Below are 69885 nucleotides of genomic sequence, written 5' to 3' on the forward strand. Positions count from 1 at the left end.
CGAACTGGCATCCATCACCGAGTCGGGAAATGTTGCTGGGCTTGGGCCGATCTGCCGAGAGTGAATTGGGCCCATAATTGATTTCGTAGGCTGGTCTTCAAACTGATTATGGGCTTCAATCGGGCCTAAGCCCATATTGAAATGATATTTCAATATTTGAGTTTTTATACCCCCACAACAACCACCAATGCCGGAAGGAGACGGTTGGATTTGGAAGGTGGGCCAGTCGGATTTTGATGGAGAAGGTCAGATTTTTCTTGTCTCAGTCGGATTTTGGTTTGTTCGGTCAGATTTTGGGGAGAAAAAGAGAGAGAAAGTGAGAGTGAAAGAGATGAAGTGTGAGAGAGAGGATATATTTGAACTGATGGTATTTTTGTCCGAAATCGATACAAAAATTCAATTTTGGATATTTCTTAACTAGTGGGTGTAATTGAGATATTTTCGTTACTTTAGGATCTAGAAAATGAAATTTCTCATATAAAACATAGATAAACTAAAGGGAAAATATCAAAACTATCCCTCGTATTCAATCGAAATGCGAGATTTATCCTCTCTATTTCTAGAAATATCAGACATATCCCTTCAGTTTAATATAAATGACATATATCTCCCCTAAAAAAATGTTATATTACAAATATCACCATATTCGTTTACTTTTTACAAAAAAATAATTTGAACTCCCTAAAAGACCTTTAATATAATAAATATTTATTTACTATTTAATTAAAAAAAAAATCTCTCTTTATAAAAAAAAATCATTAACTTTTTATAAAGAAATTTTTTAATTTAATTTTTTTGTATATAGAATAGAAAATAAAAAATTATGTCATTAAGGGTATTTTGGAGAGTTCAAATTATTTTTTTGTAAAAAATAAACGAAAAAGAGTGATATTTGTAATATAACATTTTTTTAGGAGATATATATGTCATTTATATTAAACTGAAGATATATTTGATATTTTTCGAAATAAAAGGGATAAATGTCGTATTTCCATTAAACTTGATATTTTCCCCTAAACTTGAATCACAAAAACATAAGCAGTTAATACTTAATATACACACGAGTCCGCGAAATTTGTAGGCACTTGTGTTACACACGCGTCTCTCTGCCCCCATTAAATTTTCCGATCAAGCCTTCCACGATTTCTGGTAATTTTCTTTCCTTCCATATATCTCTCTCTGTATCGGTGAATCGAACAGTTTTTTTTTTTATACTTTGTTAGTGTTTCTGGTTTGAAGTTTCAAATGTTGTTTTGAACAATCGCGGCGATATTCGCATTGAACCTCAATCGCTTAATATTCGAGTCTCAAACGCATTCATAGTTTACGCTACAGATTATCGCGAAATTTTCTCCCTGAATCGCGGTTCGGAGAGTTCTTTATGTATTTATTTTTTTCTAGGTTTGAAAGTTGCAAGCATTTATGGCTTCTGTTGACAGCTGAGCTATAAAGTTTATCTGTTTAAACTGATTTTTTAATCACTATATTTTTATTTCGATTTATTATGTTGTTGTACTTTTCGTTTTAAGTATTTTAAGAACAATTTTTATAGTTTGCTTGATTGAGTTGATTAGAGCATCTCATTTCCAGACCTCATGTGCATTCTTTTCTGGCTCATCTCAATGAATTTGGCCACTTTTATTTACAATTTCGACATTGAACACATCTAACGTAATATAAAATGTAAGTTTAGAATATCAAATAATTCCGTGATTTTATACGGTATAACCTACATTTAATGAGATGCAATATGTACACGAATTCGCGGTCATGTTCTTCTGGTACTGTTCTCCTGATTTTCAGAGCTTCTTCGTGGTCTCTAATGGCGGGTGGGAGCAAAGCTCCTTCGTTTCCCTCCAACTACGTTACCGCCGCTCATCTTCAAGAGCGTTTGCTTAAGGAGGGAGACCAGAAGAAGAACAAGGAACTAGAAGATCTAGGAGGAGAGATACCTGTAGTAGGAGAATCTGGGGGATCTAGGGCAAGAGTGGAAAGTGCGAACAAGGTTCCTTCATTCCCCTCCAACTATGTCACGATTACTCATCTTCAGGAGCTTTGGCTCAAGGAGAGAGACCAGAAGAAGAAGAAGAAGGAACAAGAGGAACTAGGGCGAGAAAGTAAGCGTCTTGATGATCAGGCCGCGGTGGAGACTCAGAGGAAGAAGGAAGCGGAGAAACTAGAGCGAGAACGGAAGCGAGCCGAAGATCAGGCTGCGGTGGAGACTCAGAGAAAAAAGGAAGCGGAGAAACTAGAGCGAGAACGGAAGCGAGCCGAAGATCAGGCCGCGGTGGAGATTCTGAGGAAGAAGGAAGCGGAGAAACTAGAGCGAGAACGGAAGCGAGCCGAAGATCAGGCCACGGTGGAGATTCTGAGGAAGAAGGAAGCGGAGAAACTAGAGCGAGAACGGAAGCGAGCCGAAGATCAGGCCGCGGTGAAGATTCTGAGGAAGAAGGAAGCGGAGAAACTAGAGCGAGAACGGAAGCGAGCCGAAGATCAGGCCGCCGCGGAGAAACTAGAGCGAGAACGGAAGCGAGCCGAAGATCAGGCCGCCGCGGAGATTCAGAGGAAGAAGGAAGCGGAGAAACTAGAGCGAGAACGGAAGCGAGCCGAAGATCAGGCCGCCACGGAGATTCTGAGGAAGAAGGAAGAGGATGAGCTGGAACGGAACCGAGCCAATGATTGGACCGTCGCAGATGTTCAGAGGCGAAGCGATTGCGTTTTCAAGGCGCCCGATGTCGGGGCGGTGGCCGGAGAAGAAGAGAGGAAGAAGAATAACAAGAACAATAAGAAGAAGGGTAAGAAGAAACAGAAAGGAACATATGAATATGTTGAAGGGGATATTAGGGCAGAGAAAAATGGTTTGACACCGATCGACGAGGTTGAACCGGAGTTTTGCTCTTTTCCTGTTATTGGCTGGAATGAAGCTGGGCCGTCTAGAGTGAACAGAGAAGCAGGGTCGGAGGTCAATGATTTAAATCATAAGGTTGGTGTTGAACCCAAAGTTGGTGTCTCATCTGCCAATCGCTGGGTGAGAAAAGGGGGCGATGGCAAAGCAGAAGAAAGACTCGGGTTTCCAGTTGAAGCTGGGGCTGGTATGGATCCTGAGCTGCGAGCTTTGCCTGTGAGTGGAGGACCAAGGAAGAATGGGAAGATGGGCGATAGGCAGGGGAAAGGGAAGCAAGAAATGAGACAATTTTTCCATGAAAGTAAGCCAGAAGATGAGTTGGATCCGACGGTGGTTAGCGAACCAAACTGTGGAGTTTTGCCAAGAAATGGAGGACCAAGGAAGAATGGGAAGATGCTCGATTGGAGGGCGAAAGGGAAACAAGAAACGGGACAGTTTGGTCATGAAAGTAAGCCAGAAGATGAGTTGGATCCAATGGTTATTAGCGGACCAAACTGCGGAGTTTTGCCTGCGAGTGGAGGACCAAGGAAGAATGGGAAGATGGGGGATAGGTGGGCGAAAGGAAAGCAAGAAAGGAGACAGTTTGGCCATGAAAGTAGACCAGAAGATGAGTTGGATTCGACGGTGGTTAGCGAACCAAACTGTGGAGTTTTGCCAACAAATGGAGGACCAAGGAAGAATGGGAAGATGGTCGATCGGCGGGCGAAAGGGAAACAGGAAACGGGACAGTTTGGTCATGAAAGTAAGCCAGAAGATGAGTTGGATCCGAAGGTGGTTAACGAACCAAACTGTGGAGTTTTGCCAACAAATGGAAGACCAAGGAAGAATGCGAAAATGGTTGATAGGCGGGAAAAAGGGAAGCAAGAAACGAGACAATATGGCCATGAATGTAAACCAGAGGATGAGTTGGATCTGACGGTGGTTAGCGAACCAAACTGCGGAGTTTTGCCTGCGAATGGAGGACCAAGTAAGAATGGGAAAATGGGCGATAGGCGAGCGAAAGGGAAGCAAGAAACGAGACAGTTTGGCCATGAAAGTAAGCCAGAAGATGAGTTGAATCCGACAGTGGTTAGCGAACCAAAATTGGAAGTTTTGACAGTGAATGGTGGACTGAGGAGGAGCGGTGGCAAGAACAAAGCTCGCCAGGGAGCTGGAGCTGAAAAGAAGGTAGAGAGAAACGGCTCAAATCGGAAGTCTGATATTAGACTTGAGTTGGGGAATCTGTCTTTGGATGAAGGACAACAAGTCAGCCGTGAGAGTAAGCCAGAGAGCAACAGCACGGGTAAAAGTGAAAGAGCTGAACTCTTATCCGGCCGCCGCGGGGGTAGAATTGATAATAGGGGATCACAGAGGAATGGTGAAAAAGAAGCAATTCGAGAAGCTATAGTTGAAACGAGGGTAGAGAGTTATAGGGAGGAGAATCAGGAGGCTGATATCGAGCCAGAGTTGAAAGCTTTGTCTCTGAATGGAGAGCAGAAGAAAGGCAAGAAGAGTTCCAGGAAAATGAAAAAGCGGACTGAATGGAAGCCCGAGTGTCACGAGTTGGATCAGATAGCTGAATCCAAACATGAAGTTGGAGATATTTCTGTTCATGGTGGATCTAGCCAAGGAAATAGAGCTGAAATGATGGTGATAAAGAACCCAGAAAGAGAACAAACTAAAGACGAAGCTTGGCCAAAAAGCAACGAGTTGCGACAATCTGATGGTGCGCAGAAAGTTGAAACTCTTTCTTTCGATGCGGGAGTTAGAAGGAATGGCAAGAGGGAAGCTAGGCGAGGAACTAAAGATGAGACGATTGCAGAGATCATCAATAAGGAGGAGCAGAGGGATGATTTCGGACCCGAGTTGAGAACATTGTCTGTGAATGGTGGATTGGTGAAGAATGGAGAGGGGATATACAAGTGGGCAGGAAAAAACCCAGAAGCGGGACAAACCAGCGGGGAAGCAGAAGCTGGAGTTTCATCCATAAATGGTGGATTTCGGAGGAACGGGAAGAAGAGAGAATTTTGGGGTGGGTTTGGGAGAACAAGTACTAGAGACACTCCTACTTACAGAGAATCTCAGAACAATCGTTCCAGAGGATGCGGTGGAAAAGATGTCGGAATGACGTGGGTGAAGAAAGAAGAGTTGTGTGGTGGAAAGTGTAAATGGGAAATTGAAATTGAGTGAGCAATGCTGATTTGATCTTAGACCGACTAGAATAGAATGCTCTCTTCTTTTAGGCACTATAAATGTCTATATTTTTTTTTTCTCTTTCCTGTCTATGAAGAATGTCCAGCGTCTAGACTATTAATGCTGTGGATTTGATCAGTGCTATCAGTATTTGTAAATGAAACTCTTGTAATTCGAATTATGTAATTTATGTTATCAATCCGAACGGAGCAAGATCTCTATATCTTTTAAAAAAAAATTATCCAGTGTTTTCTTTTCAATTATCTTCAACTGTGTTTCTCTTTTTTCTCTGTGCGCAAGTTTCCTTGAGAGTACGGAACGATGGACTTCTTGAAAGGAATGAAAAACGGCGCTTTTGAATGCACTTCTTCTGAGGAGTTTCAGAGATGTCCATTTTTGAAGAACATCAATGAACCCACGTGCTTTTCCTTTTCTTCAGCTCAGATTCCATTGGCTACTATATCTGTAAGTTGTGTTCTTCTGTACTGTAAATTGAATACTATAACCTAATAATTCAATTCAGTAAAGTTTTCCTCCTGATTTGAAATAAAAGGGGGTCAAGGGTCCGATATTCGAGGACGATTTCAGTTTTGATTTGGCATTCAAAGTCTTTCACGGAAAAGACGGGATTGTCCCTCTCTCCGAGAGGTCTACCATTTGCAACGACGTCCCTTCGCCACATTTCAACCCTTTGGCTGGAAAAGTGGCGAGCATAAGTCTATCTTCATTCGGATTCGGAGGGCCTTTCGGTTTTGGTCCATTCTCTGACAAGGGCAACAAACAGAGGAAACAGTCCAAATCATCCAACAACAAACCATCTTCACAGGTACAAAAAAAAAAATAAACATCATCTAATAGCTGGCATCTGATTTTTTTTTTCTTTTCCTCTTTTTATTTTCTCGGTGGTTAGACAAGATTGCAAGTTGTTTAGTAATGGATCCTAGCAAGTGCTAATGGTAAGTATAATAAACGAAAAATTGTACAAAATACCCATTTGAAACTGATTGATTAGCAAAATAACCAAAGTTTCAACTTTTTCTCAAATAAGCGAAATTTACGTTTTCAAAATTTTTTTGACAGTCAAGATCAATTTTTTTGACGATTATTATAAGCAATTTATCACTTTCAAATAATTAATCTTGGGGTTAAAATTTTTTTTGAAACCGGATTACTGCACATTTTGACTATTTCACTGAATTAAGACAAACTTTGACTATTTTGCAAATTCATAACTTTAAATTGGTTATTTAGCTATATCATCCTATAATAAATGCTCTTTGGATACAATTCCTTTCATCACTTGCACTATTTCCATGTCCTTCCATCCACATTAATCCTCTCTATATATAGAGTAACACTAGTAGTATTATTCATAAGCTCATCCCTTGACTTACTAATATTCATTACAATCACCCTTCCCCTTCGAGATCCTAGTACTTAGGTAACGTGAAATTTCTCTCTTACAAGATGTGGTTTTCGAAGATAGCTGTTTTCTTTCCAAGGGCCTTCGGTAGAACGAGCAATCATTCTACTGCCCTTGAGTTGTATCTTTCTCTGATGATAAATAGTTTGTATAATCGTTACCAATAATAAAAAATAAAAAAATAAAAATAACGTCGACAGGAAGGAGGAAACCCATCGAAGCACAAGGCGGTCGGGGACGAGTGGTTGAAATCGGGGAACTGCCCGGTCGCGAGATCGTACCGGGCGGCGAGCAAAGCTTTGCCTCTCGCGGCGGAGGCGCTCCGGCCGTGGCCCGGCATGAAGTTCAAGTGCCTGGCGGCGGTGGTGGCGGCGAGGGCGGCCCTCGCCCGCACCGCCCTCGTGAAGACCCTCCGCCCTCAGCCGCTGCCGACGAAGATGCTGGCGATCGCGGCTCTGGGCATGGCCGCCAACGTGCCTCTCGGGGCGTGGCGAGAGCACGTCGACAAGTTCTCGCTCTCGTGGTTCGTGGCCGTCTACGCCGCCGTGCCCTTCATCGCCATGCTCAGGAAGTCGGTCCTCATGCCCAAGACCGCCATGGCGTTGACCATCGCAGCTTCGATTGTGGGTCAGGTCATTGGGTCGAGGGCCGAGCGGGCCCCGGTGGGGGTTTCCGGTGATCTGAGCCGAATTGGCAGTCATTGCGGGTCTGTGGCGGCCGGTGGGACGGTGATCGATCCGCTTCCTATGGATGGCGGGCCCGGAGCTAGGCCCGGGAATGTGTGCTTCTGAACCTCAAAATGAGGTTTGAATAAATGGTTCTGAAATATTGGAAAGTGTAGATCTCAACGTTATAAAAGATTTTTAATTGCCTCTTGGGTTGTGATGATATGTGTATTGCTTACTAAACAATGGTCAGCCCTATAAAATAATATGTTGAAATAAATCTGCATTTTCCGTTATGATGGGAGTTCAAGAGTTGGGGACTATTTCAAATTTATGACTAATGGGCAGTGACTTGAGGAATTCAATTACGTTTCTCAATAACATGGTTGAGAAATTTGTTTTCCATTCAGAATCAACATTGGGTTTAGCTTTGAGTAGGCCGTGCTTTCGGAAATGTGTTTCTCAATTCTCATGACACCAATACGTTCGGCAAAATTCTGACAGCAATGTGTAGACCCAATTATAAATCAAAATAAAACTGAGCAAAGCAAAGATTTTTTGAAGGGAAAATAACATATTTATACCCTGTGTTTTAGTGAAATGTCGAGTTTAACCCTCAGTTTTCAAAAATGTCGAGTTCATACCTTCTGTTTAACTAAAATGACGAAATTATACCCTGAAATGAATAACAGCGTCACAAATCTCTCTTTCATTGATATTAACTCTTATATAAGAAAAATCGAATCAAATCTAAATCAGTACCCTAATTTCCAAATTCTCAATTTTGAAATAAAAATAGCCTTAAATTGAAATTAAATAATAAAACTCATACCGCCTAAGAAATGACTTCATTCCGTGTTCGAATTGTAACTCTAAATCTTGGATTCTCTGTTCGAATATGCGATTTTGATGACTATCAACTATCGATGTTTACCCCTTTGCCTCTTTCTGTGTTCTTCACGATTAAGAAACTGTTGTTTATTTTTTAGTTTTTAAATAAATTACATATATAGCGCGAATGAATAAAGATAATTAGTGTTTATATTATAAATATTATAGTCAACGTGAATGAAAAGTCAATAAAAAAATATTTGTGACACTGTTGTCTATTTCATGGTATAATTTCATCATTTTAGTTAAACAGAGGGTATGAACTCGACATTTTTGAAAACCGAGGGTTAAACTCGACATTTCACTAAAACACAGGGTATAAATGTGTTATTTTCCCTTTTTTGAAAGTTCTAGTTAGACTTAGAACTAAACATTATGTAACACTGCATTAACAAACAAAAAAAAAGAAGCAAATTTAACTGTACTGTACCATTGCATATAAGTTAAAAAAAAACATAGGCACGATCATAATCTATATATTACAGTATCAAAAGTAAAAGATAAGAGTGCTTTCCAAAAAAAAACAAAAAACATGACCCCGGATCCAGAACCAAACTGATTCCAGACCAAGTCGCAAACCATACGAAACCCGTCGATCCTGCTCCTCCGTCTAACATTGCCAGGAAAGCAGTAAAAAACTTGCAACACAAAAATATCATTACACCGATATTGCCAAAGCAGTTTATTAATTTACACAAAACTCCATTTCGACCAACCTCAAAACCCCCCGACATGTTGACCGCCGTATCTCCCGGCCACGCCGCCGCCGCCGCCATAAGACGCAGCGGCGTTGCTCGATCCCGGGCAATCTCTTGCCCAATGTCCAGTCTGGTGGCACTTGAAGCATTCTCCGGCGACATTACCAATCCCCGAAGATGCTCTGTTGCCATAACTCCCTCCCATCGGCTGTGCCGGGCTGTTTGCGATGCTCGGGCAGTTCACGGAGCTATGCCCTGTGGCCCCGCAGCTGTTACAACTCAAGTACATACCGGCCGAGGCTGTCGGGGTAGACCGAGAGCCGCTGTATTGATTGCCATACTGACCCGCTTGATTCGCCGGAATTCCAAACCCTCTGCCTGAGCCGGCAGCGCTTTGTCTGTAAGCCGCCGTGTTTGTGGGAAGAGAGGGTTCCTCGTCTTCTCTTTTCAGCTTCTCCATCTGATCCAGAAGGTATTTGGACTCGGACACGTGGTTCGTCCTCTCCGCTTTCACCACGGTCGATTTCACGCGCTGCTCGTCGTTGTATATCTCCTCCTTCACTTTCAGCTTGAACGTGAATTTGGTGAAAAGAACCTTCCGGACTATCTCAGCGAACTTCACGTCGTCTTGCTCTTCGTATTTCAAGTCGTACAGGACTTTGGCTGGGACGCCCATCACTTCCTCGCCTCCTTCCTGGAATGCGGTGACCCAAGTCAGACCAGTGTGGTCCTGTATTTGCAGCTGGAGGATGTACCGGTAGTCACATTCATCCACAGATTGGTCACATTTATCGCACCTCCATTTTCCGTCTCCATTGTTCGCGACCTTTTTGTTGCATTGACGATCACCATTCATTTGAGGGCACGCTGTGTAGCAGAAATTATCGACTTTGATGAATGAAACCGTTGCACTGACGGTTATCCAATCTGGCTTCTCAGAGGTCCCTAAATTCTCGTCTTTGATTTGGGATATGGTCTTTCGAATATCCACTCTTCCCGAAATTCCAGATTCCCGGGAGATGGAGACAGCTGGGATATTCCTTCCTTCCCTTTCAAACCATTCTCTCAGCCTGGAAGCCTCTGGAGAGTCCGGTTCTATAAGCAACTGACTCGAAGATATCGTACCCACTGATTTGCCGTTGAAATCAGTTACTCTGCCAGCTTTCAAAGCCAGGACGGGGAAATTTCCGGTATCACATATATTTTGCAGTCTTTGCCCTTCTGTGCTGCAAAAATTTCCCCAAAGGGTCAATTCCACACTTCGGCCGGAGACATCTTTCAACTGGAGCGACCGCTTCTGGGTCTCTGTACCGTTTTTCCTCAGTATAGACCCTGCAGGGCTAATAGAGGTGACAACCCCAATGATGTCAACTATCGCGTTGTTATCCATCGCCTCGATATCCCTAATGGAACAGAAGTGAAATTGCACACGTGGAATCAAGCTATCCTCCTCAAAACATGGCTGTATTACTGATGTGCTCTCTAGAAAGATTTCGTGATCATTGCGGAGATGATTGAAGTTCTTCTGAGCTGGTTTCAAACTACCTCTAGATATCGTATATACATTACCAGCTTCTATTTCGCTGTAAAACTGATCAGCCACAGCATTAAAGCAGGTTACCCGTATTTCTCCACCTTCGGCATCAAGCAGATCAAAACTGAATACTTTTCCTTCACCGCGTGCATTGGTGTAGTGCTTAAGCTCTTGCTTTGCCGTCACTCTAGCTTTGATGGTCCACCGGCTCTGGTAAGGATTCAGTGCAGATATCGGTATTATCCTCGAAGGGGCTTCGTTTTTGGCCACCGGTCCTCTATTGTTATACATGGGCGGTGGCTGCTGATACGTTGACTGAGGTGCGCTCCCATAAGAATTCGGAGGTACCCGCGAAACCTCAGGTCTAGTGCTGTGAAAACCTGGGTTCCGATTTCCATATGGACCGCTAAATGAAGATGGGTCGTCCCTGGTTCCCATATCGTGATTTCCATAAGTGGGTGGTGGATCCGCCATTCCGTATGACCTATAGCCAGGCTCTTGCCTGTTGTTCATAGGCGTCATATTTGTTGTTCCATATCTTGTGTTGTTAGAATAAGGACCGGAATTTAATCTATTCGCTCCCGGCGTTTCAAAAGAAGACATCCCAGGCACACTTTCATTAGCTAAACCTGGTGAAGGTCTAGCACCGGCCGGGGATAAAGGGTTTCCAGTTACAGACCCTGGTGACGGTGAGAGGATTGATTTTGATATTGCTTCAGGATTGCCAATTATGTCGCATGTTTCACTCACCACCTCCAGGCCAACGATAAGAATGATCCTGTTAGCAGTAAATGGAATTAGCATTTATCCAAGAAAAGATAGTTTCACTATGCAATAGTTGGTAATAAACATTAACACTGTAACTAAGCAGAACCATACAACCCTCTTTCACCACTTGATCATAGTATATTAACTGGAAAGAGATAAAACTAAAAAAGAAATCGGAAGTAGACACAGCTAAATACCATTCATGTTTGGCACACTTCAAGAAACAAATCACTTTTATCCCTCATATTCGAAGCATTAGCACAAAATAAGACTTACAAAACTATGAAAACACAAAATTGAACGTTCTAGAAGACCAACATGGCCAAGTAATGCTCATGTTAAACAAAAACCAGACACAAATTTCCTGAGAGCAACCCAATACTAATAAACAACTGTGTCGGATTACATTATTAGGGCTAAGGCTAACTAGCAATCCTAAATAATAAGAGAACTCGTAAAAATCCCAAACTTAGCCATCAAGCCAAAATTATCAAATTACAATGCATCCCAATCAAACATGGATTCTTAATCCCTAAATTTCAATTGAAACTACCCTTGCCACTAACGCTGACCAATAATCCAGGTCAAGAAAACTAACTCCTAGTGCTTAGTCATATATATATAATCATAACGATATTAAAATCCCATCTTTTGTCATAGTTCTTACTAAAAACTAGTCAATTGCAACGGGAAACAATCATAAAACTAAACACAGTACACACAAGCTCATACAAAGAGCGTTAAAGAGTATGTTACTAAAAGTCGGCCCTAAATGAGAAGAGAACCCAAATCCTCAAATCAGCCATCAAACCAATCAAAAAACAGTGCATCCCTATCAAACAAATATTATAAATTCCTAAATTGATATAGTAACAATAATAAATCCCCATCTTTTGCATCAATCAAATTTTCCTGCTGAAATTCAATCAATTACCACAAACAAACAACAATCAACACACACACACACACACACACACAAACAAACACATGCAAATACAAAATGAACACAGAGAGACGAAGAGTCTACTTTACTCACAATCGTAAAGATATACACACAAGCTCATACATACACAGAGCGGTAAAGAGTCTTTTTACTAACAGTCGGCCCTGAACCGGCTAAAAAGCAATCCTAAATGAGAAGATAAACCCAAATCCCCAAATCAGCAATCAAACCAAATTTTTCAATAACAGTGCATCCCAATCAAACATAGATTCTAAAACCCCATCTTTTTGCATCAATAAAATTTCCTGCCGAAATTCAATCAACTACAACGAACGAACAACAATCAAAACACACACGCACACACACAAAAAAACACATACAGATATAAAATGAACACAGAGAGATGGAGAGACTACGTTACTCACAATCGTCCCTGAACGGTCACAGAGCGTTAAAGAGTCTATGTTACTAAAAGTCGGCCCTAAATGAGAAGAGAACTCCAAATCCCCAAATCAGCCATCAAACCAATCAAATAACAGTGCATCCCTATCAAACAAAGATTCTAAACTCTGAAATTGAAATCGTAACAATAATAAATCCCCATCTTTTGCATCAATTAATTTTCCTACCGAAATTCAATCAAACACATACAGATACAAAATGAAAATACAGAGAGACGAAGATTCTACGTTACTCACAATCGTCCCTGAACGGGTGTGGTGACGATCTCAAGGAGGCGAACGAGAGAGCCTCGCTGGAGCTTTCCGTCGTGGACTTGCTGGTTGATCTGCGAGGCGAGCATTCCCTGCTGCCAGTAACGGCCGTCTGAGATTCGAACACGGAACCGCTCGGAGGTCCCCGGCGCCGGCGGAGCTCCGGTGGAGTTAACCATGCGGATGTCGATGACCTGAACCACCGGATTCCAGTCGTTTTCCTTTCGCCCTTCCAGGCTGCACATCCTCGTTATCGCCCCTGCCGTCAGCGAAGTCGCCATTGAAGGACACGGAGAATCGGAGAGTGAAATTGAGCGCGATAATCGACGAAACCCTAGAGAGAGAAGGAGAGAACGAGAGAGAAATGGAGGGGGAGAGAGAGTGGAACTGAATTTGAGAGGGAAACTGGAAATGTGGTTTTGGCCTTTTGAGTTTGGGGAGGGAAGAGTGGGAAATTACGGATGAGTCCCCAGTATAATTGGTTTCCACGTGGCGTTCGGGGTCTTTACAGCTTCTTTTAAGTTAACCGTGTGCTGTTCTCTACACACGTCAGCTAAGCGGTAGATTTTTGTTTTTATTGTTGATTAGTTTTCTTTTCACTTTTCATGAAAAATATGATTAGTTTTACTTACCGCCGGAAAATTATTGGAAAATTATGAAAATAGCGTTTTTAAAGTGCGATATTTATAAAATAACGACTAACTTTAAAAAAAAAATAACGGTAAATATATATTTCTCTAACAAATAAATAAAATTATAAACAATAAATAAACAAAGCTCAAAACTATAAATAAATTAAAAACATAAAAAACAATTATAACTTAAAAAACGTTATTTTCATTACAAAAAATTTAAACACGGTACTCTTATAAAAAGGGCAATAATCTTGGTAGGCTATATATTTAATAAAATGAAACTTGAATTAATTACTAAACTATGATATGCTCATTATTTTTGGACCAAAATTCAATATGTCAAAATTAGTCCAAAATATGAATTTCTTACATTTGTTGGTATAAAAATACTCTTAATCTTAATAAAATATCTTTTTATTTTTCATATGTATTTACTTTTGTGTTATTTACTTAATATATTTGCTTAGTTGTAACGACTCGAAATTTTAAGATTAATGATGCACATTAAGTTTAAAGGACGAGAATAAACCGAGAATGGAAATTAAAGATATTTAAGGTCGACAAGGTTCTGTAATTTTTTCAAGAATTTGTGAAGGACCACAAATGTGAAAATAAATTCCAAACGATCTTAAATAGATCTCACGCGAGGGAGATTTAAGGAGAAAATTATCTAATTAATTTTCTAGTCATATTTTCCCAATGCTTTTGGAAAAGAACTATTTTGTTTCATAAGAAAATGAGTGTTTTGCAATATTTAAAATATTGTTGGGGTGGAAATTAAAGATACAAAGATTTGAGAGATTTAGCAACAAAAAAAAAAAAAAAAAAAAAATCATTTGCTTGGCCTTGACTCCGGAGACAAGTCACAAAGATAGTAAAATAAGGAAAATATAAAAAGAAAATAAATTCTTTTCTTTGTATGGAAGGATTTTGTTACAGATCCTACACGTGTACCACATATCCAAAGGGAAAGAAGTTCAATACATTATATCACATGGTAAAGAATAAAGAAGTATAAACAAAAGAAAAGTAAAAAGAGTAAAGGAAAAAAAAATTTCCCCTTATCTGGAAGGTGCCAATAGCAAGGATAAAATGGGAAATTCTCTATGTTATCATCTTCATTACCTTATCAAACGCAATACAAACCAGAATTTAAGTTTAATTTTCAGGTTTGATACTTTGATTTGCTGAATTGATTTTTTTTTTATCTGCGTGTGAGTTGTATTTATCGAGGGTCTAGGCTCGGTTTAGATGGGCTGCGCAGAGCCCATGGCAGCGGGTTCGGGACGACGAAGATGCTGTCCGAGGAATGGCGGAGCTGCCGCACGAGCGTCGAAGAGGCTAGGCCGGACAAGACCGAGAATAGGCGGGTGGATAACGGCGTTTCGGTTTTGGCTCAGAGACTCGCGAAGCGTCCGTCTAAAATTTAACGAAATTATTTTGTCATTATTCTGTTGTTACGAAGTTCAAGTTATTTTTCTACGAGTAGTTCCGAGTTAGTACGATATGTTTTATTTTAAGTCGGTTTTGATGTAAGTCATAAAAAGGAAAAAAAAAATCAACTTATTATTTTTTTACGAAGGTCGTTTATGGTTTTTGAAGATTAAAACTCGACTTCGACTTGACATTTGATTTCTCGGTTGCTCGAGCTTAGTGATAAGAAATTTGGATATTTTCCTATGGAATTCAGAAAAGAAAATGACAATACTTGCTTATTAGAGTTACTTCTCGGATTTTTTTAGTTTGATCGTGGATTTTCCGTTCGAGTTTACATGTTCTTCTGTCGTTTGGACTTTTATTCCGAGGACTTGGATCTCTATAGTTAGATATGTCTTTGGATACTATGATTTTTAAATCGTACGCTTAGAGTATGAGTATTGTGAATTACTCGTAGAATTCTGATTCAGAATCGGTTTGATTTATTGTGATAGGACTCGAGACTGAAAGTCGTTTAAAGGGTCCACGGTGTAAGTGAACGTCTGGATTCTCGGTGTTAGTGAACGTTTGGATTCACGGAGCGAGTGAACATCTCGTGAACGAGCGATACAAACGCTTAATCTCGAGGTAGGTTATTATAACCCTTCTCTCCTGATTTTATGGTTTGGCCTCGAGTACATATTATTTTCGAAATGAAAATGGTTGCGAACGTGCCACGAAACCTAAACCGTTTTTAGAAAATATGGCGGAACTTCAACTTGGGATACTGATCATGAAGTTAAGAATATTTTCGATATTATACATATATCCCGTATTTGCGAAATAAATTTTTTTGTATATCACTACTACAAATATTATATTTTAAGACATTGAAAATATGACTTAAAAAACATTCAAAGTCGTACCAGAAAACGACTTCTATGTGAGTGACTTAAAAAGTCTTGTGTTTTTAAGACATTTAAAAAACGTCTCAAAATAAATAAGAAAAATAACTTCAAATCTCTAAAAAAACGACTTCAAAAAATGTTACACGTAAGCATAAAAGTGCTGATGTGGACGCATTTTTAAGACATTATTTTGATGACTTATTTGAATATTTTTTAAGACGTTTTTTAATAATATAAAAATGTTGACATGGATGTTTATTTATGAAGTCATTTTTCTTGTGAATAGTAATCGTTGCATTATTTATTTTTTCGTATTTTATTTATTTTTCTTCATATTTTAGTTTTGTGGGGCCTCATCAATAGTTAAAAAAAATAAATAAATTACAAATAATAAACAAAAAGCTCATATTCTCAAATATTTGTAATGTACATCAATATTTAAGCCAAGTATGACACGAATATAACCAGCCACAAATAAAAAATAGGAGCACATACAATACAAGCACATACAACACAAAGATACTTAATCATTATCGTAGAAACACATATGTTGATTTTTCTCTCTAGGAAACCTCGAAGCCTGGATGCTTGTGTTGGATCTCTAAGTGTGGACATCTTTGGTGTCGAAGAAGCGAGTCGCAACTTGGGCCTCCTCCATGTCAATGTTCATCCCCTAGGAATGCCTTACTCACCAAGCGAGACACTGTAACATTTTCAATGGGAGGTTCTTCCACGCTATTAGCACTGTAGTAGTCTCAGATCTGGTTCATACATAGATTTAGCGTCGTAAATTGACAGATAATAAATTAGATACAATGAAAACAAAAATAAAAGTAAGTTGTAGAAAACCTTGAGCACTATCTTAACCCACGATTGTTCACACATTGAAAATCTCGTAACGATAAACAATAATCATGTCATGAATAAACCAAAAATAGTTACATAGTTTAAATGACGATCGAAACCTGTGATTTGTTTTAACATGGATCTCTTATCTACACAATCAAACTCAACAACCGTCAAATGCAGATCTAGAATAAAATAAAGAAAAAAACTACATTAACCTCATAAACAGAGATGAGATAGAACAATAAAACGAATTCAATTGGAGGGAGACCTGAGAGCGGCATAGGAGATTTTATCACCGCTGTTTAGTGAGCGAGCAACACACGACGCGCGTAGAGACGATTTGGGGAGACGGTCAAGAAAAAGCAACGAAATCAAAGACCGGAGCGAGACAGACCTAAGAACTCCCATGGCTAGTCTCGAAGAGCGAGATAGGAAAGAAGATTGCAGATTGGTGTAACGGAATTGCCGTCGAGCGGCCGTCCTGTTTGTAAAAAATATTGGAGGCTACCGACGGCCGTTGAAATATGAGAGAGAGATGAGAGTCTGGCCAAATAAACGTCTTTAAGTCTTTAGGGTTTCTCTCCAATTTAAGCTTTTTTTTCGAAGTTTGAATTTCAAATTTAAATTTTAACGCTAAATAATACATTCCAAAAATTCAAACTCTAATTTCATGCGTGTAATAATAACAAGTTGAACTATTTAAAATTTCAAAGATATAATGTTCTTATTTAATACGTGGAATTTTATATTTCTTTTTACACAATATATATGTGGAAATTATTTGGACAAGTGGATTATATACATTTGATTTTAAGTCATTCTAAAAATAAATCTGAAGACATTTGTTAAATAACTTTGACTGATTATTTAAAGACATTTGATAAATGACTTAAATTCAAAAAATTCACTTACAAAGTCATTTATAAAAATGACTTCAAAATATCGTTAAAATCATTATTCAAACGTCTTACAAATGTATGGCAGTTTGAAGTCAATTTTGAAGTGACTAAAAAATGTTTAGGTGAATGTTTTTAAGCCAATAAATTAATGTCTTTAAAAATTATATGAAGTCATTTTCCAGATGACTTGCAAAATTAATAATGAGTTAAGACATTTAAAGTCGTGCGATTTGCTAAACGTCTTAAAATTCATGTCTTCAAATCTCATATATGTAGTAGTGTATCCTGATAGAGCCCGAAACGTACATATATGAAGCGGAGATTGCAATTGTGTATATATATATATATATATATATATATATATATATATATATATATATATATATAAGGGTGTGGAGAATGCACCATTTTGATCAGAGGAATGCCACGGGTTATGTTGGCAGGGGCTCAGGAAATAGTACACGTTTAAATGGGCTTAGAGGCACATTTAAATTCGTTTGCATTTCTTGCATTTACATTTCTAGCATCATCATTCCGTCATTTACATTTCTGCAAGATATACTTGTACGTGTATGGTGATTTACACGTGACAAGAATATTATTATTATAAAGTAAGTATCATTTTCGAAAATCTTTGTACTCAAACGATTACTATAGCACGTACTGAGCCTCAGGCTCACCCCTATTTCCCTCTAATTTTTCTTATAATCAGGATGTGTGAAGGAGAATGGTTAGGAAGACCTCGGGGTTAAGTGTGGTCGAGAGTTTGAAAGTTTTCGCTGGATAGACTATCAAGTGTTGAAGGTTTGTTTTATTTTCGTTTTCTTTCCTTTATCTATGGACTTGTAAAGTAAATAACTGAGTATGCACCGTGTGTTAGTTATGTAAAGTTTATTACTGTTTGATTATATTATAATCTCACCCCATCTTTCCCGTGGCATGACATTAGTACAAGATCGTACATGTATGGTTGAGAAGAAGAAAAAGCTCTTTCTCTTCTATCTATCTCTCTCATTGTTGAGTACTATTTATGTTTTTAAGCTACCGAATGCTTAAAAAATAAGGTTTGTTCTCATTTTCGTTCATTTTCTTTCGTTTTTGTTTACTTTAAAGTTTAGAATTAAAAAAAAAAAATTAGGAGAATGACTATTTACAAGTTGCAACAATAAACGAACATGTGATTTAAAATGTAAAATGGAGCTTGTAACGAAATTTAAATTCATTAAACGAACATGTGATTTAAAATGTAAAATGCGGCTTGTAACATTTTTCAGTATAGAAAAAAGCTTATAAATCGTGATTAATTAGCAAGCCAACAAAAAAAAAAAAAAAACTGGCTCTGTTTGTTTCTTCATTTTAAAACTTTTTTTTTACTTTTCTAACTTGAACAATTTTTTGAAAAAACTGAATTGACTGTTTGTTTGATGATTCTCAGAATACAACTCAAAAAGTTTTCAAACTGTTTTCTGTTTTAATGAAGAAAATCATAAAACTGTTTTTAGGTGTTTTCTAATTTTTTCACTCAACTTTTTTAACCTTTTTTTTTTAATATATCATCTTGACATTTCCTTCACTCCTATCAACATCATTTCATTTTCCTCCTTTTTGATTATCGAATTTGTTTTCGTTCCCCGAAAAACTTAAGTTTTACAATTATGGCAAACTTTAAACAATCGGAACTCTATTTTACAAACTATTAATTGGTCGTGATCCTCTCGTCGAACACATGAGTTTTCACTATTTTTAGTCAACATTAGGTATCAAAATTTGATATTTGTTGTATTGACTACAAAGACAAACGGTGTTTTCCGATGAACTTGTGAACAATCATTATTACTAAAGGTACGACCATTATATTTGCAGCAAAGAGTTTCAATTAGTATATATCTCGACGCCTAATTCTTATGTGAATTATTACATTATAATTACAAAAAACTGAATAAAAAAAACTGAAATCATTACCAAACAGTTATTTGAAAACAAGTGCAAAATAATTTTAGACTATAACTATATGAAAACAAAAACAGAAAATAAAAACAGTTTGAGTGAACTACCAAACAGGCTAAAAATGTTAAAATTTTGAATGAAGTAAAAATGTTGAAAATAAAGTTTATAAAAAAATGTTGAGAATAACAAAATTAAAAGAAGAAGAATAAAAAAAAAAAAGAGGGAAAATAAGTAAGAAACGAAAATGTGGAGGCAAAAGCAAAAGCAAAAGTAGAAAAATATCTTACATCGAATCCAATCGTCTCTCTCTCTCTTCGTTGACAACTCCAAAGAGCAACCTAAATGGTTCCGGCAATCGGGAATTTGCTAAACAGCCCTCGTATTTCACTCACTTCGCGGTAAGACCCCAAACCGAATTCCCGATGGATTCCTCGGAATCGGAGGTCAGAACGACGGAGCGAAGAGTGTCGTTTTCAGTACTTCGCTGGTCTCTCACTCTGCTCTTTCCCGTCGTTTCCTTCGTCGCGTTGTCGTTTCTGGTCGGCCTCGTCGCTGTCTTTCTCGGCAGTTCTTCGGTGGCTAGTCCGATCTCCGTACCTTCTCAGTGCAAGATCGTCTCTACTAGTGAGTCCTCTTTATTTTCTTCAGTGATTTAGTCAATTCACATTTTATTTTTATTTTTATTTTAAATTTTCGCTCTTTTTGATTTGTTCGGGTTCTTTATATGACTATAAAGATCTTGATCATATATAAATCCAACCTAAAAATTTCATAGCTTTATCATACTTAAAGCCCACTCAATACTCAGTGCCATCAAGAGAAGACCAGAAAATCCCTAAATACCTGAAATAAAAATGTAAATCAGAGCAAGACGGTGAAATCATCTTTGCATTGTTCACTTCTTGCTGAACCTGAAGAAGTAATTAGCGATAATTGAAAATAAGTAATTATCGAAAAATCGAGATTGGAACAGTTGATTATTATTATTATTTTTTTTTAATTTTTTTTTTTAGTGATAAACATGTATGGCATTTTCAAGAGTCACCGATCGAGTTCTCGTGCTCTGAATCGCAGGTGTTGATCTTAGATCGTCGAAGGTCTGCGAGCTTGGGCTCTTCAACTACAATGCCAAGAACGTGTTCTATCATTTCGAGAAGAGTAAATTTCGTTGCCGTTTCGACTACTATTGGGCTTCCATATTTAAGGTCCGAAAAGCTATTCGTGTTCTTGTCGATGCAAGAGAGTAATTACAGATCATTGTGCTTTACGTGAAACCTTAAAGATCAAATTTTTTATTTATTTATTTTAGGTAGAATACAAGGAGGTATCATCGGGGAGTGTTCGACTTGCCATGGCAGAGGCACCAAATGAGGCTCTCCCTCTAAACTGCAGACCTAATTTTGGCGCGGCATGGTTAAACAAAGATAAATTTAAGGTTTTTTACAAAAAAATTGTATGGTTAATTAGCGCCAAAATTAGTCTCTAATCGATGTGACATTTTTCGATTGTGTGATTAGGTGAACGAAACTTATGAATGTTGGTACACATACGGGGTTCCCAAGGTGAGCTTGAATCACGACGGGTTGTTCAGTTGCCAAGCTAGTGAGCCTTCAAGATATGAGATGATCAAGAGATATTACATCTTGTGAGTCACTTTAAATTTTTTTCGACATTCTCAACACTATTCGGTTTGCGATACTCGTGCCCGGATTCTTTTTTTCTTGGCAGTTTTCTCCCTGAAAATATCTTCGGGCGTGATAATTTTTCATCATAAAATTTTGTTTCATCAACACATTTAAACAAAATATATTAAAAATGACGCTCTTTTAGAGTCCGGTACTAAACTGAAGTTTGTAAGAAATTGCCCATATTTTTTTAAAGTTCATGGAGGAAACTGTCGAGAAAAGAATAATACGGGTCAAACTCGTATAGGAAGAAGTGAATGAACATAGACAGAGAGAAAAATTCATTCAGTTGATTAAGAACAACACCACAAACAATAGACTTTCAGGGTTCAAATTGGTGACGGGTTGTTCTTGTTGTTGTGTCAGAACGAAGAAGATGTTGATGACCTGGCTCTCCGCGGGGAAATGGTGGGAATTTGGAGCCGGGATCGCCGCCGGAGTTTCAACTTCGTTGATCTCGATCACCTTCGTCGTGGTTTTTCAGCAAATGAAGATCTCGTTGCCTCGTCTCTCTCCCGGGAGGTTTCTCCGGTGGGCTTCTCTGAGGTTCTTGATCGTCCGGTTATGCGTTCTTGTGCTGTACGTCTCTCTCATGAGCTGGCTGGTTTTCGAATACGGGAAAAGGCTCGGCATCGTAGAGATTCTCAGAGTCTTCTACACCTAATAATAAATCAGCACAATTTTTTCAAGTGCTCTTTTTTTTTTTTTTTTTTTTTTGTATATTGGAAAGGTGTAATGTACTTGATGATTATGATATAGATAGAAGAAATGTCAAATATTTATTTTATTTACACATTGAATACTTTTGAAGAAGATTTTGTATGGACATTTGAGAGAGAGCTCATTTGGGTTAGTAGTACATACATTCAATTGATCATTATTGTCATAATTTTGGCGAGAAATTTATGAACATGCACGTTATTGTATTTTACTTCTTTATCATTAATACTCACTGTATTTGTAAAGCTTAATCATTGTATTGTAGAGGCCAAGTTAAAGATGATGATTCAGAGTTTACCTTAAGTTTTATGTGAACCATCATGGCAATGTTATTTCGAATTTATTTTTTTGACTTTACAGGAAAGAGTGATTGTATTCCAGATATTAAAGTGTGAAAAAGTAGTTGAATAGAAAATTATGAGTCAAATTCATAACCTATTTACAAGACGTTGGCGTTGACTAATTTAAAAGAAATTAATTTTGTGGTACCTAGGATAGCCTAATGGTAATTTCACACCACCTCCTGTGTGGAGGTCGTAGGTTCAATCCCCACTGCACAAAAAAAAAAAATTTAAAAATTGGTAACTGAAATTGTTAAAACTTAAAAGTTTCTGGACGTGATTAGAAAAATTACACATTTAAATTTTAAAGACAAGCATTAAAATATAGGGATAAAATTAGAAAAAAAAAGATATTGAAAAAAATCTTCGAATTTAAAAATTCACAACTACTTGCGCCGATTATTCTAAGAGTTTTATACCCATTCCATATCAAAGATGAAAATAATAAATGTGAAATTTGTTGTAACTAGCCAAGTTTATCATTCTTATTGGGGGAATAGCCCAAGTTTCATTTTATTAAGCAAATAGCCCATATTTTCGGTTCAGACCATAACGCCCTTGATAAATTCGCGAATAGGTTAATTTAATTGACCTACTGGAGTGAGTTAGGTTAATTAATTAACTTATTGGTTGAATATTAGTTTAGATTCTGATTTTTGTGTGAGTAAAGTTAATTTACTAAATGATTGAATTCAGAATTAGGTTAATTAATTGAATGCTTTGAATATCAATTGATTTAAGTTATGATTTTTGAAATTTTTTTGTGAATTTCAAATCATTCACGAATCAGTTAATTAATTAACATAACTCACTCCAGTAGGTTAATTAAATTAACTGATTTGCGAATTTACAAAGTATCTCTCCTCAATCCCCTCCATCACCGCCGATTTCTTCTCCGCCGCCGATTCCTCTCCTCCCGCCGATTTTCGAGTCAATCTAAGCCGTCGATTCTCCAAGCATCGCCGCCGCCGGAGCTCAACGAAATCGACGCCGTCTATGGCGGATCTTGACGGCGTCTATGGCAGATCTCGCCGGCGACGTTAGGGATCAGCAACGAGGATGAACGACGATTGTCGACGACGCGGTGGCGTGAAATGGATCGGCGGCGTGAAGTGGATCGGTGGCGTGAAATGGACGAAGTATGAGAACGAGTTTAAGTTTAGATTTTGGGAAAATTGAGTTTTGCTCTTATATATGAGGGTAATTTTTTTTTTTTTTTTTAAGGCAGCTTAGCTGCAGTGGGGATTGAACCCACGACCTCCACACAGGAGGTGATGTGGAATTACCACTAGGCTATCCTAGGTACCACATATATGAGGGTAATTTAAGTAGTGAAATATTAATTGGACTATTTACTTAATTTATTCAAATTTAGGCTATTCTCCTAATATTGATGGGTTAATATTAGTGGGTTGATTGGGCTAATAAGCTCACTCTCCCTAATAAATTTTCCTAATGTTTTTTTTAAATCAATATCATTCTCCACTGTATAGCCAATTCTAAATTGCATCTCTTCAGCGACAAGAAAGAACGAAGTCACAATTTGTAAACACAATAATATTGTTATTTCCTCCCATGCTATATTATATTATTTCCTCGGAATCTTTGCTAGCGTTGCAGTGTCACGAGAAAACTTCATAATTCTATAGTTAAGATAATTACAAATAAATCTTTATATTCTCTTTCGTTGCTAAACAAATCAACCTTCCTCATCAACACTCCTGACTAGTTTCTCTTCTATATTACTCTTTATATCTTTATTTATTATCTACCCACTCAACCTAGATTCTAAACAAAAGCAACGAAATGAAAAATCTAATCACAAAAATGAGATAATTTCATTAATCTTTTTCCATGGGAAGAGAAGAACTTGTATATTCTTTTACACCTATTTTTTTCCTGCTCACTATTAACCGCTCTAAGCCCCTTTTAGTGTTGGGAAAAAACGCTTCAGGCCTAACACAGAAAGGCTTAAACACCGAAAACAAAGCTTTCATATCGTTCTCGAACTGATTAATCCCGTCCACGCGATCCCGAATCTTCGAGAATATACCGCTGAGAGAAACAAAACGATCGAGACCGTCCGCGACGTGTCTCCAGAGATCCGAAAAGTCCTTTGCATTTAGATCCCTTTTCAGAGCTCGAAGCTGACTCTTCAGCTCGTCCAGCGCTTCGATGAAGTAAACCGAGACGGGAAAATCCACGGCCGCCGAGACTTCCTCGAGATGCCTCGATTCTTCGATGTAATCCCACGAGAGCCTCTCGAATCGACGGAGAACGAAGACGATGATGTTCATCAGCCAGTTGGTTTCGAGCTCCGACAAGCTCGCGATTTCGTCCCCGAAAAAGTTACTATATTCAGCCTTTTCGTCTTCTTTCTTGTCGAGTTTGTTTTCGGCGATTTTCATCTCGATGAAGTCCACGTCATCGTCGCTCAGCCTGAACTCGATGTACCTCGCGGCGTTGATCAACGCGCACGCCTGGGACGAACTGTCGCCGAAATTCTCGGGAGATAATTCGATCCCTTTGTAGCGGAAAAGCAAGAGTCTCAAGACATACCAGATAAACTTCCCCGCGGTTGATCTGATGAACCTCACACGCGGCAGAACACACGGGACGGTTTGAGACCGCTCGATCATTTCCCAGGCGATACCGACAGCGGATTCGGAAATCGGCGGAGCTTTGTGGTCTTCTCTGGTGGAAAGAATGTAGCGATCCCGTTCGCTCTCCGACTCTGATCGACTTTTGTTGTCGAATCTCCAACACTTCTCGTCCTGCATATCTACCTTGAGCTTCTTGCACGCGTTTTTGAGCTCGATCTTCGCCCAAATCTTGAGCCACTCGGGTCTATCGCAGAACATGTTGAGCAAAGAAGAGCCGCTCGAGAGCCCTTCTAGGCTAACGAGAGAGTGCATTTGTTTATCGAAGGGAATAATCAAATCCACCAAATGAAGCCACGACGGAATGACTTCGTGCCTCGTCTCTCGGTCCTCGTACTTGTTCGCGAGAGGAGAGAAAAAGTTCGCCTCCAAGTACTTGGAAAGCGTTTGGACGATCGCCGAAACCCAAGCCTCTCCGGCGCTACAACTCGCCAGCCTCGCTCTGTCGATCAGAGGCTGTAACACATCGTCTATTCCCGCGATGAAGTTTCTCGCGATCCTCTGGGCGAGAGCGAATATGAGCTCGGGCTGGTCGGCCCATTTCGAAAAGTGGTACTCCATTCTCGACCCTATCGGGGTCACCAATTCGTCTATCGCCCAGAGCCGAGCGTTGCTCGTATTTCGTCCCGAAATATTGAGCCGACGCGTCTCTCTCTGCGTTTGAAAATGTTGTAGAGCGCAGAGAGCTATGAAGCTATTCGAATAGCTCTTCTTTTTGTCGCCCTGCATGACCGTGAGCGGGTTCGGAACGTCCGAGACGAGCCCGTTCTCGATATTGGACGCCGAAAGCTTCGGTGGCCATCCGAGAGAGTTCAGAAGAGCTCGGTGATCGGCCGAAACTTGCGGGCGAAGAATACCCAGATTCTGATCTACCCTAGAATCGACCGATTTCAGAAGACGATGCCAATGGGTTTGTTGTGTTCCAACAAAATGGACCAACGCATCTTCGATATTGTTCATGGACTTGATCGCTTGAAGCAACTTTTCGTGCTTTGTTCCCGAGTCCTGTGCATCAAGAAATGAATCTTAGGCGTTTTAAGACCAAAAAAAGAAAGAAAGAAGATGAGCGGAACGGAATGTATTTACTCTATGCATTAGTGAATTCAAAGGCTTTGCCGAGAACATATTCCCAGTCTGGCGATTCATAAAACACGAAACAGCATCTTCTAGATCTCCAACCAGAGCTTCTAAGCGAAGAGTGGTCTCTGGATTGAAAAGAGTGAAAAATCACGAAATGGAGATAGTTACAATACTAGCAGGGTTTTAAATATGTCAGTCAAACAAAACACGAAAGTGATTTCCATGTCAAGTGATTTCGCTAGTTCTGATAGTACAACGAAACCAATAAATGCAAGTACTCTACAGCTAATTGTAGATTAACTTTAACTAATAAAGCTCGTGAGTCGTGACAATCATACAAACCCAAACTGGAACCACAACAGCAACAAAAGTTGGTACAAACTGAATTTAAAAATGGGAAAGGAATATTCTTCTTTTAAATACAACTTACCAACATAGCCTCTGATTGTTTCGATCCTCAGAACTTCCTCGGCGAGTTTAGGAAGTTCTTCGCAATGAGACCTCTTCGCATCTGTCGACACAGAGAAAAATCCAAATATTCAAATAAAAATAAAGAAATACACAACGATTCACACGCTAAAAATGAACTCAGTTAAAGAAATCGAATAAAAAAAAAACTACGAACGTTGCGAAGTGAGGAGGCTGAGATTCTGTAGATTGATTGCGACGCTGCGAAGTTCCGATTTGGTTGCGAAAGAGCGAGAAATCCATGAGATAGTGGGTATGGTGAGCCATCTCCGGAGGCGAAGGAGGTCGGTGTCCAAATCGGAGCAGTGCGTGTGAAGCTCCGAGAGGAGACGAGAAGTTCCGTCGGAGAGGAGATCATCGGAGGCTCCGAAGTGTTGGTCTAGGAACCTCGTTTGATCAGATGAAAGATCGCTGTATTTCGGCAAAACTCCAGTTTCCATTTTTGTGTTTGTGTTTGGGAGTTGTATGAATATGAAAATGAGCGGTGAGAGAACAAAAATCAGATACACTTTTTCCTTCTGTCTTTTTTTTTTTTAAATCTAAAACTCAACTTGAAGGAATATAAATCAGGATTAAAAAAGTAATTTCATTTTAATCAGAAAAGGTAATTTTATGTTTTCATTACCAAATAAAACTTATTTGTAAAATATTTTAAAAAAATTAATTTAAATTGGTTTTCGTTGTTTTTAAAAGGTTAAATTGTTTTAAGTTTTTTGAATTAAGGGGCTCAAAGGTAATTTCACATGGATTCTCTTAAAACTATATACATTAATTTTTTTAATAACTATATGATAAGCCCTTTTTTATTTTTTTTATTTTTTTATTTTTTATTTTTTATGAGTTTCTGGATGAAACTGATACGTTCTATTCTATTTTAAAATTACAATGAAATTTTGCTCCGATTATAAGTAGAATAGTCAATTAAAAGGCAATATTTTCTCCATTTTTGTTATAGTCGTTGCAACCACTGAAGCTGTTATTGGACCCGCTATTGTATCGTCAATTTATCGTAATAGAAAATCAATTCGTATGAATACATCATTTTGAATAAATTGTGTCATAGCACTATTAGCTTTGTGACAATACTCTAGGAAATATCTAACGGAAAATATCTTCCAACCATATATAAGAAGAAAAATAATCTTTTATTAATACGTTACTAAAAATACATCATTTTTTGTTTCTCTTATTCACGTTAATTATTAACACCTTAAAATAATGTGTGATGTAGTTAAATAGCCAATTTAAAGTTATGAATTTGCAAAATAGCTAAAATTTGTCTTAATTTTGTTTCAAAATTTTTTTTGACCCCAAAAGTTATTTTTTAAAAAATGATAAATTATTTATCATAATCGTCAAAAGTTTTTATTTTGACTGTCAAAAAAATTTGAAAACGTAAATTTAATTACTTTACTGAAAAGTTAAAACTTTGACTATTTTGCTAATCAATAAGTTTCAAATGACTATTTTGTATAATTTTTCTTTTGATAATTTCACACCATCTTCAAAGTGGATATCGTGGATTCAATTTCCACAAGCTATTAAAAAAATACTTCAATATAAGTGGATCTCAGTTGAATATTCTTTTGAGTTTGTTTATGAGATTTTTGGTATATATTACTGTTTTATTTAATATTTTATATATATAAATAAAAAAGAGCCGGGCATAAATACCCGTATTGACACCCGTCCCCAATACATTGGTAGGCCCAAATTACCCACAATGGTGTGGACAACTATACCTGCTGTGATTTTCGCTCTATATGAGAAAAGATTTTCGCTCTATATGAGAAAAAAGGCAAGTTTATTACACTTTTCTTTGGAGATGCTCTTATATCTTCCCGTTTTGTGGTATCATCGTCTTGTTGATCTCTTGTATAAGGCAAAACTCAAAGTTGAGATAAACGAATTTTTTAGGAATGGAGTATTTGTAGGACCTTCCTAGAGAGGCGGGTGGGTCGGCTCGCATTGAGGCCTACACGTCATGATTACGGCGCGCCTAAATGGTTGCAAGACTTTCAACATTCCCGGGGCAATTAGATTGAAGCCTCCGCAAATTGCGAGAAGAAGACCCAGGACCAAACAACCCTCATTACATCTTTAATGCTAGCCACATATAATTCATATCGTAAGCTCGCAAGCATTTTTCAACCTTGACAGATTATGTGATTTTAATCTTGACCGGCTATCTTGATCAACTAAGCAATCCAAAAAAAAAAAATTAAAAAATTGGTAACTAGAACTTTCACTATTTCTTAAAGACACTATTACAAGAAACTATCTTTGTCGGATCCCAAATACATAATTTCTCAGCAACTTTTTTAGATATATAACGTTGAAAGTAGATCTTCTATGTAACAAGTTATCCTATTTATAAACCAAAATAAGAAACAGAAAGTTCAGTTCTCTGAAAACTCAACGGATTAAAAAGAGAGAAAAACCAACCCTATTCGGCTCCTTCGTCGTCCAGCGTGTCGTCCTCAGTCACGAGATGACTGGGGACAACTTTCGTCTTCTTCTTCTTCTCCTTCTCCGGATCCTCCGAGCCCTCTTCAATCTCATCGCACTTTCTCTTCAAACCCTCGTCCTCGGGTCCATCGCGAAGAGCGGTTTCGACACCCTCGCCACCCAAATTCTCCTCCTTTTCCTTCACGACCATCGGAGGAGACTCGGGCTTCTCGGCGGTCTCGTCGGGTTTCACTTCCCCGTTCTCGCACGCTTCCAAGAACGCCCGAGTCTCCTCGTTCCCGGCGCAGTCCAGAGCAGTTTTCCCGGCCTTGGTCTTGGACCCGATTCCCGCGCCTTTCCTGACCAAGTACTTCACGAGCTCCAAGTGGGACCCTTGTGAGGCGTAGTGAAGGGGCGTGAGACCTTTTCGGGTAAAGGACTTGAGGGACGCCCCGGCCGAGATTAGGGCACGGACCGTTTTGAGGTGACCCTTCTGGGCCGCGAAGTGGATCGCGGCCATGTCGTCCATGGCTGCGGCCCCCACGTCCGCTCGGTTCTTGCAGAGATATGTCACCACTTCTGTTTGTCCGGACCATGCCGCCAAGTGAAGCCTTTTTTTTTTCGAGTCTCTTGTCAAGGAAACATTGTTGGGAAAAGTTGAAACAAATGAAAAAAGCAAAAGATCTCGGGAGAACTAATTCGAAGACTTAGATGTACTTTCATTTGAAACAATATGAAAGTAAAACACAGGAACAAATGTATAATGATGTAAGTATCTAGCCATTTGAAAGTTTAGTTTTAGCAGATATTGAATTCGGCTTTGGGGCAAAATAGAGAGAAAAAAAGAAAAATTACTTTTAAAACATAGATGTACTTCCATTTGGAACAAAATGGAAGTAAAACACATGAAATTTATATGCATAAGGATGTTGTAAGTATCTAGCCATTTGAAAGTTTGGTTTTCGCGAAATAGCCGTTTCACTTTTATCAGAAAATTGATCAAGTTAAACAAACAACCGAGATAAAATGGCATTCAAACTCTAGCGTATACACTTACTAAACCTTAGATATTTGGTTAGTGTATTTGGCCCTTCTGGCAAATTTTCAATACATGCAGACCTTATATTTCAAAGAAAATCCAGAAGTGCTCTTGTGATCAAGTCCCAAAAGTGTTGTTATCATTACTATCTATTACTACTAGTAATCCTAAATTGATAAATAAAATCTAAAGTTGTTTGTATGTCGCATTTGAATTTCCAACTGTTAATAATCTTGTGAAACTGATAAAATCTGATAATCTTCTCGAATTTCTGTTTACAACTATGCTCGGTACTCAAGGTCGTCTCTCTATTTCTATGCACATTGAACGAACTCGGATATTTGAATGAAACAACCAGACCACCATAAAACCCTAAATTAACTTTTCCAATAATGATCACAAACACACAAACAAACAACAGCAACCTTGCTACGCTGCTAACTAGTAAATATATTGGTACATAAAAATGAAAAAAGCTATTGAAATTTGAATGTATTAGTTAAGAACAATCACAAATCCAAAAAAAAAAAAAAACTTAACCTAGACGCAGAACAAACCATATAGCACTAAAAAAATTGCCAAAAATGAAAATGAGGACAGAAACAGAGACACGACCTTGTTTAGGCTTTGCTAAGTCGTAGATATCTGGTTTTATAACTATATGTTGTAAACAGAAATTCTATTAGGTCACATGATTTTCTAGGGAACCAAGCAGAACGACGAAAAAGAAGGACAAATATGAAGAGGAAGTAGAGAAAGGATACGGAGTTCGTGAGTGCTTGTCCCTGGAATTGACGGCCAAAGGATTAGAGCTGAGAATGGACTGAATAGAGCTGAGATCGCCATTCCTCGCCGCCGAGTGAAGCTCTTCTTCGGCCTTGCTCGCTCTCTGTGTCTGAGCTTTTCCCATTTCCTTTGCCTCTCTCTCTCTCTCTCTCTCTCTCTCTCTCTCTCGTTTTGTTCGTTTAACACAGTTCGTACTATTTCACGAATTATAGTTTAGTCCTTAAAAACTAATTTACTACTAATTTTAACCCTACTCGTAAGTATATCAAATTGTAATTTAAATCACTAATTTATCCTTTACATACCTTGAAAGAAGGTATCGCGAAACGTTTAGTGAGTTTCTTTGGCCATGTTTGTTTCTTCACTCAAAAACTGTTTTCTAGTTTTTGGGTTGAAAAAATTGAAAACCAAAATTGAAAACATGTTTGGTTAGGTGTTTTGGAAAAAAATTTCAAAAAATTTTGAAGTTGTTTTGGAAAAAAGTAAAGAAAACTGAAAACAAATAAAATGTGTTTTTGAAAAAAAATTTCTTCTCTTCTCTCATCTTTCTCCTCATCTTCTCTTTTCATTCTTTCAAAAACAAAAATGAAAACTATACCAAACACTTTTTTCAATTTTTTCACTTTCTAAAAAACAAAAATGAAAACTGTACCAAACATCTTTTTTAAAACAACTACAAAACAGTTTTTCAATACAACTACAAAAATTAGAAAACAGAAAACAAAAAACTTTTTGAGTTAACTACTTACGTTTTTAAAAGCCACGTGGCCAGTTTTTTTTTTTTTTTTTTTTTTTTTTTAGTTTCGTCACACATATTTTTTAAGTTTTTTTTTTCTAAAGAAACAAAGGAGGCGTAAAGAACAAGAAACAGAGATGGAAAGACGAAGAAGAGAATGTGAACAACGACATAACGTAAAATCAAATAAATAACGAAACAAAAATTATTAATATCAAATATATTTGAGAACTTAAGAAGTCAAACTATGAATTGTAAATGTTTACTTATACTTTTACCGCGTTATGTCTACATTACTAAGCTTGCATAGATAATTTAATGAATGTCAATAACTAAAAATATCTCTTGGTCTCTTTATAACGAGATGCCGTAGTTTTTATGTATATATACTTTTTTTTGTTGAGAAAAAAGCTCGGATACAACATTAGACCTTTTTGAAATAATGAACAAAGAGGACCTATATCGAAAAAGATCTACCGTTAATGCGAACGATAACACCATATACAAGTGATAGCCCAATTTATGCACGAGCTGCACAACAAGAATAGAGCAATCAAGCTCTTTCAGAAAACTATTTAAGGTGGAGAAATCCAACCAAACGTGGTCCACTGATCATGTTGAAGAACGGTCTTCAGGTTGTATAGGCAAAACTCTAACAGATATCCACAAGCGGGATGGTGGACGACGGCTACTCCGATTCCAAAAGAGATAATAGCATAAATAAAAACGGGAAATAAACAAAGTACCACAAGATTTATAAAAATAGAAAGAAAAAAAAACAAGTAAACCTCCAAACAACACCCTCTCAGCCCCACACAAAACCACCACCATCTAAAGGACATCACCGACGAACAGATCGAAGCTTCGGCCGCTGGGATCCACCATCACCAAGAACAGCCCCATGACGGCGGCCAAGGGGCACATGATCCGCACTCTCCGAGACGTCGTCGTTGCCGGAGAACTAAGAGGAAGGAGCACGATTTCTAGGCCGTCGGATCCCGCCAAAACGTCACAGCCTCCTCCGACGAGGGCGGATCTCACAGTCGGAGTCCACACGAAGAGGATGACATCCTCCTGCCCGATATCAGAGGAGGTTCCACCACGTCGACTTGAAATAAAGTCTATAACACACCGCCGCCGGTCAAAGTGCAGGCTCCGAAGAAGCTCATCAGAGAACCTCAAAAAAATGGGAGAGTAAGGAAAAAGAAGGGTCAGGTCATGGGACGGAAATGGAAAAGCTAAATGCAAAAGAAAAAGATGGGCCTCCCCCGACCGGAGTTTCGCCGCTGGTCGGACCAAGCAAAGTGCCTATAATAAGCGTAATTGATTACGAATCATCATATATTTTTTTTAAACTAATCCCTAAAACTGAGGGATTTATTCAAGAAGAACTATCTACGTATATAGTTCTATTAAAATAAGAAATTGATATATATTGATTATTAAATAATACGAAAGTTGGCTACTAGTTGTTATTCAAAAAATCTGAAATATTTTTTTACCAACTCTTTTGTAAGGTTAATTAGGTAAATACTCATTAGATCAAAACATTCACATTGGATTAAATGATTTTTTTTTCGAAATATATGTGAAGCGTGGACTAAATTGCAATCCAAATTTTTCAAAAATAAAAAGAGTAATTTCGCTAAATTATTCGTCCAATAAGATTAGTTCTGCTATATTTCTCAAATATTTTGAGTTAGCAACACGTAAAAAGAGTGTATTTACAAGGCGATCCCCATCTCCGTCTCCGTTACGGTGTTCGTGTGCGTATATATACTTTTTTTAACCATCATTTTTTTTTCAAATCTTTAGCTCCAAATTTCCCTCTCAATCTCTGCTCTTTCAACTGTTTCAATATCGCACTGAAACTGAACAGATCACACAGAGAGACGAAAGGAAAAATGAAGAAGAAAACCGCTGGAACCAAAACCGCCGCTCCCGTCAACCGCAAGCGCAACCGCACTCGCGGTCGCCGGCCTTCTGCGGCGGCGGAGTTTCTGGAGACGCCGATGGCCATGGATTCATCTCCGAGCCAATCGCCGAAATCAGCCGTATTCGGAAACAGCACGAAGAATCGACGCACCGCCAAGGCCAAATCCAAAGCCGCCGCGGAGTCTCCGGCCTCGCCACCTCTGTTCGCCTCTCCGTCGCGTCCTCCGACGAGCTTAGGCTCCATCTCCGAACTCAAGGATATGGCTTCGTCTCGGCTCGAAGATCTCAAGCGTCATGTCGATCACTCTCATGTTGCGATCGTGAAGGAACTCGACGCTTCGCATTCTCGAATTCACAAGCGTTTCAAGGTCTAACATCCTGTCTCTCAATCTCTCTGGATTATACTGTTTGTTTGGTTGCTTATTCGGTTAAATCGAAAGTAGAATTTTCATTGTGGAGACAGTTCTTTGAAATGCTCAATATAAGAGGAATAGTATTCTTTTCTTGTAAATTAAAGCTTTGTTGCACAATCCCCTAAGATCCACGTGAATCGTGATTATGTATCTCAAAAGTGCATTTCAGTGTTTGTTTGGTAGCTGCGAAAGCCTCCTTAGGTGAAATGGCAAGTCTAAGCTTCCGTTTGAAGTCAATTGAATTGATAAATTTCTTCTTAACGTTTATAGTATTCGCATTTGAAGATCTGTGCATGTCTCTGAGCGAATTTCACTGTTTGTTTTGTTGATGAGAAGAAACAATTAGATACAAAAAAAAAACTTAATTGATCTTGCATAAGTAGAAATCCACTCTTTGCTAAACAGGCATAGTTCGGTTCTGGTAATGTATTCTCATAATTGAAATTGATTGGTAAGTTGATGAAATTGTAGGAGTTTTTTTACTTCTAGTAAAGTCTAGGGGTAGTAACATCAACTGGATTTTTGTTAAACATATATAAAACCAGAAATTTGAAGCTGAATTTTCTCATTCAACCAAGTTGAAGAGAAAAACCACACAAATTAGTTTGCAACTTTCAATTGTTTCCAGCTTAAATATGGCTCACATAATTGGTTTGTTCTTTGAAATCCCATGCTAAATCGTTTATCCAATAAGAATCTGTTTTTTGTGGTCAATCGTCTTTTCGTACACTAAACATGGATATGAACACCAACTTCTTAAAGTATGATATTAGCTTTGGATGGTGTTTTTCTTTTGAACTATGTAGTTTTCTGAAGCATTCTGAAGATTTCGATTACAACAACGGAAAATGGATTTTAATCTGATATAGACGAGGAAAGAGAAGCTTGTGCAATTTCTTAAATGGCCTATAATTTGCCTTTTTCATTGCTCTCAATGCTATCTGAGGTTAACTAATCTTTGCGAATCATATTACTTTAGAGAACTCAATGGTTTAACAACCCCAGGGAAACTCCGGATACAGGCCTTGATCGTTTGTACATAGACCTTTGGGCTTGTAATTTGTTTTTATTTTATTTTTTTCCCTTCTTCTGCATAAATGGTAAACAACTTCACAGATATTCAGGAAGTCAATGTGTCGCTAGTTGAAGTATTGGAAACCGATTTGAATCATTGATTGTTTAAGGATGAAATTGAAGTTCTTACAAGCTATTCAAGTCCTTTAGTTTAACGCTACGTATCTATTTCCACAGTTTCATAGTCTTTCTTCTAAGCTTCTCGAATCAGCTCATTTTTTTTTTCCAGGAACAAGTATCAGACTGCTCAAATTCATTACAATGCATGCGATCTAGAATGAACTTGTAGTCTCTGTTGTTTCTGCTTTACACTAACAAAATTATATTTCTATGATCTTACACCTAGGCCTAATCCCGTTTGACAAGAAAATAGAAAAAAGGGGTTATTTAATCATAAACATTCCAATCAGCCAAAAAGCAGAGATCTGTCCGCTAATTGATTTCCTTTCTTTCTAATGAATACAGAATCAGAATCAAGAATGTCAGAAAGCATTGGACGAAGTAGAGAAAGAATACAAGAGGACCTCGGACTGGATTGGTGAAAGTCAAGAAGGAATACTGGTATCTTTATTACTTCTAACTCTTGGCTGCATTACTTTCATATTTTTTTGTTTTCTTTTCAGGCTTTATTCGTGTTCTTAAAAGGTAATATTTTGCTTTCAGACCTCATATGCAGAGTTAATGGAAGAGGCACAGGCCAGCACTTCACAGGGTACCACTGTTTTAACTAAATTTAACGAATCATTGAACTTCAGTGCTAGGATGAGATTTTTTAGGAACATATGTCCTAGAACTTGGACTTTACAAGATGTTCTTGATTAGCTAAACCTGGAAACTGATTTTGATTATCAACACTAGTACAAATGTATCGAAGATATTATGATAATAAGTATATATATATATATACATATATATATATATATATATATATATATATATATATATATCTGATTATGTTTCAAATCCCCAGTTTGCAAAAGCTCCATTCCAAAGCTAGCACAATCCTTTGAGAAAGCCATCGATGCTCTACGAAGCCGCTATGGAATTTCTTCAGCCTAAGCCAAATTTACGGGCTTCAGTCATGGCAGACAGAGGTGAGTGTATACTGCTCAAATGTCTTCTGTTAGTCAAAAAAAAAAAAAAAACAGTCGATTACTAAATTCATGTTAATCCTTAGTTGCTTGCAATTTAAAGTTACTTTATATCAGCTGTGGTTCTTTTGGATAATTCGGACATAAATCTGTTGTAGATTCTTGTATGTCCCTTAAAAGTTGCTTTGGACTGGCTTATCAGACCAAACCACAAAATTTTCAAAGCATATGACCTAAGCTAGGATCGCATAACTACACGCTTTTGATTGAGTATTGTTTGCCTTTGTGTTATAGGATGTATAGAGCTCAAGACAAAACAGCAGTCCAGATTCCAGATGATCTTTTACTTCTCAATGCTACTTGAAAATCAAATGGTCGACTTATATTTTTTTTGGACCAAATAATTTGTCTTCATGATTGTGCATATCATAGAATGGTTGAATCATTAGAGTTTAAACAGGGGGAAAAAAGAAAATAAGAAGAAAAAGAGAGAAGCTTGAATTGATTCAATGATATCTCTGATTCTCTATGTACTCTATTGAAATGGCTTTGATGATTGTACTTGTCAAGTGTCATCTTTTTTCCTTGCGTTATCATAAAACTGGGTTATACATTGTTGACCACAACGCTAGGTCACACGCGACTTGTAAAATGGTAATAAGTATCTGGTTGAACTAGATTACATGTAAATATAAGCATATGAATCATACGCATTTCTAGTTAATTTTCTAGTTGTGGTGGTTAATTTTGTAGGTGTATGTATAAATAACAGTACCAAACAATTTTGTTGACATATATGATGTATACATATGCGCATTTATTGTTATCTGTATTTAACTTTGGATTACCAACAACTTCCCCTGAACTATTGACCCCGAAATTTTAGTCTTCTATTGTCCTACTGAACTGCAATCGTATGTAATTTTCCCCTTCGAAATTAATAGGCTCTATTTGGAATTCAAAAATGTGAAAAAAAAAAAAAAATATGAAACTGGAATAAAAAATAGGAGGAAAAATCAAAATTCTTGTGTTTGTAAGTTATAGAAAATGAGAAGAAAACCGATAAAATGAGAAAATAGACGTAAACTTGAGTCCCATTCTCACGTGTAAAAATTTGGGTAGATTTTATTTTCAAAAAATTCACCTAAACTATAAGAATTGTAAATTAGCCAACCTTTGGTAAATACTTTGTAAATAGCCAATTTGCATACGTGGCAGCCTATTAATTACCTATTTTTTACATGTTTGGTTGTGTTAAATAAGTTTTTTACTAATCTGTTAATAAGTCCACCTGGTTATTTACAAGAAATTAACCAAATGTGAGCTATATCTCAATTCATTATAGCCGTGTGACTATATAACTTAATAACCCTTTTATTTTCCACTCAATCTTCCATGCAAAACGAAATCTACTCATTCGTCTAGTTACACATTTTCTCTCATACTTTCTAGAATACTTTTCATTATTTTCTATTTTCTCTCCATTCAAACAACACCGGAAGAAGTATGAGAAATTTCATTTTTCTTTGAGTTCCAGAAAAATGATATATAACTCATTTTTTACATGTCTTGTTTTTCCTTCTTCTAACTATTACATTCATCTCCAAAGTAATTAAAAAAACGAGAATATCTCTTACGTTTTTTTGACTCATATGAATATCTCTTATTTAGTTAAGATAGAGAATGAGATTTAGGATATTTCTAGAGAGAAAATCTTCTCTGTTTTCAATTCTCATTAATTCCTCAAATGCTCTGTACAACAGTATATATACACACTTCCTTTCTCTAACCAACTCATAACAGCTCAGCCACTTGACGATGCTGACGTGGCTGGTGAGCTGGCTTTACCTCTAACACCCCCTCTCAAGTGAAACGGGGATTCTTCCACGTGCAGCTTGTTCTTGAACTTGAGAAATCTGCTCACTGATAGGCCTTTGGTCAACACGTCAGCAGTCTGATCGACAGTAGGCACATATCGAATTTCCAGCTGTTTCTGGATCACTAAGTCTCGGACAAAATGCAAGTCTATCTCTACATGTTTTGTCCGAGCATGGTATACTGGATTGGCTGCCATTGCTGCTGCTCCAAGATTGTCACACCACACTACTGGTGCTTGTGGCAGCGTGATCTTCAGCTCTCCTAGCAGCGATTTAATCCAGAGAATTTCTGCAGACGCATGAGCAAGCGCTCTGTACTCAGCCTCAGTACTCGAGCGAGCTACTACACCTTGTTTTCTTGAGCTCCAAGCTATCAAGCAGCCACTCAAATATACACAGTAGGCACTGGTGGATCGCCTATCATCTGGACAACTTGCCCAATCGGCATCAGCAAAACTGACGAGGTTGACACTCTTAGTGGGTCTGAGCGTGACGCCATGGGTTATTGTGCCCTTCAAGTATCTCAAAACTCGCTTACACGCCAACCAGTGAGTCTGAGTTGGAGCTTGTAAAAATTGACTCAGCTTGTTGACTATGTACGAGACGTCTGGCCTAGTAATGGTGACATACTGCAATGCTCCGACTACACTCCTGTACTGGTAAGGATTCTCCATTGGCTCCCCCTCTTCCTTGGACAAAGTGGAGTTCGGAGCTGCAGGAGTGGAACAAGGCTTTACCCCTTCCATTTGTAGCCGGTTGAGCAGGTCACCAATGTACTTAGCCTGAGTGAGATACATAGCAGACTGATCTCGAAAAACTTCAACACCAAGGAAATAGTGCAGAGATCCAAGTCGCTTGAGGGCAAACAAGTCATTCAGATCCACAGTAAGCTTCTCAATAGCCACATCATCATTGCCCGTGAGAAGAATATCGTCAACGTACACAAGAAGCAGGATGTACACCGATCCAACAGCATAAATGAACAGCGACGAGTCTGAACGCGAACCAGTGAACCCCCAATTAAGTAGCGCAGTAGACAAGCGTGAGAACCAGGCCCGTGGGGCCTGTTTGAGCCCGTACAAGGCCTTCTTGAGCTTGCACACATAGTGAGGGTGCTGAGAAGAGACGAACCCCAGTGGCTGAGACATGTAAACATCCTCAGTTAACACGCCATTGAGAAAGGCGTTATTCACGTCCAGTTGTTTTACATCCCAACCACGATATAGAGCCAGCGTTAGCACAACCCGAACAGTGCAGGGCTTAATCACCGGACTGAACGTCTCCGAGAAGTCCACACCCGGGGTTTGGGCAAAACCTTGCGCCACTAGGCGCGCTTTGTGGCGTTGCAGCGACCCATCGGAGTTGTACTTCAACTTAAATACCCATTTATTACCGATGACATGCTGAGACGGTGCAGGTGGAACAAGGCTCCACGTGTCATTCGCAGCCAGGGCAGCCAGCTCAGCGTTCATGGCAGAGGACCAATTGGCATCGCTGAGGGCTTGAGGAACGGACTCAGGTTCAGTGGGACCCAGATCAATAGACAAAGGATGTTTGGACACATTGAGAACCCGGGGTTTAACAATCCCACACTTGGATCTAGTAGCCATAGGATGAGTATTGAGAGGGTTGACAGTTGAGGGAACAATTTGTGGTTCACTGGGAGTAGGAGGCTGAATATGTGGTTGTATAGCTTGAGGAGCATTGATAAGCGGAGGGACAAAGGACAATCTGTGGTCTCTAGTGGGCTGGGTCAAATCAGGAGGCTGATGATCAGTTTGTGGTCCACTGGGTAAAGGTGAGGAGGCTGATGAGCCTGATGACGTCACTGGAACCTGCGCGGAATCTGCAGCAAGAGAAGCACTTGATCCTGGATAATGCAAATCTGACTCAAAGGCATGTTGAGAGACCAGCGGGCTAAACTGAAACGAGGGAAGGACCACTGGATTTTGATCAACAGCAACAGTGTTTGACGCAGGAAACAGATCAGTGTATGGAAATTGATGCTCATTGAACACAGCGTTTCGAGTGATGTAAACCCGACCTGTGGAATCAAGGCATTTATACCCTTTGTGGTTTGGACTATAACCAATAAAGACACACTTAGCTGACCGAAATTGTAGCTTATGAGAATTGTAGGGACGAAGATGAGGAAACACAGTACAACCAAACACTCTGAGAAAGGAATAATCTGGAATTTTGTTGAATAATTTCTGATAAGGACTAAGACCGTGTAAGACAAGAGTCGGAAGAGTGTTTATCACAAAGGTTGCAGAGGAAAAAGCATCAAACCAGAAAGACAAAGGTAAAGTTGCTTGAGCAAGCATGGTCAACCCAAGTTCTACAATATGCCTATGCTTACGTTCTACTCTCCCATTTTGAGCATGTACATAAGGACAAGGATGGCGAAAATGAATGCCATGTTCTAGCAAGAAAGGTTTGAACACTCTATACTCACCACCCCAATCACTTTGTACTTCACAGATGGACGTGTTTAAGGATTTTTCAGCAAATTTTTTGAAGTTTTTGAAGATTTCTAGAGCTTCAGATTTTAATTTCATAGGATAGATCCAAGTGAATCGAGAGAAGTCATCTATGAAGCTTATATAATACCGGAAACCATTGCTAGAAACCATAGGTGCAGGACCCCAAACATCACTATGAACAAGTTGTAAGGGTTTTGTGGCATTTGACTGAGACAATTTGAAAGGCAAAGAATGACTTTTACCAAACTGACAAGCATCACAGAAATCATGTTTGTTTTGCACAGAATTTTGAACATTACATTGTTTGAGAACAGCATCAACAATTTTGCTAGAAGCATGACACAAACGTCTATGCCATAGCTGGAACAAATCAGACACACTTGCTACAAAACACTGAGCATTACTAGCACTCTTATTGACAACACTATGAGGAAGTTCTACAGAACACAAGGCAGTATGGTTGGACGGACTGAACTGGTCTCTATCAACAGCTACAGATTTTTCCAAAGCATACAAACCATTATCAAGCGTTCCTTGAAGCAGAGTCGCACCTGTTCTCAGATCCTTCACCAAACACATATCAGGAAGAAATTCAACACTTACAGAATTATCAGAGGTAAATTTTGAAACACTTATGAGGTTTTTCTTGATTTTAGGTACTCTAAGGACATTTCTAAGGTTTAATTGTTTTGATTTTTGGCTAGGTATAGACACAGTACCAGTATGAGTTATGTGTAGGCACTTACCATCTCCAACCATCAGCTTCTCTTTTCCTTTGTACGGCGTGTTCGGATTCAGGTTTTCAAGTCCCGCGGTGACATGATTGGTCGCTCCTGAGTCCATGTACCACGATGGATCCATCACCGTCTCACATCCAGCGAAGAACGCTGCCTTAGAGTGAGCCTGAGTTTGTGACGGAGAGCTTGAGACCTGTGAGTGAGGTTGATACGTCTCATCGAGTCGATGCCAGCAAGCTGAGGCTATGTGACCCTGCTTGTTGCATATCTGGCAAGTCGGCCTGGCATTTCCTCGAGCACCATAGCCGCGTCCTCTTCCAGAGCGTCCACGACCCGATCTTCCTCTTCCACGAGCATCTGAGTACGCATAATTGACATTTGCGCCTTGGAGATTCAGTTCTTGAAAAGCATTTTGCTGATCAATCCGAGTCTCTTGCGAGAGTGCCATTGACAACACCTCTTGCACAGTGATTTCACCTCCTTCGCAGATCTGGAGTTTGTTGCTGATCATGGCGACGATTACATCGTATTCCGTTGGCAAGCCCATCAGGATCGACGTAATGAGGTCTTCTTCAGAGATCTCGCTTCCTGCGAGGTAGAGAGCATCGGCGATGTCCTCCATCTTCGCAAAGTAGTCAGAGATCGAGAGACTTCCTTTCTTAGTTGACTGGAGTTGAATTCTCAGCGGCATGATTCGAGCCTTTGAATGAACAGCAAAGCGAGCTTCCAGAGAGCTCCACACTCCTCGCGAGGTGTTAACTCTCGTCAGAGATCTGAGAATCCTTGTGGAGAGGGATGAGAGCAGCCACGAGAGAAGCAGTTGGTCCTCTCGCATCCAGCGATCGAATTCAGCGTTGCGTACCATTTCTTTGACTCCAGTGGTAGAAATCACTTCGCTGAACTCCGGTGGACACTTCTTGACTCCATTGATGAAGCCTTGGAGATTGTGGCCGTTGATGGCTGGAAGCACCTGAGATCGCCACACCGAGTAGTTGTCCCTGTCCAGCTTCACAGAGATCGCGGTGTTGAGCGTTGGTGTGAACTGAGACATCATAGCAGAACGCATGGACAGATCGTTGACTTGCGATGGCGATGAAGAGAAATCTTCAGACGCCATTGAATCGCTCTGATACCAAGATAGAGAATGAGATTTAGGATATTTCTAGAGAGAAAATCTTCTCTGTTTTCAATTCTCATTAATTCCTCAAATGCTCTGTACAACAGTATATATACACACTTCCTTTCTCTAACCAACTCATAACAGCTCAGCCACTTGACGATGCTGACGTGGCTGGTGAGCTGGCTTTACCTCTAACAAGTTAAAACCGTTAGTGCAACTCCAACGAGGGGTTGTTCATACTTCATACTTCATACTTAGGTGGCGTACAACTCAAGCAGCTTAGGACTCCACGATCATTTGAGCAATGATGCTTTTATAGGAAAATGGCACCAATACCCACAGATTTTTTTTTTCAATATAAATAAATAAGAATTCAAGATAAAGTAATTTAAAAACACTAAAATAATATTATAGTGAGCAGGTCACATTAGAGTATTTTGTGTAAAATTGTCAATCAATGACATATAAGAGATTGCAATAAAATAATATATTATAATGGTGTGCTACAAATAAGCAAATTTGAGTATTGGGGTTACTATGTCTAAATCATGTTTCTATTAGATGAATAACCTACGTCTCGACTCATCTATTGGCAATAAGGATTGATGTAAACTCGATTATTGTTTGCAAGACTATTGGTATGTTGTTATATGTGCTATCAATGAGGCGACGATTATGGACAATAATCTCCAAACTAACTAGGATTGATGTGAAATCTTTGAGTGCCTTCTATCAGAAGAACAACTTTTTGATAGATAAGACAAATAGTTTATTATATTAGGAGGTCTAATTTTAGTATTGATTTCCATCATGGTCAACTGTCTCATATAAGTAGGACCCACCGATCATTGTGAAACCACTCATATGACATCAGTGGTCAGCCGGAGAAACCACAAGATTCATAAATAGTGAAGCTGAGCTCAACCTTTATCCTATTCCTAGCAAATTTTTATTTTTTCGCTTTTAAGGTGCTAAATGGAGACACTAGGCTAGCAACAATACCTTGCTCGCCCTAAGCAAAGAAGAGAACTGATTCGAGGCCATAGAAGAAAATAGAAGAGAATACTAGAGAAAGAAATAAAGGATGAAAGTTACAATTTTTCCCTAAATTGTTTAGTCACGTGAGCCTCACATGTCTTAAGGGAGGTTAATACATGCTAGAGTTTAGACTCAATCATATGTTTATAAACTTTATACAAGGTCTTTATTTTCAACACTGATGTTGAGATTAGGAAGTCCATCACTTTTGAAGGACTTTTGGATATTATTATTTTGCTAATTGCTCGAGACATCTTTGAAGAGTTACCATCTGGATCTCAACGGAGCAATCAGTCTTTGGTTCTTCAATAAAACCAGTCCCAATGAAACTCAAAGAGTGGTGTTGATTTGTCAATTGTAGAGCTGAAAAGGACAGGGCAGCAATTTTAAGTCCCACTCCAATGCCATTTGAGACATATAGAGACTACACAATGAAGAGCAAACAACAATTTTAATTAGAGGATATTATAGAACTCATCCCCCAAATTAGCCCACTGTCTTTAGAATACTTCCCTTTACTTTCTTTCCTTATTTGGCCCTCACAGAGCCAAATAACAACATGATTATAATTTATAACACCTTACTATTCAACCCCGGGTTTAAAAAAAAACCCATGACCAACCAAACCACTCCTATAACGTGTACATAACAACAGTAAATAGTGTTACACACATTTTTTTTTTCTTTTCCGGCGAGGCGTTTTTCACGGCCTGAGAACTCGATCGTCGTCGATCAACGAGTCGCCGCTCCCTCGACGAACGCTGTCGAGATCCGGAAGCTCGGTGCTGACCGAGAACTTGACCCAGCCCTTCTTCTCCACGTGCTTGAGGACCGGGTGGATCATGAGCCCGATCGCGATCGCTCCGACGCTCACGACGAAGATCTTGAGCGACGAGAGCGCGAGCACGACGCAGATCAGGATCGTCGGAGGAACGCACATCATCACCGCGCCGACGTTCCCGATCGGAATCTTGTAAGGCCGCGAAGCCTCGGGGCGTTTCACCCTCAGCCAGAGGAAGGCGATGAACTCCAAGATCATCCCGAAGCAGTACAGGAAATTCTCGGCCGCGATGATCTCCTGGAAGCTCATCCACGAGAGCAAGATCACGCCCGAGGCCGAGAACATGATTCCGATTAAAGGAGTCCCGTGGCGGGACCGCTTCGCGAAAAACTCGGGCAACATCCCTCGCTCGGCCATACCCAGAAGCTGGAACGAATCGCTGCTCATCTCCGCCATGAACATACCCATATTTGAAACCGCCGCCGCAGCTTGGACCCACCACCTCAGCCACGCCCCGCCGAGGATTCCGGCGAGCTCCGAGAAATACCCGTCGGTCCAAGCCCCCCGGTCAACCTTCACCGCCCCGGTCCCCGCCAGGAGCGGGAAAAAGTACGAAATCACCACCAATCCGAGGGCGTAGAACAGCGATTTCGGCAAGGTCTTCTTCGGATTCTCGACCTCTCCGGCGAGAGTGCTGATCGAGTCCCAGTAGTTCAAGTTCCAGAACAGGGTGTTGAGGTACAAGCTCCAATTCACGTCTTTAAGATCGACTTCGAGCCACCGAGTCGGCTCCAGCTTCGGAATCGAGACGAAGCCCATCACGGCGAAAGGTAGGATCGAGAAGATCCCGAGCAGGACCGCGACGAGGCCGACGATGGTCATCCCTCGGTAGTTCAGGTAAGTCAGAACGACGGTCAGAACGAGCACAGCGATCGTCCTTGGAAAGCCCTCGCCGAGAGCCGGGATCGCGATTTTCAGGTAGTCGAGGAACATCACTGGATATAAAGCGTTGTCGATGACTCCGCTCAGCCATTTCATCCATCCCTGTTGGAACCCCCAAAAGGGCCCGAGCGCCGACGAGACCCACACGACGTAGCCTCCGTTCTCCGGGAACATTGTCCCCATCTCCGCCGTGATCAGGGCCTCGGGGACGCTCCATATCACCGGAAAGATTAAGAATCCGGCGAGGGCGAGGAGCGGCCCGGCGGCGCCGACGCTGTCCTCGATCCCGAACGGCCCGCCGGAGACTTCGTAGAATATCAGGAACACCAATGGCAAGAGAGAGACTTTTCTAGGGTTCGGTCTTCTCGGAGAACGAGATTCTCCGGCGACGGAGACGTAATCGACCTCATCGGCGTTGATGTTGTTGTTTGTCTCCACCATTGATATGGAAGCTTGTCCGCTCGCTGTGGTCCTCAATTTCTACATCACGAGATTCAAAACAGATTCCGATCATCCTCTATCAAACCCTAACAAATTAAGTTCATCGTTTTAAGCTGACCTAGATTACTCAAGTAGTCAAAATACGCAGATTGCAATCGAAGTCGAACAAGTAAATATCGAATTAATCGGCGAAAAGAACGGAAAAGAAAACACCGCACGATTCGTGCAACGCACATGCACATTAAAAAAAACGTAGAGAATCGAAGAGAATGAATTTTGGAACATCACATCACATATCACATGCAAATGATTTCGCAAAATAACCAAAAAAGTGTACGGTGATGAAACGAACCATGCAAGTACATCGGCGATACTACCGTGGCGATCTGCGTGGATAATCGTCGCCATGGATGGTCGAGGACTTTTGAAAAGGTCGAAAAGCTCTCAGAAAACGAACACTCAGCAGAAAAGCCAAAGAAAATGTTTTTGTTGAAAAAATGCGAACAAACAACTAGTAAGCAGTGACACACATCTCATTCCCTTTTTCTTACGCACCAACACGGATCTCCGATCTCTTTCCCAAATTGTCCTTTACCAAAAATCAATAAAATCTCAAATATTTACACATTTAGTACCAAGTAGATCACGAATTAGTTACGGTTCGGAACAGATTCGTGATACATTGATCATGAATTGGTTGCAGCTCGTGACCGATTTGATACTAAATATATCAATATTTGAGTTTTGGTTGATTGTTGACGAACAAATAGTATTATTGTTGTCAATTTATTTATTTATAATTCTTTTATTCTTTTTTTTTTTGAAAAAATTGTACAAAATAGTTATTTGAAACTTATTAATTAGCAAATAACCAATGTTTCAACTTTTCAGTAAAATAACCAAATTTACATTTTAAGAAAAAATTTGACGATCAAGATTAATTTTTTTTTTTACGATTATTATAAGCAATTTATCACTTTCAAAAAAATTAATTTTGGGTTAAAAAACTTTTTTTGAAACCAACTTATTATAAATTTTGGTTATTTCACCAATTTAAGACAAATCTTGACTATTTTGCAAATTCATAACTTTAAATTATCTATTTAATTGCATCATCCTTTTTTGTAAACAATTTTTTTCTCTAATTATAGAGATTTTACACAAGAAGTGTTGATGGTAGGTTAATTTCCATATTCTGTTTTTTATTAAGTTTATAAAAGAGGTCAGACTAAACACTAAACAGTTGTTCGTCCAAGTAAATTACTAAAAAGATTAATGAACAAATTCTAAACTATATGAAATATATAAGTTAGATCTGATGGGTATTCCATTCCTGTCAAATGTGCATGAATTAAATATATCATTTAAGAACTTGCACTCCAATTTACTAAAAAGGGCAAAATAAAATTATGAAATAGCCTACATTCTTAATATTGACAGTACTACTACTGTTGCCTTGATGCCCCAAAAATGAAAATTTTGAGAGAATGTGAGGTGAAATAAATATAAGATTTTATAAATTATAGACACTTTTTTAGGACCACAAAAATGCTAGATATTGTAATGAAATAAAATTAATACGAAGCAGAAGAGTGGGTGACAAGACAAGACAGCGAAAATGCTATATCAAAACGAAAATATATAGTAATTTTGTTTTATTTTATATATGTTTATTAATAAATAAATAAAATAGTTAAAGGCGTAGTTGAGGTGTCATTTTCTATATATTGAATACGGTAGGCTCTATATTTATATTCTGAAGACAAAGTGAACCCGGTATACTATTTGTTTATTGTAAAAAATTGTTTATTGTTAAAAAAAAAAAAAAAATTTAAACCAGTTGTTTTCCAACGTGATTGAGATGGAGACAGATTAATCTTTTTTTTTTCATCAAACGTGCTTTAAAAGGTAGTACATTATTTAGTCCAAAAGAAAGTCAATGATATTATTGACAATTAAAGGGATGAAAATTAGATTAATTTTATCCAGATGGTGTGTTGACTGAATTTTATATTTAAAAAAAAGGTAAATTATAGAAAGATGAAAACAAAAGTTACGAAATCAGGATAATCTATTTTCAAAACTTTTACTTTCATTTTTATATTGATTTCGAAATTTTTACTTTCATTTTTCTAGTACTTTCAAAAATTTTGCTTTCATTTTTTTAATCGTTTGAAGTTTTTTTAATAAAAGTATTTTAGACGATTTATCTATTTAAAAACTTAACTTTCATAAATTGTTCAACACACGGAACTTCAAAGGGAATTTGGTTTCTCATGTTTCCCTGTTTTATAAAGAGGGAGAGAGCTTGTTGTGCAAACATAACATATAAGTAATTATTAATTCAAGGAAAGCATGCTTCTATATGTCTAGCTTTATTTAGGCAAGTAAACATGGGAATTTGCATGTAGGTCACATTAATATGATTATCATTGCTGACAAATTTTGAGCTAATGATTGGGTATAGGGTTACTAAACATGTGTGTGAGCTAGTCCTATAAATAAACCATAGAGATGAGAGTAGTTCCTTTGGGATTATGCTTTTGTAAATATATTATAATAAGTTCAAAATAAAGTATTAAGAAGTAGAGTAAATTATATCTTCGTCTTCTGAACTGTGACTGTTGTATTATTGTGGTACACGAACTTTTTTTTCCTGCATTTTTTATATTCGAATTAATTTTGTTATCATCTTTAGTCATTCCATCAAATTTTTTGTTAAACCGTCGATTATCTTGACATGTAACTGTCATCTGATAACTTAATAAAAGGCAAATATGTAATCTTATGAAATAATTATTTAAAAAAAAATTAGATAAAAATACATAAATTTTAAAATAAACATAAAAATACATATTTTTTTGTCCTTGTAAAGTCAAATATATCTCTCTCTCTTCGTTTTGTTCAGAAGCATTTTTTTCATTTTAGATTTTTTTTTTCATTTCTTCTTCTTCATCCCCTCTCTGTCTCTCTCAGCCATAATTTTCATTCTTTATCGACCATATTTTTGCTTCACATTAGATTGAGATTTAAAGGCCCAGAGGATAAAATAACATCTCGCTAGATTTGAGTTTCCATGGATTCTAATTTCTAGTAAAAAAAAAACGCATCTAAGGAATCCAAAAGCCTCGCCGTCAGATCCTCTATGGTTGTGTGCGTGAAACTCGGGAAAATGAGAGAAGCCGAGTCTGGGGCTGATCGAGTTTGATCCAAAGACGTAATGCCCAAAATTGTAAAATCAACTATAGAGTTGAATATAGAAAAGCTAATCTTATTGTCTGAGGGCTTCTCCAACCCAACGGCATAACGCCAAATATAGTGTAAAAACAGCTCCAATCACACGTGATAGTCAACACCAAATTTGGTGATTTAAACAGTGGCACGGCATATATGCCATTGCTTTTTTTTTTTTTTTTTTTTTTTTTTTTTTAAATTAACATATTAAATTCAAAGGTTTTTTTTTTCATATATACATATATTAACCTTATAAATGTTTATAAAACACAAAAACTCATAAATTGACTACAAAAATATCAAAACAAAGTTCAATTAAAACATAAAAATTTAAATATATGTTACAAAGTTTAAATTAAATGTAATATTTTTAGTAATGTTATTTTTATTTATCTTTTTTTTTTATTTATCTTAATTTTTGTTAAATATTGGTAAGTATTAAATTATTTTAATCACTTAATTAAAAAATATCACCATTATAATTATTTATTGAAATATTTATTAATAAAGAGATTGTTTTATTTTAATAATAAAATAACGGTGAATATTATTTTTAGTGTGAAATTTGGTGTTGTGGTTGGAGTTGGAAAAATTTTTGGTGCTAAATCAACACAAAAGTTGTGCTGAATTAACACCAAATATAAGAATTGGGTTGGAGTTGCCCTGAGAGGGACATGTTTATTTTTTTTATGACTTTATTTTTTAAGGTTTTATCTGAGGTGTTAACAAATTTTTTAAATTATTTTAATTTATAAAAGAAGGGAATGGATAAAAAAATGTGTGTATAATATAAGACAATGGCATTTTCGTAAATTCCCTCTGTTTAGTTATCCCATGCTGAGCGTGTTTATTTAACAGATTTTTTAACCAAAATTTGACGGAAGGACTATAGATGATAAAAAAAAAATTTGAATATGAAAAATGTAAAAAAAATAAAAATAGTTCGTTCCAGACTGATACAACCACCATAGTTCACGGGGGTAAGGATGTAATTTATTCTAAGAAATAATTGTAATTTTTAGTTTGAAATAATATGGGACGGTCAAACAAAATAGCAATATCATGAGATGTTTAACTTAGTTTTTATTTTTTTATTTATTTTTTAAATGATAAAATATTTAACTGAGATATGTATATAAAAAATAAAAGTATAGTCATTATTCTTCTGCAATAATATTTGTTTTCTGTTTACTCAAAGTTGGACTTTAATCTAACAAAGCCCATCACGCGACGGGACAGGAAGGCCCACAGGCCTGACGAACAAGAGAACTAATTAAGTGAACACTTCACATTTTCAGAACTTTTTTTTTTTTTTTTTTTTTTTCAGACAATGATTTACAAAGGAAAAGTAATAAGGAAAATAAAATGATATATTTTAAGATTAAGTTTGAAAATAGTGTACTAATGCTATAATTTACAAGGGATCCCAATTTACAATCATAACGTGCGGGAATTTAAATCTACGAGCTTAAAGATTTCAACCAATCAAATACTGTACTTACTTACACTTCCTCTTTATAAAAACGTAATACCTTTGACCGACAAGGAAAACTATTATAAGAAATTAAATTAAATAGTTCGATTTAATGATGATGCTTGACCGAGAATTTTATAACTTAGAATCTTCTTTTATAATTATCTAACATTAGTAGTCGTCGATAATTAACATCCTCAAATTCGAGGAAGATCACTAAGTGGGGGGTTATTTATTTCTATGAAATCATATTTTTTTAAGCAACTTTACCTGAAAGCTAAACTAGTCATCAAACGTTCTATTTTATTTTATTTTTATTTATTTATTTATTTTTTGGTTTTGTTTTGGAAACTGTCCAACGTTCTATTTAGTATCAGCATGACATAAGAACTATGCGAAAAATTGGATATTTATTTTGAATTTTTTTTAGAAACCTCAAATCACTAATAATTACTTTAGCTAAATAAGTAATTCAAAATCAAATGATTAAAATGTTTTGTATTCGTAGCATAAAAAAATCATTCCTATCATAAATAAGTAATTGGATATAATATTTATTTTTTCAAGATCTTTTTTTTTTAATGGAATAAGTCATATATTATTATGACTGGCCCGATTGGTATTATTCCTATCAATAGCTCGACTTTCTTTCGATAATTCCGACAGATAGTTGGATTTGTCGACTCGATATTTTACAAGCATTTCATGACTTCTTTAGTATGACCGTGTGTAATTTTAAGCTATTAAATTAAACAAAATCTCCAATCAGTATAAGAATATATTATTAATAAAAAAAAATGATAAAGCAATTCATCAAATCGCAATATTTTATTTCCACCTATTTTGTCGCGGCATGATTGGAATAGCCAAAATATGAGGGAGCAAAAAGATTATTCAGATCTAAATTCAGATTTGTTGAACAAAAGCCATGTATCACTTTATATTTTCACGCATGCTAAGATAAAATAATATTAATAACTAACAACAAATCACGCAAGATAATGACATGAGTATAAAATAGCGAGAACCCATATAACCGTGTATATATTAAAAAACAAGAGAGAGAATATTAAACATAATTGATCACGTTAAAAAAAAAAACTATTACATTTTTGTTTGATATATATGTGTTGTATTTTGTAAAGTTATATTAATATAGCTCTTCAATATAGATAGTAATACCTAGAAAATAAACATAATAATTAATCAATAAATCACGCATCTATGTAGTTTAAGATTCTAGTATATTATCTTAGCCAAATTAATGAACCAATCAACACCCAAGATATGAAGATTATTATGCAATATTTCATGATTAAATAATCAAGATAGATGACATATATATACATATATATATATATATATTTTATTATTCGAGTTTTTTTTAGACTAGTCCTATTTTATAAGCGTTAAGCCTTTTTCCTCTACCTTAGATTGTTATCATACCAATACCAAAATTCACTGTTAAATTATATGTGTATATATATGAGGTAAAAAGTAGTAACATATAAAAGAGACGTACAAAAAATATCACTATGTACATATATTAAAACAAAATTTATCTCTATATAAAATGGACAATTTATGTCATTTTATGTTTAAGATAGTGCACTCGAATTTAAGATAAAACCCTAAAAAAAAAAAAAAAAAAAAAACGAGATGTTCAAATGCAAAACACGTAGTAAAAATATTCCTAAATATAAAACATGAATCTTTGCCATGCATATAAGTATACATGAGATATTCCTCTTAAAGTGGTATGACCTTAAACAATTATAATATATTTGATAAATATGTGTATATAAACATCGAAACGAAGACGTATCAAACACTCAATTCACAAATCATACGATGTCATGTTGACTTCATACGTAAAAAAAAAAAATTAATAATAAAAAAAAAGAAGAAATCGAAACGAGACACGCACGATAAGAAGTAAGAAGATTATGTGAAATCTTTTGTAGGACTACACAGCACAATCAGAGAAAAACAATGTATATTTTATTAATTTTTATGTTATTCAGAAAATTAATTATTCCTTTGACAGCTATACACACACACTCCCAAAACTCTCATCTTCACGAATATTTCCCATACCAATACAAATAAGATAATATTTAAAATAAAATAAAATAAAAACTCAAGAGAAGCGAATATGTTAAAGTCACCGTGTTACCTGGTCAACGCCGTCGGAGCCGTTAGATAACTTCTGACTGTTCTCCACCACCACAACCTTAACCGCGCGATCACCGTTACCGTTACCGTTACCCAAAACAGTCCGATCCGCTGCTTCTCGGCCCAGCGTAACGACCCCGCCACCACCAGCGTCGCCGCCATCTGAGTCTTCGATTCTTTCCACCATCAAGCCCGACCCAACCAACTAATGTGTGTATTGGTTTCGCTTTCTAAATAAAAAAAAACTTACGGTATATATTGGGGTTTTTTTTTTATTCCTTGATTTTTGGAGGGACAATAGTTTTGGGAGACGAGAAGAGTGATAGCAAGTACTTGAGTCGTGGTAGTATTAGAGACTGTACTCTGTAGGGTACATATATATAGAGGAGATATGTTTATATTTTTATTTTATTATATTTATATTTGGATAAGAATGAAGGGAAAAAAAAAAAAGAGATTGGAGTTGATTATTGTAATATGTGAGTTTATTATTGTTTGTGTAATGGTGGGGGATTTAATAATTGAGTTACATGGGGAGCAATGAATGGGATTTGTAGAGAAGGTGGGTTTGGTTTGTAATATTACTTATATTTATAATTATATTTGTAATTATAAATATAATAATTTTGGGGAATGTAATGAGTAGGACTGCCTCGCTCAATATTATCAACGTGTGGGGCGAGAAAGTTTGACAATGAGTTTTTCATGCACTAATTTATAAAAGGGTGTTTTTAATTATTTATAGCACGCATGCTCTACTTTTTTTTTTTTTTTTTTTTATATAATATAATAAAATTTATTTAGTACAAGATACATGTTGATTAAAAAAATTAAAGGCTGTCATGTAAATGCCTCGTCTTTAGTAACATTGTTTGGGATTTAAACTCACAATTATATATCATGGATAAAAGTGTCACCTTACTAAATTATCTTGCTTTAGTTTTATTTGTATTCATATATTAACATGTATAGTATATAATTAATTACAATAAACATTAAAAAAACAAAAAATTAAACTTCAATAATAAAGACATTTTGCTATTTTTGAGAATTGTACTGAGGCATCATATAAGAAAAGACCTCACAGAAAATATATATTGCTAGGTGACTATCAAGTTTTGAGCTATGAAGAGTTATTACAGGTCGATTTCGTTGGTGTGTTTGTCAAACAATTTAAGACGTTGGCAAAGTTCGAAATCTAAAATAGTCTGACAGACTTCTTGTCAAAGGCTCAGAGCTAATCATACATTATTAATTAAAAAAAGTGAATGCTTAGATTGATTTTTAATTAATTAAATCTAACCAATTACACAAAATTAATTAAAAAAGAAAAACCAAATGAAAAATGTTTTTCAGGTGTTTTTAGTTAATTTTTTCTGTATACTATTTTGAAAGAATTGCGGTTTTATTTACTCAACGTTACGAGTTGTACATATTTGCATCGTAGAAGTAGAGTAGGCTTCTCGTCAAACATGTGAACAAATTCTATACTGCTATTATCATGTATGTTGACCTGAAAAATTAGTATATCAATATCTCAAAAAATACACAAGGTACCGAGAACGCAGTCCTGAAAATTCCAAATGTTTAGGTTAGACTTTTCTAACTACAGACTAATCTCGTAGAAGAAAGAAAGTAAATGAGGGTGCTGAACGATAGGTAAAGATTATGTCTTATGCTTATGTGTAAAAATCTGCCTGTTCTATTGGCTTCTCCTCTTATTTATAGGTGCCTTGGGTTCTTGATCGGCTAAGGTTTTGGAAGTTAGTTTTTTTTTTTTCCTTCTAAAAATGAGACTTGATCAAACTTAACCATGTGGACTTGGCCACATTTTGAGAAACAAAAAATTTGATCGGCCAAAGTCATAAGATTAAAAATGAGACTTGATCAGGACTTAAAATTGTTTTCCAAAACCTAGGGGTTTATGTATATGACTCTTCCCATCCCTTGTTTTACTTCTCAAGTTTTTAAGGGGTAAAACACAAAGCGTTATTAGAGATATAACAATGTAAAATATTTTGTATTAATGATAATACAAAGTGTTGAAAACGATTACAGATCTACGGTCATGCCGTTTTTTGAATTCGACCAAGCCGCTTTTTGGAATTAAGTTTAACTAAGCATAAAAACGGCGGAGATGCTCGGCATTCCATGGATTATTTTCCATTTCTCCGTTTAGGGGCTATAGTCGGTACGTCCCATTCCCGAAGTCTTCTTTGATGACATATGGTCCTTTCTAGTTAGCACTGAGCGCTCCATCTTATGGGAATTTGGTGTGGAGGAAGATTTTTCTGAGGACTTTGTCATTAATCATGAAATTGCGGGGTTGGCCCTTCCTGTTAAAATGTCGAGCAACTCGTTGTTGGTTAGCCAAATTTCTTAATCGAGTTATCTCTCGATTTTCTTCTAACAAGTCGAGATTTGAATTCAGGTTTTGGGAAATTTCTTAATCGAGTTATCTCTCGATTTACCTTTGTTGAGAAATTTTTCCTTCATATAATCGAGATCATAATGTCTATTGGGATCACAGCGTCGGAACCGTATACGAGAGAGAAATGTGTTCTCTAGTTGCGGAGTGGTTGGTTGATCGGTATGATCATAGTACCTCTAGTAACATCTCTACCATTCTCTTTTGTGGTCGTCCAGCTTTGTCTTTAGACCGTGCTTGATGGTCTTGTTGATGACTTCCAATATTCAATTGCTTTGTGGTCGGACTGAAGTAGAGAATACTTTGTTAATACCATATTTTTCATAGAAATTTCGGAAAGAGTCACAGTTAAATTGAATTCCGTGGTCGGATACAATTTTGAACAAGATTCCGAATCTTATTATGATATTTTTCCAAACAAACTTTTCTATACAGTACGCAGTGATTTTATTCAAGGGTTCGACTTCGACCCATTTTGAAAAATAATCTATAGCTACAATGGCGTACCTGCAACCTCCCATTCATGTTGGAAGTGCGTCGATAAGATCTACCCTCCATTCCGCGAATGGTACTGGGCAAGTGAGAGAGATGAGAGGGGACGGGGGGAGTCATGAAATATTGGAGAATTTTTGGCACTTTTGGAGTTTTTGCACCATGCTCCGAGCGTCATTCTTCAGGGTAGGCCAGTACAACCCTTGTCGAAGTATTTTTTGTGCCAATGCATCCCCCCCGACGCGACTTCCGCAAATTCTTTCATGGACTTCTCGGAGTGCATATTCTGCCTCATCCTCACCCAGGCACCTGAGCAAAGGACTCGTGAAACCTCTTTTGTAGAGTGTTTCCCTATCCAAGGCATACAACATGGCTTTGAATTTCAGACTTAGCGCTTCCGACCTGCCTTCCGGGAGAGTTCAGTATTTCAAATGTTGCTTGATCGGAGTCTGCCAAAACTTGTCCCTGCCTAATTGAAAGACTAGGCTTCCCTCCACAATGCTTGAGTGCTGTACCTGGATGACGGGAATCGAGTCCATGAATCATGGCTTCGTACTCGGCCTCATTGTTAGATGCATTGAAAGTAAATTTTAAAGCAAGTTTTACCTTGTGCCCGTCCGGTCCGGTGAGAGCGATTCCTACCCATGCACCTTTCTCATTCGCTGCTCCGTCCACGTGCATTTCCCAAGTGGGGTACCACTACTACAAAAAACAGGTTTTAAAAGCAACACCGGTTGTCGCTTCTAATTGGAAGCAACATTTGTCAATTAGAAGCGACTAGTCGCTTCAATACTATTCACAGAAATACAAACATTTTGCCTTGAAAAAGTCATACTTTTAAAATTAGAAGTGACAAGTCGTTTTGAAATTTTTTCTGCCAATTAGAAGTGACATGTCGCTTCTAATCTCTCAAAATTTTAATTTTCTTATTTTCTCCGCCAAAATTTTCAGATGTTAAAAAAAATGATGACGTTTTGTGGTATCTTAAATTTAGAAGCAAAAGTCGCTTCTAAACTTTTGAAATTTTTGGCAAGTTGTTTTCTCCCCCACCTTTTTAAATTTTTTTTACAAAACGACGACGTTTAATTTGACTTAGAAATTAGAAGAGACTATCATGTGAACAAATTCGATACTGCTATTATCATATATGTTGATATGAAAAATTAGTACAAGAATATCTCATGAAATACATAAGGTACCGAGAATGCAGTCATGAGAATTCCAAGTGTTAAGGCAAGACTTTTTCAAACTATAGACTAATCTCGTAGAAGAAAGAAAGTAAATGAGGGTGCTGAACGATAGGTAAAGATTATGACTTGTGATTGTGTGTAAAAGTATTCCATTGTATCTGCTTATCCTCTTATTTATGTGTGTCTTGCGTTCTTGAACGTGTTGTGTCTGCGGGGGTGATGCCGAAGATCGTGGGTTGATCAATCCCACGTCCCGGACGGTTTCTTAGTAACCGTTCTTGCAATTTTTGTAGTGGACGATTCTTCCTTGGATGCTCGGCCTTAACCGTCGAGGTGTGCGTTTTGTTTTGGTTTTATACGTGTTTATTTAGCTTTGACCAGTCTTTGATCTATCATCTTCTCTCTCTTTGAAGTTCTGCCTGATATGAATCATCCTTGATCTCTTATGAACGTGCCGTTTATTAACCTTCAAGAGTTATCGGGACTATTTGACTCGAACTCGGTGCTGAATATCTTTGTTCTCGGGACTCCAAGAAATCTTCTCGGGTAGCTCGAATCATATGAGTAACAATGTATAACTAAAGTAGAAAGGATGCATGGAAACTTTGGCGATATCACAAAGTATGAACACATGTATAGACCAACTTAAAATTGTATGAATTGTATACCATTCATAATACCATGAAGAGAGAAGTCCAAGAGGGTGCACTAGGTTTACACATCAAAATCACTCGTTTATAAAAATAGATACAAATTCAAAACAACAGAATAATCAATTATTTCACCATGTAAATAGGAATTCACATACTGAAATTTCAAATATTGAAAATGTCATCGAAAATTGTTTTTGATAAAGGATGTTTGGGTTATAACCGTACTGGATAGACCGACCTCGATATCTAGTTATCTAATTTCTTGTCTTCGTGTGTCGAATTTGTTGTATTCATGTGGACAAGCATTGATGATTACCAGCGAAGTGCGCATCTTTAAATGGTTTTTCACAAATGACAAATGGACTTCTTGTTGCATGGGCGATGCGGTGAATGACGAGGCCAGTCTCGGAAGGCAAGTTGCATAAACAAAATTTTAGGTTAAGATCTTCAATGTTGTTGATCCTCTCAACTTATTGTTATTTCTTCAACTCTCGCTCCTTCTTCTTTCTCATTTGAGCTTTCTTCATCGCGTCATGCTTGAAGAAGGAAGAGGGGATGAGTTCGCTGAATCCATGGATGAAGTGAAAACAAGAGTGATGATGTATACCAAGATTTAATAAGTAACAACAGGAAAAATTCCATTCCCACGGGAATGTGGGAACGCGGGAATGTGGGAACCACTGGGTCCCGATTCGGCAAACTCAGAAAAAATGGGTTTCCTAGACGAGATTCTTTCGGTTATCACAAAATGATTTAATGCCTAGATAATATGGGTGAACACTCGAGAGGTAATGGAAACTATTTTCCTAGCTTTATAGTACTTTAAAATACCCATTTCGTCATGTGTAGTTAATGTGGGACTTTTGCAAGTTTTGTGATTGCATTGTATCTACATTCCACTCAAGTGATTTTGTTCTTTTTTAATATAATAAAATAAAATAATGTTGCACATCCAGTACAAGTCTAGAAAGCTGAAACCTTTTCTTTTGCTTATTTTGTTTACTTAGTATTCTTAACATTTAACACTAACAACATAGTAATGAATGAAAAATTAAACTCCTAAATTTGTTACCTAATGAGTTAACAATATGATAGTTACTCATTGAAATCAAACATAAAACAAAAATCATAACTTGTGTGATAATTTAATTTTATAAGATGATAGTAACGTTGTCGGTTGCTTTCGAAAAATAAAAAATCCTCACAACTTGTCGTAAGAATCAAATCAAAGCACAATGGGTCGGGTCGGTTCACGATCAGACCCAGCTCAAGCCCACAAATACAGGCGAAAAGAACCGAAAATTGAGTTGAGCTGCTCACTGGCGTGCCGCGCCTCCGCAAAAACTTTCGCTAGGAGCATGCAACGTCGATCCCTCACTGCACTGAGACCACGTGCGCCACGCCACTATGTGGAGAACGCGCCTGACTAAAAATAGGTGCGCGCGACCACTCAGTGCACTGCGCACGCGAGGATGCTCGCATGCGCCATACCTTTTCGAAATCAGACTTTCATGGTTTTTTTGAGCCCTCAAACATCTATAGATACCCCTCCTCATGGATAGATCAAGGTAAATTTTTCTTAACACAAAATTACTCGATACAGAGTTTTGAAATGCCGCTAAAGACTCTCTGCACACAATTTTCTCTGATCGAGCACAAATCTCCTAAAATATTCTTTACGAATATCGGTGCCCCGTTCCCCCTCCATTATAGATATTAGACTAATGTTAAGCGGCGTCGGAGTGCGTGCCAGAGGTACCGCCTCTGCGCCCCTTTAGCTCTTTTCTCCTTTTTATCATTATAAGATCTCCGTGACGAACAAAGTGTTATGAATATTGCCCACGAAAGATAGTTACTAAATATAATATAAATTTTAATTTACTAGCATTATTGATTAGTGAGTTGTTTTCTAGGTAGAATCAATAACAACTATCATCCATAGCCTCTGTATTAAATTAAATTACATGTTGGGCATCTAAGTTCAGGCGGTAAGCTAAAACATGGTGGATGATTGATCCATGCCTAGATAGTTGGATCTAAAATCACATATGTGGAACATAAGTGAAAGGTTGATCACTTGGGGAGAGTATTCTACATATCTGATCAATGTTAACTCGCCTAAGGTTTGATTCTAGAACCGATTGATTGCGCGCACTTTCGTAGTAAGAACTTACGAAAGAATCTTTCACTGGGAAAACAACAATACTTAGGGCTCATATGTATCAAGAAAGGTATAACATAATAATTGACCTTTCTCATTACGAGTTGAAGCTGAAGGGTTAAGCTTTGAGTTGACTATATCAATGGACGCTCATAAACATTGAGTAAAATATAATTCTAGTAATAAGAAGAGTGCAATCTCGGCTCATCTTGTGGTGACGCCGATATTGATTAATCGAATGAATAAAAGAAAATAGAGGTTTCGTTTGTTTATTCGGATTCGTGGGAGCTTCAGTTACTAGGTCCATAGTCCCCTAGGTGGCTCTGATAAAAATGGATAGAGATACTCGTAATAATTAGTTAATTGATTACACCCTCACTACTGCAACTTGGTTGCAATATCTTTCGTATTCGTAATAAAGTATTTTACGAATAAGTTATTACTTGTTAAGTAACTAGAAATATCACTTAAATTTAAATGAGTTTGTAAAAGCGCAATTTAAATCACTCAATAAGGCCCAATAGAACTTGTGGTAGGCGTGTACAACATGGTACATGGGCCTTGAATTTGTTTGAACAAAGCCCTATAGGATTGAGGTTTTTCTCAAATAAGAAATAAATAGTATATCTTATTGTGAGAAACAAATAATATATTAATTATGCTATTTATTGAGAGTATCATGAAGATATTCTCTAAATAGAATAGTATCATGAAGATATTCTCTAAATAGAATAGTATCTCTTATTGTGATAAATAAATAATGAATTAATTATGTTATTTATTGAGAATATTATTGAGATATTCTATATTAATCAATTACTAGATTAATATATCCTAGTGTGAGAAGTAAATAAATATCAGTTATGATCGGGATGTTCTATTGATTAAAGTATATCTAGAAGATATTTGATTTGTTCTGTTCATAGAATACACATCTCATACTAAATAGAATAAGATCAAAGGAAATCAGGAAAGTACATATTCTATCTTGGGTAAGCTAGAAATGTAAAAATTAGGGGGCTTTGGATAGTTCAAAAATCGCTCATTCAAGCCTATTCCACTCTTGGAATTTCGGTAACCCCCTCACTCTTGGCTTGGATGTTTTTCCTCTCTCCCGGAGTTAAAAAATTCGTTCATACCATTTCCCAAAGAAAGAAAGAATCATTTCGACACCTTGTTGGAATTATTAGTGAGAAAAGAGTTGGCCCACACTTTCGTCTCTATCCTTCCAGAGATTACATCTTGGAAGACTATGATATAGATCAACTCAAGCTTAGAGATTCAAAGATTCAAGGAGCAACAAGCAACCGAGAAATCTGAGAGCTTGGAGAAGATCTAAGGATCAAAGAGCTGCAGAGGAATCTGAGGAGCAAAAAGATCCAAAAGCTAGGAGCGTGGAGGATTTGTAGCTGAGCCGAAAGGTATGTAACTAAATCCTCTTCCGATTTGTGTTGATTGTGCTTCTCTTAATATTAGATATGTTGTTATCGAATAATTTTGAGTATCCTGGTAATTATTGTTTACGTTAAAGATTAGCGATTTTTCACATTTTCTTCTATTCCGCACTTGTAAACATATTGTAAGGTTAAGACATTGGTTACCCAATAAGAAGTATTTAAATGATCGTTCGTGTTCAATACATGGGAACTGGAATTAACGCTTATTGAAAGTAATTTACCCAACAATTGGTATTGGAGCGATTGTTCGTTTCCGATGCCAACAGTTGGTATTTGAGCGATTGTTCGCGTCCGATACCACCCTTATTTCCCATCACAAAGAACGTTCTTGAGCTAGAGGAGTGACACTTGTGACTTTCGAGTTCCGCATACCAGGCTCGGGCGTGGGCACTTGGTCCAGCCTTGGGTTGAATCGCCCAAAGTCTTCAATCGTTGTTCAATTTTCAGAGACAATAATTAATATGTAAATATAATATATTAGATATTAATATTGTTTAGTTCATCTTAATATTATTATTAATATATATATATATATATATATATATATATATATATATATATACACAATATATATACATGTTTGCATTTATTTGTTCATGAAAAATATTTCGATAAATTTGATATTTTGTGTTTTATTCAAGCGATAATGTTTTACTCATAGCTATAGGTTACCTTTTTTTCTCTCAAAATACTCATGGTAAACTCTTGCGGTAATGTCTATATCCATAAAATCAGAGTCTCAGTGCGCTAACGGTAAACTGTAACTTAAACATTAGTTCCAACTAATTGATTTTATTGTTCTTAAAGATAATCAAAATTAACCTTAATTAGTCAATCTTTATGCATATTGTATTCAAATTAATTAAACTATATGCCTTAGATTTATGACCACCAAAGGTTTCGAAAAATCATTTAAGACATATTTAATTTATTTCATAATAAAACGATAATATAGGAATAATTGGAATCCAAATATACATTGTTTCAACATGTACATTTGTTTGGGATCTCATATTAAAAAAAGAATGTGAATTAAGAAAGTTTAAAAGGTAGTGTGCTACTCCTCTTATTTTTATTTCGATCAAAGATGTAACTCCATGATAGATGCACGGTCCGGTCCGGCTTAAAAAGGGTCACTAAATCGAACCACACAGATTTTTACAATTTGAAAAAAACTGAGACTGAATTGGACCGTTTAAGAAAATAAACTAATCGGACTTAATTTTAGATTGGTCTATCCCTCGTTTTAAAACGTTTTAAATTTTTGTTCAAATTTAATAACAGAAGTGCAAAAAGATAAAGTAAAATTAATAAACATATGTTTAATAACATGTTCAATCCAAATTAATAAGTTTAAATGCCTTAATATAATAAAACAAAATCAATTAATGTCCAAACCGTGGTCTCAATTGTTGTCGCTCGTTTTCGGACAACTATTTAGGAGCCTAAAGTGGTTAGACCCAAGGCCAGACCAAGTGGTCTCGCTTCGGCTCGAGCGTGTCGGACTTGGTATCCCAAGTCGTCTCTTAGCTGTCAATGATCCTTGAGTTCGTCCAAACACCTGAAACAATAGAAAGAACACGTGAACTACAAATGGGAAATAGAGGGGGTGCCTCTGTTTATCTCTCCGACACTCAACATTAGGAGGATTGAGGTGGAGTGTAGAGGGTTTAGTGTTTAGAGGGCCGAAGCTTGAGAGAAACGAGTGAAGTATGAGTTCGACAGTGTTTCGGTACTCAATTTCGGATTACCTTTGGGAGAGGGCGGACCTCTGTATTTATAGGCGACCAAGGGGTGTTTGGGGGGGGAACCCCTTGGCCGAGTGGAACCAAGGCCGGCCATCGGCCGAGGGAAGGCGCAGGGTCGGCCATCGGCCGAGGGAAGAGGCAGGGCCGACCATCGGCCGAGGGAAGGTGTAGGGCCGGCCATCGGCCGATGGAAGATGCAGGGCTGGCCATCGGCTGAGGGAAGCTACAGGGTCATCCATCGGCCGAGGGAAGGTGCACGGCCGGCCATCGGCTAAGGGAAGGTGCACGGCCGGCCATCGGCCGAGGGAAGACGCATGACCGGTCATCGGCCGAGCGAAGACGCAGGACCGGCCATCGGCCGAGCAAAGACTGGACGGGACTTGGCCGGCCGGAAGGTGTTGTGACGGTCCTTGGCTGGCCGAGAGTCGACCGGACGGGCGGTGTCATGGCGATTTTACCCTTGTTGGCCCGGACGGGCCAACAACACCTTGCTTCCATATGGTTCTTCGGACTACGCCGTGTATTGACTCTTTTGCCCTTGTCAGTCGTAGACGGGCCGACAACATTAGCCCCACAAGTTTCTGGTCGAGCGTAGGTCGAGTGGAAACTCAAGAATGACGTTGACGAGTGGACTTTGGACGAACACTTTCAAGTTCGTGAGTGCATCGTAGAGAGGCCTTTTGGTGCGCTTCTAGAGGCGTCTTTGATGTCCCACGGTGGTTGGCACGACCGGTTATTCCAGCTGGGAACGCAGGTTGCGAACCTGGCGTTGTCGGTGGCCCGCCGGCTTTCGACTTGCTGTATCGGGCAGTGATTCCGACCGGTCACCCTGTGAGCGTGGCATCCTCGGGTGTGCATGCTATGTTACAGGTGGGGCTAAATGTAGCCTTGTGAGGGCTTGATTTCCCGACGATTGTGGCACCTTAGTGCGTTGGTCGCGTTTTCGGGTTGAGTCTTTTGGGTTGAGCCTTGTACCCTTGCGAGGGTGATGCATTGGCGCGCGTGTCGCGTTTGGGGACTCAATTGAACCATCTTTCCGTCATGCAGAACCGTCGTGGAGCAAATTTTGATGCGCCGTTAAGGGCGACTTAAGTACGTCATTAGGGACGATTATGGCATGGTTCTGGGATGCTCGTAGGATAACACACACACTTGACATGGGACTCGCAAATCTGCTCGTGGGCTGGCGAATCGACTCGAAGGGTAAACCCAACTCGGAAAGCGACGCGTATTTTACATTGGACTCTGAGTATCAACTGGTGGACTTCAAACACAACCCAAGGGGTTGAAAGTCGCCTCGAGGACGTGCGCAGAGTCGGCTGGAGGATTGGAGAGTCAATGCGTTTACTTGAGCATCGGTTCAAGAAGTTGAGCGTCGACTCGAGGAACCATTCAGGGAGTCAACACGAGGACTTATCAGTCAGCTCGTGGGTCGAGACTCGACTCGAGGAGTTATGCGTAAAGTCGATACGAGGACTAGTCAGTCGACTCGTGGGTCGGGACTCGACTCGAGGAGTTACGCGCAAAGTCGACACGAGGACTAGTCAGTCGACTCGTGGATCGAGACTCGACTTGAGGAGCGGACTCAACTCGAGGAGTTACGCGCAAAGTCGACACGAGGACTAGTCAGTGGACTCGTGGATCGGGACTCGACTCGAGGAGTGAACTCAACTCGAGGAGTTATGCAAAAAGTCGACACGAGGACTAGTCAGTCGACTCGTGGATCGGGTCTCGACTCGAGGAGCGAACTCAACTCGAGGAGTAATGCGTAAAGTCGAAACGAGGACTAGTTAGTCGACTCGTGGGTCGGGACTCGACTGAGCGAACTCAACTCGAGGAGTTATGCGCAAAGCTGACACGAGGACTAGTCAGTCGACTCGTGGATCGGGACTCGACTCGAGGAGCAAATTCAACTCGAGGAGTTATGCGCAAAGTTGACACGAGGACTAGTCAGTCGACTCGTGGATCGGGACTCGACTCGAGGAGTTATGCACAAAGCGACACGATGACTAGTCAGTCGACTCGTGGGTCGGGACTCGATTCAAGGAGCGAACTCGACTCGAGGAGTTATGCGTAAAGTCGACACGAGGACTAGTCAGTCGACTCGTGGGTCGGGACTCGACTCAAGGAGCGAACTCAACTCGAGGAGTTATGCGCAAAGCTGACACGATGACTAGTCAGTCGACTCGTGGATCAGGTTGTTTCTCTTTGGGACCTCCGGCCTAACCATTGGCCCCTCGAGATTTCTCTATGCTTCTGTTTTTGTTTTTGAGGTTGGTGATTCATTGTTTGAGACTATCGTGTTTATCCTAGTCGTACTCATGTTGCCTATCGTTGAAGATGCTCTCACATCAGGAGTGAAGCGATTAGATTTTCAATGACTTGCTGCGTTGGATACGCAACGTGCAGACCGACATGGAGACGTCGCGGTTGAGCACGCTGTCGCAGTTAAAGTGGGCTCGTGAGGAGGCGACTCGCTTGAGCGCGGAGTTGGAGGCTGAGATTGCATTAGGGGTGGTTGAGCAAGCATCTTGGGAGAAGGTGATGCTCGCGGGTCGACCGAGGAGCGCGACTTGCTATCGACGGAGATGTAGGTCGTCACCAAAAAGAACAATGCTGTGCGGGCGAAGGAGAACTCGGAGAGAGATCGGGACATCGCATTGCCGGAGGCTCGGCAGACGGTTGCAGTCCGAGTTCGTGATGCGATGACGAAGGAGAATGCGTCTCGCGGGTTCGCCTACAGTTTCTTTGTCGGCATGTTTCCTTCATTCGATGACGTTCCCCCAGTGGTCACCCCTTGCGTCGGAGCTGCCTAATCGACGAACTGTTTGGTGCCTGCTTTTCTTGATGTTCTGGATATCGGCTACAATTCGTTTCCTGTTGGATTCTTTTTTGACATTGGCTGTCCTTATTTAACCTTTTTGGGTTTATTACGTGTCTTATTTTCTCGATTTACTATGTCTAGCGTAATCGATTTGCACGATTTTGTTGATGCGTGTCTTATTTTCTCGATTTACCGACGACGGTGATTTCGATTTGCACGGCTTGGGCCTTGAGGGGCCTCGGTGCCACATTGCATGACCAGGGTTTTCGTGGACGCTGGCTAGACCAGTTTTGTCCGGCGGGCGCAAGCCTTTGAAACCCATATGTGACTCGCTGCCTATTGGCGCACGAGCTGGGCGGCAAGCGGGCCTCTTTCCCGATATGTACGCTACCTGTTGGCGTGCGTGTTGTGCATCAGGATGGGCTTGGAGTAGGCGTAGTTCCCAGCGAGCGTGGTACCTGTCGGTACACATGTCGCATTTTGGGTTTTGACTGTTGCCTTGGGACTCGCATCCGGTGCGCAGATGTTACGCCTGTCGGCGCGTCAGTGACTCGCGAGTCTAATAGACTCATGTTTTGAGTCGTGCGAGAGCGTCGCATGAACGGGTTGTGGATGATGTATCCCTGTTAACCCCCCGAGTTTTTTGGGTACTCGTAGAGGAGCCTAAAAATTTTGACAAGTGTGAAATGAAACATGAAAGGTTGAATGTAATTCAAAGTCTTTTATTTCGTAAAAGTAAATGAAATTACATCCCACGGCCTATCGGCGTCGAATAAACTTAAATTGTCTTGAAAGAATTTGAAAATAACAGAAATGTGGAAGAAAATTAGTGGCGAGCTTTATTTGTTGTCGACTCGAGCGTGATCGCGAGCCCACCTAAATTCTCGAGCTCGATGCCACCGTCCTGACTTCACCATTCTTATCCTCGGGTCGGTAGAAGGTGCTTATCATCTATCCCTTTCCCTTTCCCATCTACCCCTCGTATGTAGCACATCCTAGCCATCGATTGGTCTCTATTCATTACGGAGATTCCCTTTGCGGTCGAGAATTTCATTATCAGGTGATAAGTGGAGGTTATGGCCTTCAACCTGTTCAGAGTGGGGTGACCAATGATTATGTTGTAGGCAGACGGCTGATCCACCACCAGGAACGACACGATGTGAGTGACCTCGATCCCCCCGGGTGTCCCGAAAGTTACCGGAAGGTCGATGGTACCTTCCGTCATCACCCTCTCCCCGGAGAAGCCGAAGAGTGGGGTCGAGATCGGGGTCGGCCTTAGCCTGACCACCTTTATCCTTTCCAAAGCTGATTTGAAGATAATTCGGCAGAGCTGCCGTTGTCTATCAGAATTCTCCGAACGAGGTTATTGGCGACCGGTGCCGAGACGACAATTGCGTCATTGTGCGGGTGCATGACATGTATCGCTTCCTGGTTGGTGAAGAACATAGTCTCGAAGGGGGACGGGGGCGAAGCCTCGTAGGTGTGGTTGATTTGGTGAGCGATCTTCCCTTGAGAGGCGTCCCTCACGTACTTCTTCCTTTGCGTGCTGGAGTCCCCGAGTGCGGGGCCTCCCATGATCGAGCCCACGATGTGCATTCGCGAGCTTTCTGGATCGTCATCTGCCGTGCGGTCGGTGACGGTGACCGTTGCTTGACCCATCTTCTCATGCCGCGGGCGCTCTCCACTTCCCGCGGTATTCCCAATTGTACGGAGGACGTACTCTTTCAATTTCCCATCATGGATGAGGGCCTCAATCTAACGCTTGAGTTAGTAGCATTCGGATGTCAGATGCCCGTGATCTTGGTGGTACTCACAGAACTTGCTCCGATCCCGCTTCGCGGGATCCTTTGTTAAAGGAGCGGGGCTTCCTAGCTTGTCGCAGTGCAAGGCCAAGATCCACTCTTGCGGGGTGTTGAGAGGGGTGAATGCTGAGAACTTCCGAAAGCTGTCGACATGCGAAGGCCTCGGCCTGGGCAGAGAGGGACTGTTAGGGGTTTGGCCTCATCTGTTCCTCATCTTTCGAGGGTCGGGGGGATCTTTGCCTTGGTCGTCACGATGACGACTGCCTCGTCCTCCAGCCTCTCGGCCATCCCGGCCGTCGAGGTAGTCCTCGACCCCCATGTAAGTGCAGGCTCTCGTCATGAGCTCTGCCATGTCCATTGGGACATTTCCGACTATGGATTTGAGGAAGTCACTTGTGATGGCGTCCTTGTCATCGAATCCCTCCACTTTGTGGGATTCCTCGATGAAGCGAGCGAGGTACTGCCTCAAGGTCTCGCATCTCTCTTGCCGGATGGACAAGAGGTAAGTCTTTGACTTCTTTTGCGCCACTAGAGTGGCGAATCGAGCGAGGAACGCCTCTCGCAGGGCCCGGAAGGACTGGATGCTCCCCGGTCTCAGACTTCGGAACCACTCGAATCCCGACCCGATGAAAGTCAGGCTTAATGCCTGGCACATGGTGGCATCAGACTACCCCTGCATGGACATCCACGTCTCATAATGTTGGATGTGGAAGTTCAGGTCCGTCCGCCCGTCATAAGGAGGAATCGAGGGTAACTTGAAGTTCCCGACGCACGGTTGCGCCAGTATTTGAGCGGCAAAAGGAGAGTAAGATTCTTCGATCCCACCGTACGGTCTTTGTCATCCCGATTCCCTCATCTTGATGATCTGGTTTTAGAGGCTCTTGATCATCGTTACCATGTCAAGTCCATTGGCGGGGCCAACCGCCGGGGCCATGGGAGTCACCTGATGGCGCTCGTTGGACGCTTGGTCCCCGACGTTGGCCTAAGGTCGGCCAAGAGTGGCAGCAGGGAGCGTGTCTCTTCGGGAGTTAAGCCTTTGACGGAGGTCCTCTCCTCGAGAGTTCCTTTGTGTCGTCAAGTGCTCTCTCAGGTCCCCGCTTCACGCTTGGCGGGGCGAGGCGGCCCTTGGTCGGGCCGTTCGACGAACGTCTCGCTATCAGCCCCGTCATCGTCGGGGGCGGCTCTCTCCCCGGCGAGGGGCCGTGTTTGGCCGCCTCTTGAAATCGAGGAGGCAAGCCCCCGAGAATGGTAGCGCGAGCATGAGCGTGTTGGCGGGGCTAGCCCAGCCGTGGCATCCCTCGTCCTTTCAGACCGAGAGCGTACGAGGCTAGGGGCTGCCTCGTCAGTCCTCGACTCCCCTTCGTAGTCGAGATCGGAGTCGTAGCCGAAAAGGTTGGCAATGAGCGCGCTATCCACACTTGGGCGGTCTAGGAGTTCGGCGAGCCTTCGGGGCGTGTCCTCTCGGAGAATGGCCTCGGGGTCGGCCGCCGAGTCTTGGGGCTGACACTCGTTACCACGAGGCTGCCCTCCTAGACGGTGCACTAGGTTCCTGAGGCCGTACCTCGAGCTAGGCGCTCGGGTGCCCATGGAGGTTGCTGGCACGTGACTCATCTAGCGAGAGTCTTTGCTCGTCGTAGAGGAAAGATGAAGTGGTAGAGAGAATGCGTTGCCAAGGTTGGGAGATGCCCTCCTTCTAGCGCCAAAATGTTGTCGCTCGTTTTCGGACAACTATTTAAGAGCCTAAAGCGGTTAGACCTAAGGCCAGACCAAGTGGTCTCGCTTCGGCTCGAGCATGTCGGACTTGGTATCCTAAGTCGTCTCTTAGCTGTCAATGATCCTTGAGTTCGTCCAAACACCTGAAACGGGAGAAAGAACACGTGAACTACAAAGGGGAAACAAATGGGGTGCCTCTGTTTACCTCTTCGACACTCAACATTAGGAGGATTGAGGTGGAGTGTAGAGGGTTTAGTGTTTAGAGGGCCGAAGATTGAGAGAAACGAGTGAAGTATGAGTTCGACATCGTTTCGGTAATCAATTTCGGATTATCTTTGGGAGAGGACGGACCTCTGTATTTATAGGCGACCAAGGGGTGTTTGGGGGAACCCCTTGGCCGAGTGGAACCAAGGCCGGCCATCGGCCGAGGGAAGGCGTAGGGTTGGCCATCGGTCGAGGGAAGATGCAGGGTCGACCATCGGCCGAGGGAAGACGCAGGACCGGCCATCGGCCGAGCGAAGGCTGGACGGGACTTGGTCGGCCGGGAGGTGTTGTGACGGTCATTGGCTGGTCGGGAGTCGGCCGAATGGGCAGTGTCATGACGATTTTGCCCTTGTTGGTCCGGACGGGCCAACAACACCTCGCTTCCATATGGTTCTTCGGACTGCGCCGTGTATTGACTCTTTTGCCCCTGTCGCTGTCGACGGCCCGACAACAAAATTGGATTAGATCGAATTAGATGAAAATAGTTTAGAACAAACATGTGGATAAAAAATTGATGATCTTGTTTGATTTACGATTTTTATAAAAACCTCTACGTATTTTCACATAGTATCAGGGGTCAACAAAGTTAGATGATATTATTTCAATTTTTGGGAGTCAGTTCAAGATGAGTGAATCCAAAGAGCTAACATTTTGATTGAATTTGTTAAGAATCTGAAGAAAAAATAATGGTAACTTACGATGTTTATCTGTGTCATATGTTTAATTTTCAATTGGTTTTTCAGTGGAATTTAATAACACTTCATAGGCTATAATAGCCCAACAAGTCCAAACAAACATTTGATCCAATTTTTGACTAGTCTAAAATGAATAAGCTCAATTAGCCATCACCTTTAGAAAGCAGGTTTTAGGAATCCAAATATTCCCACATTGTTAAATAATGAGAATTATAAATAAATTAAAAATTGTAAACTTATAAATCACCTTTCTCAAGATTATCGTGAATTAAAGTAATCTCAAAGCTGGTACAAAAATTCCGGCCGACATA

At 39.1% G+C, this 69885-nt stretch overlaps 8 protein-coding genes across 9 annotated transcripts; 4 read left to right on the forward strand and 4 right to left on the reverse strand.

Moving 5' to 3' along the window:
* Positions 1 to 1027: 1027 nt before the first annotated feature.
* Positions 1028 to 5276, forward strand: LOC149405134 (uncharacterized). The gene is made up of 2 exons (XM_089606867.1): positions 1028 to 1149; positions 1804 to 5276. Exon 2 carries the CDS (start codon positions 1823 to 1825, stop codon positions 5072 to 5074), a length of 3252 nt encoding a protein of 1083 aa, XP_089462993.1. The 5' UTR covers positions 1028 to 1149; positions 1804 to 1822; the 3' UTR covers positions 5075 to 5276.
* Positions 5277 to 5398: 122 nt separating this feature from the next.
* On the forward strand, positions 5399 to 7291 carry LOC149405135 (uncharacterized). The gene is made up of 3 exons (XM_089607773.1): positions 5399 to 5542; positions 5631 to 5903; positions 6701 to 7291. The coding sequence occupies exons 1-3, from the start codon at positions 5399 to 5401 to the stop codon at positions 7289 to 7291; spliced, it is 1008 nt and encodes a 335-aa protein (XP_089463899.1).
* A 1173-nt stretch (positions 7292 to 8464) lies between these two features.
* LOC149405136 (replication protein A 70 kDa DNA-binding subunit E-like) lies at positions 8465 to 13096 on the reverse strand. Its single transcript, XM_089606868.1, has 2 exons — positions 12698 to 13096; positions 8465 to 11066 (listed from the first exon to the last, which is right to left on the reverse strand). Exons 1-2 carry the CDS (start codon positions 12991 to 12993, stop codon positions 8774 to 8776), a joined length of 2589 nt encoding a protein of 862 aa, XP_089462994.1. The 5' UTR covers positions 12994 to 13096; the 3' UTR covers positions 8465 to 8773.
* Positions 13097 to 19604: 6508 nt separating this feature from the next.
* Positions 19605 to 22060, forward strand: LOC149405137 (exopolysaccharide production negative regulator). The gene is made up of 5 exons (XM_089601932.1): positions 19605 to 19990; positions 20441 to 20571; positions 20676 to 20801; positions 20884 to 21011; positions 21418 to 22060. The coding sequence occupies exons 1-5, from the start codon at positions 19789 to 19791 to the stop codon at positions 21713 to 21715; spliced, it is 885 nt and encodes a 294-aa protein (XP_089458058.1). The 5' UTR covers positions 19605 to 19788; the 3' UTR covers positions 21716 to 22060.
* A 1868-nt stretch (positions 22061 to 23928) lies between these two features.
* Positions 23929 to 26794, reverse strand: LOC149405138 (RINT-1 / TIP-1 family). The gene is made up of 4 exons (XM_089601211.1): positions 26478 to 26794; positions 26283 to 26363; positions 25859 to 25977; positions 23929 to 25777 (listed from the first exon to the last, which is right to left on the reverse strand). Exons 1-4 carry the CDS (start codon positions 26758 to 26760, stop codon positions 23954 to 23956), a joined length of 2307 nt encoding a protein of 768 aa, XP_089457337.1. The 5' UTR covers positions 26761 to 26794; the 3' UTR covers positions 23929 to 23953.
* Positions 26795 to 28543: 1749 nt separating this feature from the next.
* LOC149405139 (Ankyrin repeat family protein) lies at positions 28544 to 30783 on the reverse strand. The gene is made up of 2 exons (XM_089607967.1): positions 30572 to 30783; positions 28544 to 29379 (listed from the first exon to the last, which is right to left on the reverse strand). Exons 1-2 carry the CDS (start codon positions 30715 to 30717, stop codon positions 28767 to 28769), a joined length of 759 nt encoding a protein of 252 aa, XP_089464093.1. The 5' UTR covers positions 30718 to 30783; the 3' UTR covers positions 28544 to 28766.
* A 2272-nt stretch (positions 30784 to 33055) lies between these two features.
* On the forward strand, positions 33056 to 36638 carry LOC149405140 (uncharacterized). Its single transcript, XM_089606689.1, has 6 exons — positions 33056 to 33095; positions 33209 to 33632; positions 35217 to 35312; positions 35415 to 35463; positions 35722 to 35845; positions 36137 to 36638. The coding sequence occupies exons 2-5, from the start codon at positions 33234 to 33236 to the stop codon at positions 35808 to 35810; spliced, it is 633 nt and encodes a 210-aa protein (XP_089462815.1). The 5' UTR covers positions 33056 to 33095; positions 33209 to 33233; the 3' UTR covers positions 35811 to 35845; positions 36137 to 36638.
* Positions 36639 to 43537: 6899 nt separating this feature from the next.
* LOC149405141 (putative polyamine transporter At1g31830) lies at positions 43538 to 52674 on the reverse strand. 2 transcript variants are annotated; one of them, XM_089606878.1, is made up of 2 exons: positions 52149 to 52674; positions 43538 to 45303 (listed from the first exon to the last, which is right to left on the reverse strand). In XM_089606878.1, exons 1-2 carry the CDS (start codon positions 52332 to 52334, stop codon positions 43804 to 43806), a joined length of 1686 nt encoding a protein of 561 aa, XP_089463004.1. In that variant the 5' UTR covers positions 52335 to 52674; the 3' UTR covers positions 43538 to 43803. The 2 variants fall into 2 exon arrangements, with proteins under 2 accessions (XP_089463004.1, XP_089463005.1); XM_089606879.1 differs by lacking the exon at positions 52149 to 52674 and adding an exon at positions 45617 to 46001.
* Positions 52675 to 69885: the final 17211 nt, after the last annotated feature.

The sequence above is a fragment of the Urtica dioica genome, chromosome 2 (assembly GCF_054948205.1).
Source record: "Urtica dioica subsp. dioica isolate 48M chromosome 2, U.dioica_male_clone48M_v1_H2, whole genome shotgun sequence".
In the NCBI taxonomy this organism is placed as follows: Eukaryota; Viridiplantae; Streptophyta; class Magnoliopsida; order Rosales; family Urticaceae; genus Urtica; species Urtica dioica.

Excerpts from the sequence above, each read along its gene's own strand:
- LOC149405139 (XM_089607967.1), bottom strand. The coding sequence starts at position 30,717 with ATGGGAAAAGCTCAGACACAGAGAGCGAGCAAGGCCGAAGAAGAGCTT. Across the intron at positions 29,380-30,571 it reads GACAAGCACTCACGAACTCC|GCTTCACTTGGCGGCATGGT; the intron begins GTATCCTTTCTC and ends GAAAAAAAAAAG.
- LOC149405134 (XM_089606867.1), top strand. The coding sequence starts at position 1,823 with ATGGCGGGTGGGAGCAAAGCTCCTTCGTTTCCCTCCAACTACGTTACC.
- LOC149405137 (XM_089601932.1), top strand. The coding sequence starts at position 19,789 with ATGGATTCCTCGGAATCGGAGGTCAGAACGACGGAGCGAAGAGTGTCG. Across the intron at positions 20,572-20,675 it reads ATTGGGCTTCCATATTTAAG|GTAGAATACAAGGAGGTATC; the intron begins GTCCGAAAAGCT and ends TATTTATTTTAG. Across the intron at positions 20,802-20,883 it reads TAAACAAAGATAAATTTAAG|GTGAACGAAACTTATGAATG; the intron begins GTTTTTTACAAA and ends TTGTGTGATTAG.
- LOC149405138 (XM_089601211.1), bottom strand. The coding sequence starts at position 26,760 with ATGGAAACTGGAGTTTTGCCGAAATACAGCGATCTTTCATCTGATCAA. Across the intron at positions 26,364-26,477 it reads CAGCCTCCTCACTTCGCAAC|ATGCGAAGAGGTCTCATTGC; the intron begins GTTCGTAGTTTT and ends CTGTGTCGACAG. Across the intron at positions 25,778-25,858 it reads TGAATTCACTAATGCATAGA|GACTCGGGAACAAAGCACGA; the intron begins GTAAATACATTC and ends CTTGATGCACAG.
- LOC149405136 (XM_089606868.1), bottom strand. The coding sequence starts at position 12,993 with ATGGCGACTTCGCTGACGGCAGGGGCGATAACGAGGATGTGCAGCCTG. Across the intron at positions 11,067-12,697 it reads ACACCCGTTCAGGGACGATT|GATCATTCTTATCGTTGGCC; the intron begins GTGAGTAACGTA and ends TACTGCTAACAG.
- LOC149405141 (XM_089606878.1), bottom strand. The coding sequence starts at position 52,334 with ATGGTGGAAAGAATCGAAGACTCAGATGGCGGCGACGCTGGTGGTGGC. Across the intron at positions 45,304-52,148 it reads GCTCCGACGGCGTTGACCAG|AAATTGAGGACCACAGCGAG; the intron begins GTAACACGGTGA and ends CTCGTGATGTAG.
- LOC149405140 (XM_089606689.1), top strand. The coding sequence starts at position 33,234 with ATGAAGAAGAAAACCGCTGGAACCAAAACCGCCGCTCCCGTCAACCGC. Across the intron at positions 35,313-35,414 it reads AAAGTCAAGAAGGAATACTG|ACCTCATATGCAGAGTTAAT; the intron begins GTATCTTTATTA and ends TTTTGCTTTCAG. Across the intron at positions 35,464-35,721 it reads ACAGGCCAGCACTTCACAGG|TTTGCAAAAGCTCCATTCCA; the intron begins GTACCACTGTTT and ends TCAAATCCCCAG.
- LOC149405135 (XM_089607773.1), top strand. The coding sequence starts at position 5,399 with ATGGACTTCTTGAAAGGAATGAAAAACGGCGCTTTTGAATGCACTTCT. Across the intron at positions 5,543-5,630 it reads TTCCATTGGCTACTATATCT|GGGGTCAAGGGTCCGATATT; the intron begins GTAAGTTGTGTT and ends TTGAAATAAAAG. Across the intron at positions 5,904-6,700 it reads ACAACAAACCATCTTCACAG|GAAGGAGGAAACCCATCGAA; the intron begins GTACAAAAAAAA and ends TAACGTCGACAG.